Source organism: Camellia sinensis, chromosome 5, assembly GCF_055761805.1.
Source record: "Camellia sinensis isolate YWXY chromosome 5, ASM5576180v1, whole genome shotgun sequence".
NCBI lineage: Eukaryota > Viridiplantae > Streptophyta > Magnoliopsida > Ericales > Theaceae > Camellia > Camellia sinensis.
The window spans coordinates 21,109,313-21,181,401 of record NC_138965.1 but is presented as its reverse complement, the minus strand read 5'-3'; the positions used below and the strand labels follow the sequence as shown (position 1 = coordinate 21,181,401).

At 40.2% G+C, this 72,089-nt stretch overlaps 1 protein-coding gene across 1 annotated transcript; it reads left to right on the top strand.

Annotated features, from left to right (window-relative positions):
• The first annotated feature begins 60,688 nt into the window (after positions 1–60,688).
• On the top strand, positions 60,689–67,923 carry LOC114289235 (EG45-like domain containing protein). The gene is made up of 3 exons (XM_028232903.2): positions 60,689–60,880; positions 65,978–66,251; positions 67,733–67,923. Exons 1-3 carry the CDS (start codon positions 60,769–60,771, stop codon positions 67,737–67,739), a joined length of 393 nt encoding a protein of 130 aa, XP_028088704.2. The 5' UTR covers positions 60,689–60,768; the 3' UTR covers positions 67,740–67,923.
• The last annotated feature ends 4,166 nt before the right edge of the window (positions 67,924–72,089 follow it).

Here is a 72,089-nt window from a genome sequence, read left to right as displayed (position 1 = left end):
TTAGAAACCTGCTTATATCCTTTTCTCATCATTTCCTCGCTTGTCCCAACCTGTCATGTTGGTCGAAAGTCTATGTTTTAACTCGCCTTGTTCATGGTGAAGCCGTTCTGCCCCGACGTGAATGGGTTATCTCATTAAATGCTGAAGTGAAACTCATTAATGGCTGATGTATGGTGTAATAACTTTGCAGGATCTTTGTCTACTAATATGGCTGGTTCTATTCTTAACAGGTGTCTAGATGTCATTGGTCCTTAATGCCACGTTGAGCTCTAGCAATGTTGGGCTTTAGTGCTTGAATTATGTATTGCACTCTGAGTGGTGGGCCAAACGCTCCTATAAGCCCACCTATGTCAGTAGTCCCCCATTCCCAAGTGCAGCTTTAATCCAACGAAGGGAATAATGAAGGAAACAGGGGTGGTGAGAGGCCGACTGCGAGGAGGGCCGACCGCGAAGGTTGACCGAGCGAAAAGGTCGACTGCGATGAGGGCCAACCACGAAGGGTGACCAAGTGAGAAGGCCAACTGCGAAGAGGGTCGACTGCGAAGGGTGACCGAGTGAGAAGGTCGACTGGGAAGAGGGCCAACCGCGAAGGATGGTCGAGTGAGAAGGCCGACTGCGAAGAGGGCTGACCGCATAGGGTGACCGAGTGAGAAGGCCGAATGCGAAGTGGGCCGACCGCGAAGGGTGGCCGAGTGAGAAGGCCGACTGCGAAGAGGGCCAACCGCTAAGGGTGACCGAGTGGGAAGGGGACATAACGGTGCGCGAGGCTCGAGGTGCAGTGTAGCACGTGATGTCACGAAATGGAAAAGACAAGGGAAATGAAGGGAGTAAGGATCGTGGTCGTACATGTGGCGTAATCGTTTAGTGGGGGAGGTGATGCGTCAGTGCGAAGTGAAGGGACATGGTGATATGGGGTAGTGAAAAGGGAGGGACGAGAGTTTTTCGAAATATTTCAAACTAGCAAAGTTGAATCTTAACCCTTGGAATACGGCTAAGCCGTGGGCCTTTGGGGTTGTCCGTTTTACTTATTTTTTCGCAAAAAACCAATACATCCCTGAAGTGAGCTCATTTGTCCCGTATGATACGCCTCTGCAACACTTTGCAAACTTCCTTGTGCCAGCGTCTGAAGCAATACATAAACACGTAGAAGAAATGGCTGAAAAGGAAGTGTCTACTGCAAGGCTTGATTCGTTAGGTGATGACGACGCAGTGGACTTGGTAGAACGATATTGGGTGGGGCGGAGGGAGGGGAGGGGGGCTAGTCAGCTCGTGCGGGCCCCTCCGACGACGACGACAATGATCGCGGCCACTAGGCCTATAAGCCAAGTGGAGTCGGACCACTGGCACACCAAACTAGACAGATCCACATTCACAGCGAACGAGTTGGAAGAGGTACGAAGGAACTACCAAATTTCGGTAGAGATAGAGTTGAAGGTGCCCACTTCTAAGGAGAGGGCGCCAGATGCGCAGCCGATAGAGTTCGCACTGTACGAAGAAGCATTGCAGGCGGGGCTGAGGTTGCCTATCCCCAAGTTAGTACCAGAGATACTTAATCGACTAGAGGCGGTGCTGGGGCAACTGATGCCCAATGCATGGAAAATTGTAATGGCCTGTGCAATCGCGTGGCCATGGGCGACCGACGGATCAGCGATGACAGTCGAAGAGTTCTTTTCATGCCACAAAGCATCCGGTCAGCAAGAGACTTGGGTGACTTTGCAGGCGGTGGCGGGCAGAGGGTTAGTAACTGGGCTACTACCGTTTGTAAAGGGGTAGAGGCCGAGGTGGTTCTTCGTATCGGCGAATGGGGCGGAAGGGGTGCGGACGATATGGAAGGTCCCCACAAATTTGGTGGAGCCGAAGTTGGGGGTGGAGGTAGAAGAAAGGGCCAAGTAGGTGAAAGAGTGGAGGGAGAAGGAGGGTGTCAGATGGGACGACCTAGTCCGCCTTTCATCCTTATATGCCTTGGGGCTAGGACCGCAACCGGCTGAAGAAGACCCTACAGTGGAGAAGGTGGAGGCGAGGCGAAAGACGGAGGAGACGGAGGAGCGAAAGACTTTCGCTACAGCCGAAAAGTATAATGAGGCACAGTTGGGGCCTGCCCCTAAACTGGTGATGAGAGAGCAGGTCCGACCCCATCCCAAACCATTGGGCAATAAAGACTTAGCTGGTTTCGCCCCACTACCACCACCAACAGACTCGTTGAAGGAGAGGGGCAAGCAGAAAGTGGAAGCAGTGCTGAAGAAGCCAAAGAAGAGGAGGGTGGCTGTCGAGGGCGGAAAGAGCGCCCCTTCCGTGAAGAAGATGAAGGTTGGGGTGAGGAAGTCCCAATAGTGGAGAAGGTGAATGAGGGAAGGGTGGGGGTAGCTCCAAAAGGAGAGATCAGCCCTGCGGTGAAGGAGGATAAGGGTCCTAGCGCCCAAGTGTTGAAAGGAAACTTGGAGACCGCCCAGGTGACGAAAGAAGATAAGGGGTGTAACATGCGCCCGCGTGGGACCTCGTGCTACAGTTCGGACTCGATTTGTGTCACGGTTCTTAATCTGAACCAAAGAGTCCAAATCTGGCAAATCGTTTTGAGAAACAGATTTTGAAAAAGTAGTGCCAAACATGGACTGCTTTGCCAGATACAGAGTCGCCACCTAAATATTTTAAAATGGGGAAATTTAAGAAACCCTGACTCGGTGCCGAAGGCCACATGTCCGTCATCACTGGAGTTGTCTCGGCTCGGGAGCTTGGGTACGATCGGGGAAGGTCAGCTATGAGCACCCCCTTTCGCCCGGTCCGAAAGACCGGCCTCTACTAACCGTGATATCCAATTTTGAAAACGTTATGTGTTCTTTTTCCAATTATTAGCCTAGAATTACTATGTTATGCGCACAGCAAACAAGTATAGACTAGATTGCCTAATTTGGAAATAAACATTGCATATCTGTTTGGTTTGAAAATGCTTTGGATTTGCTACTCGCAAGTAGGCTAAAATACGGATTTCAACGAGTTTTTCCAACTCAAACAATCCAACCTCCACCCACAGGCATTCAAAACATTTTAACACATAAGCATCTAGCCACATGTTAAGCATGCTGTCATGGCAATATTCACACTCATGTGATATGCTAAAGCGGAAATACTTACATAGTACTCCGTGCCAAAACAAAGAGCTTGTTAGCAAACATGCATGATCCAAGTCCATGTGAAGTGCCTAATGCATCGCATACAAAATGTTACTAGAATAGGCTCAGCTATCCTAAACATGTCATGTGAAAATGCACAATTATCACGTATTCAGTTTGGGAATTGAAGTATTGATGCAATTAGCGTGATGTACCGAGCCTAATGCATGCAATACAAATGCATGGATGCACACATGCATAGCATGAGGTATGCTAAATTAAACGTGCCCTAATACTAACCATTAAAGCGGATAAGTAAAAGGGAAGAAAGAAGTGAGGTTGGAAGACATACACACCACCCACACACACTTATTACAGACTTGCCCTCGCTCGGAGGGACCGAATAAATATTACAAATTAATTAACTACGCAAGCTAATTAAATATTACAAATTAATTAATTAACAAATTAACTAATTTAGGAAAACAGTAAAACGTCTTGAGAAGCGCGCCGCCATGTGCAAGCTGCCTCTGTTTTCCTCCCTTTCCTCCTCTGGAGGTTGTCAAAACCTCAGGACTACATCCTTGGACAGAGGGGATCATCACCGGCTAGATGAAATTTCCACCGGCAGTGTTGTATGGCCATCGGCACAAAGTTGAAGCTGTCGGCAGAGAAAATAGTGCCGGTCGGCACATTACACTGCCGGTCGGCAGAGTATTCCTGCAGAACCTGCAACTCACAGCAACAGAGGGCAAAACAAGGCATGGCAACACAATTCAAAGCATGTATGCACCAACCATGTCTCTTATCATTGTAATGACTCAAAGGGACATATGCCTCGGTTCTCGGACCACCAATCACGCATTTCCATGCATGATGGCCCAAAGAACCAAGCATGCAACTTTGGTTTCAAATGCATGCAAACCAATCAAACAAATTAGGCCCAATTCCTATCACCAATTCAAGGAACAAGGAATGCATGCAAGATGCAATGCAACCTAGGCATACAAGCTAAGGATGCAATATGGCATGGCAAGGCACTTATGCAAGCATACAAGCATACATATGGCAATGCAAATGGATGGCAAGATGGACTTATACATGAATTAGGCAACTCTAATAAGGCCTAAAACAGTGGCCATAATGACCAAAACAAGAAGCCAAAACACATGCGCACATACACATGATGGAAGGCCTACACTTAGGCACAATTTAAACAACCCTCAAGCACACTTGAAAGGGATAAACAAGAGCAATTAGTATGCAACATAAGCATTGAAATCATGTCATAAAATGATGCCAAATCATATCAAACAAGACAAGCAAATGCATGCAAGCATGGTCTAAGTACTTGAGGCAAGTCATGAAGCTTTGAAGCATGTTTTATCACAACAAACATGGCATGCATTAGGCAACCTAAAACAGGTTTTTAGCACATAACATAAGGCCCAAAAGACCACTTAGATGGCATCTAGATGGCTCAAAAAACAAAGGCATGCAAAGGCACCAAAACATGAAGCATTGCTACACAAGCTTATGAGACGTTAAAGAGGCATGCAAGGCGATCAAACAAGCATGGAAATGGGACTGAAATAGCATGTAGGATGATCCCAAATCACCAAAACAATGCAAAGATGCTATGCTACACATGCACATACTCAAGGCCAACAAGCCTAAATACAAAGGAGCTATATCAAGCATGCCAAAATCAACCCAAATACTTATGGACAGATCTAAAACATGTCAAAATAAGCACAAAATCTTCACAAGACCAAGCCTAAAACATGCTCCAACTAAGGCTAACAACCTAAGACATGTTAAGGTATAAACAAGGCATTACATGGCAACTATGCTAAGCATGCATGGAGTTCCAAAACCAACTTTAAATCATGTTATATCATGGATATATAAGCATGAAAAACAAACCAAATATGCTCAACACACAATCAAGCATAGGCTTCCTTAAGAGGCCAAAATAGGTCCCTTTCAAGGATAACAAGGAGAGGGGGTGGCCCTCTCCTTCTTGGGACTTCAAAGCATCATCTTCACCACTGAAATCCCTCAAGATTTCAGTGGTGAAGAGACCTCAACACCAAAATCCCGGAGCTAACACAAAATGGCTCAAAATGAGGCCTTTTGAGGCCTAAGGGTGGTCAACAACCCTCAAACAACAAAACACTCTTAATAAACAATAAAGATGGCTTAAAAATAGAACTTTTTTATGTTATACAATAATCACAAAAACAGCTCTAAGACTAGTAGAAAATTGATGCAAGAATGGGGAAAAAAGGGGCTAGTTTCTCACCCTTGTAGTCCTCTTCAACAAAGATGCTCCAATGGCCTCCTTGAGCTAGAATCCAAGACAAAAACTTCAAAACACACTCTTTAGAACCTCAGCTCCAAGAGGAAGGTGAAACACTAGGTGTTTGTGTGCAATAATGAGACACAAAACACCTAGTGTGCAAAATGAGAGGGAAAGAGAGATAGGTTGTGTATGTCTAACCCTAACCCTAGAAAACCAGAGCTCTCCTCTGTCTTCTCTCCTCAAAAATGTCTAAAGGCTCTTTTTGCCTTAGAGAGAGTTCCTCTCTATATGCCTCTTGTAAAGCCTACAAGACAAGCTTTGCAAGAGGGAGATCCCTCCATACATGTGTATGGAGGGGAGCAAAAGCAATACAGCTGTCCAAAAATATCTGCAAAAGCAGATGAACAGCAATCGGCCGGCAAAAAATGCCATCTTGGCCAAACAAAGTGCCGACCGGCACAAAATAGTGCTGACCGGCAACAAAGAGTGCCAGCCGGCAAACTATATTGCCGGTGGCAGCAAAAACCAGCCGGTGGCATCTAGCCACTGCCGGTGATGGGTGGGGATGGTCTACAAGCCCCACCTTGCCTCTCAAAGGCAAGACACAAGTGTTTGGTGCAAAACCAGACACTAAACGGTCGAGTTCGGAGATCCTGAGGCAAGGCACGCGAGCCGAGGCCTCCGGGAACTCCAAACGAACACAAACATGGAAGATCACCGTGTGTTCAAACAGTGACGTCCAAGTCTTGAGGACGGTCAAAAATGGGGTGTCTACAGTTGCCCCTCTTTGACAGAACTCGAAAGTCATAACAATGACGGGAGTGAATGTCAAAGCCCAAAGACGACCCATTTTTGACAAGGCCGAAGACTTAGACAAACATACAAGACAAATAAGGTATGCGCCCGGAGGCAGGGGCAAAATGCAAGACAATGCACAGAGCCGAGCATAACTTATGATCATGCAAAGAAAGCTGTAATGAAGCAAACATGCGACAATTTAAAGCTAGCATACCAAACTACACTACAATGCAGAAAGGATGTAAGAGAATTATGGAATTCTCAATACGTCTCACTCGGGAGATACAATACCTGTGCGGCTCGTCTGGTTGCACCAGCTTCAAATGAACCGTACATACAATATCGTGCCTGAAAAGAAAACAAACTTAACAGGCGCAATATGGTTAGCAAAATGCATGACAATGCAAAATGGATGCAAAACGAAATGCAATATATACAAAACAATGTATAAACAATGCAAATGAAGATGCAATGTATTTGAAACAATGCAAGCTACATGCAAAGCATTTGAATCGTGATCCAATCACGAACGGTTCGAAACCACACCTATGTCAAATAGATTGATGGAGGTAACAAGTCTGTCTACCATAGAACGGTCAACTGAACTATGAGTATTGTAGACAGACGCAAGAACAAGCATTGGGTGGAATTGACATAAGTGGGGAAACAACCCGCTGGAGAAAGGACTACGATCCTAATGCCGGATGCAAAAATTACACTACAATGTAATACATGAATATGGCACACAGGCCAAACCAAATCTTGCCTAGGAAAGGCATGTACACATGCAAACCATGTGTAACACAGAAAAGGTGCCGCAACCCTCAACCAACATATCAGCGTGGAATCGGCGCGATACACATGCAGAACTGTGTTTTAACATGAAAAGTAAGGGCACATACCAAACCAAGCTCAACCTGGAAAGGCGCAAGCCATAGGCGGAAGGTGATGCAATGAATGCATGCAATCTACAATGCAATATCTACAAATATGCAATGGAATGGATATGGATACAATGGATATGGCACGCAAGCCAAACCAAATCTTGCCTAGGAAAGGCATGCACACGTACGAGCCATGTGTAACACAGAAAAGGTGCCGCAACCCTCAACCAACATATCAACGTGGAATCGGCGCGATACACATACAGAACTGTGTTTTAACATGAAAAGTAAGGACACATACCAGACCAAGCTCAACCTGGAAAGGTGCAAGCCATAGGCGGAAGGTGATGCAATGAATGCATGCAATCCACAATGCAAATGCATGACAATGCACTATGATGCAATGACTATGATTGCAACTTTCCCTATCTTACCAACAGGGTGATATACTAGGTTGGTTCAGTATCCAGAACTGAGGCGTAGACATGCCGCCTCAACCTATGGGGCTTCCATACAGATTTCAAGCCGAGGGTAAACCTCTGGGTATTTAAACCAGACTTTAGTCTCGGAACTCCCGAACCTTTGCGTTCTAGGCATAAGCCGTTCGAACTCTAGTTTCCACCGTCCCAGTTGGTCTTCTAGGAACTCATCGCAAGCACAGACAGGTGGCTTTAGCAGACCACCGAAAAGTCGTTCGGGCACGACAAACACCGAAGGAATTGCACCTTCAGAGGATTTAAGGTCTCCTAGACCGGAATGCAAAATGTATGCATGACTATGCACGTTTTTTTTTATTTTTTTTTTGAAATGCAAATGATGCAAGTGAAATGCATGTTGCATGGAATGCGCGACAACACGCGGCTCTCGAAGTGTACGACAATGCGAACACTAAAGGTCTTACACCTTCCAAGGATTTAAGGTCTCCTAGACCGTACATGTTTAAGGTCTCGCCAGACCATGCGTGTTTAAGGTCTCGCCAGACCGTCGGTATTGCACGACGGTATGATGCGCAAAATAGCGCAATGCGTTAGGCAACGCGAGTGCACAGGACAGTGTGATGGAATGCATGCAAAATGCAATGAGATGCGCAAAACAGCGCGAAATTGAAATGCACAAAACAGTGCAATGCGCAGAACAGCGCGAGGTTTGAAATGCACAAAACAGTGCAATGCGCAGAACAGCGCGAGGTTTGAAATGCACAAAACAGTGCGATGCGCAGAACAGCGCGAGATTTGAAATGCACAAAACAGTGCAATGCGCAGAACAGCGCGAACAATTTGAAATGCACAAAACAGTGCAATGCGCAGAACAGCGCGAACAATTTTGAAATGCACAAAACAGTGCAATGCGCAGAACAGCGCGAACAATTTTGAAATGCACAAAACAGTGCGATGCGCAGAACAGCGCGAACAATTTTGAAATGCACAAAACAGTGCGATGCGCAGAACAGCGCGAACAATACAATGCACAAAACAGTGCGATGCCAAGTGTGACATGCATGCCACACGGAGTGTAAATGGGCTTGAATGCGCAACAACGCACGTATTCCGGAATGCATGACAATGCAAGGAATGGAAATGCAATGATGATGCATGAGAAATGTGCACGACAATGCAAAGGGGTGCGTGTTGCAACGCATGTAACACGTGCATAACAATGCAAATGTACGGCGCACGACAGTGCGATGTAATGTACCGAAGTAGTGTGATGAACTTGTGCAACACACATGGGGTAGCTTTTGAATTCAAAAGGATACAAAAAGGATACACCTTGCATGAATTCGAGTGCCACGCACTGGAGACACGGCCCGAAGTCAAAACGGAGGCCGGTTGAGCGTCGGAGATGCACTTTCTTGCACTTTCTTGAGCTATAAAGACCCAAAACTGCTCAAATGGCCTAAACAAGGCTGTGGGAACCCCACCGGCCGAATGGGGAGGCCACCGGCTGGCCATCGGCACAAAAACAATTCCATCGGCACAAAAAAGTGCCGGCCGGCACAAAACATTGCCGACCGGCAAACAGTTGCTGATGCGGGGCAGTTTTGACTTTTCACCTTGGGTGTTATAAAATAGGGCTTCATGCCCTATTTTCTCACTTCTCCACCGCCGAAAACCTTTGCTCTCTCTCTCTAGAGTGCTTCTCTCTCATTTTTCGCCCGTTTCTTCGCGTTCTACGCTCGTTTCGTCGTCGGATTCGCGATCCTCTTCGCGTTTCGGACATTTTCCACCGATCACATTCTCGTTTCGGTGCCTCGTTCGACGTTCTCGCCTTTTCGGGGTTCGTTCCCCTCACTTTCCTCTTCATTTCCGTGCCTTTTCACATTCCGGCCTTCCCGGCCATTTTCGACCCTCTCGGGAGTTGACTTTTCAGTTGACTCTTCGCATTCCGGCTCGGTTTTCCCTTTTCCGGCCATTTTCACACCACTCTCTACATGGCGGACGACATTCCACGTGGCGGGACTCCCCCGGACCACGAGATGGATCCCGGGGTCGAGCTCTTACCACTGAGCGAGCGCCCGTTCGACCCGGCGACCTACCGGCCGGCGATCCACGTTCTGCCCCCAGACGGCCTGCGTCAGTTCCGGAGCTTTGAGAGGTACGCGGCGCCTGTGCTACTACTACGCGAGCCTGCCTCCCACCTTTCATTCGGCACTTCCGAGGTAATTTTTCTTCTTTCTGCTTTACTTTCTGCAATGTAGGATACAAAACTGCCATAGTTAGCTGTATTCTTTAATTGCTGAAATCTGATATGCCGTAGACCATAGTTGACTGTAAACATACATACAACTGATATCTGCTTGAGACTGACACATGCACACACACTGCACTAGTCCTGAATCACCCAAACACACGGCACACACTGTATTTCGCTGCACACACACTGGCACCCAGTATTTGTCTGAATCTGTCAAACTTGCATACATGCCACATCTGTTCTGAAACACTCAAACACGCTGACACAGCACACGTATTTCACTGTAAGCACACCGGCACCCGGTATTTGCCTGAATCTGACAAACTTGCATACATGCCATATCTGTCTTTTCAAAACTGCATTTTGAATGTTGTCTTGCAATTGTCATTTTCTGTTTGCAGGAGGGTTCCCATACCATTCGCGGGTATGGGAATACTGGTGCACGAGAGTGGTATGATGAGCTCCCTGATGCGGTCCAGCGCATCGTGGACCGAGCGGGCTTCGGCACCTTCTGCCGAGGGCTCTCTAGGCTCTCCACATGCAGGCCTCTTCTCGCCGCTTTGGCGGAGAGATGGTGGGACACCACCGATTCTTTCCACTTCTCTGCTGCAGGGGACATGACGATGACCCCTTATGACTTCTCGATGCTCACAGGCATCGGGGTAGGGGGTGATCCGATCCCCTTCGACACCGACATGGATGAGTGGACCGCCGCTCAGGTCCATCTACTGGGGGAGGCGCCACCGCTAGCTCGTCCAGGCTTCGTCCGATACTCCTGGTTCGAGGCACAGTTCAAGGTCCAGCCCGCATTGGGGGAGGAGACTCAGATGACCGAGGAGGACGTGGAGAGGTATGCCCGCGGCTTCCTCATGTTCCTGATCGGGACTACTATCTTCGCCGACCGGACGAACACCGTGCCTCTCTGTCTCCTCAGCGCACTGGTGGACGTCCGGGACATCTTGCACTACGACTGGGGCGGCGCTGCTCTGGCCACCCTGTACGGCTATATGAGCTCGGCTTCTCGCGGCAACGGCCAGCTGCTTGGAGGCTACTGGCGGGCTTGGGAGGTACATTTCTTCTCCACTTTTTCATTCCTGTCTCGTACTTTCTGTACTCTGTACACTGCACACACTGCGGTCTGCTTTACACTCACTTTATACTGTACACACGGCACACACATACATTCTGCTTTACACTGACTGTACACTGCTCACACTGTACACTGTACACAATACACTGCACAACACACGGCTCTGCCATTTTTGCTTTATTCTGCTTTATCCGATAGTCATACTGACATCTGTTTTGCAGTTGTGGGTTTACGCCTACTTTCCTAGGCTTGCACCTATACCAGTTGCGGAGCCTCCTCCGGCTGTTCCCTTCTCGAGTCGCTTCGACGGGAGATGCACCCGGCGACCACGGGAGACGTTCGGCTTCTTCCGCCGATATTTCGACACCATCACCCCCGCGGAGGTATGCTTTACTTACAGTTCATTTAAGCTTCTCTTTCCAACTGTATATTTCAATAACAGTAGATAACAAACTGTCTGTCACTTTCAGATCACATGGCGGCCATGGGCTTCCTTGCCGTCGGCGATGCGGGGTCGGTTCCCTAGTGCTGAGGAGACCTCGCGTTTCCGGATCTTGCTAGAGGGCCCGGTCTGTCGGGCTTGGTACCTGGGGGAGCGTTTTCTACGCCAGACCCGCGGGTTACCTGAGCAGATAGTCCCGGCTCACCCTCCTGCAGAGATGAGGGAGACCGAGGGGCTGACCACTGAGCAGCTGGATGATTACTCCATCGGCTGGGAGGAGGCCGGCTTCCGAGGCACCGGCGACTATCAGGAGTACGTGCGGACGTACCTGATGCGTCCCTTGAGCGGCCGCCGAGCAGAGGGGGCCAGGCCTGTAGCATCGGCGGCTGGGGCCGGAGCGGGAGCAGGGGCTGGATCTTCGAGGAGGGCCCGGGTCCGTGGTAGGGGCGGAGTGCGGGGAGGACGAGGAGCTGGCTGGCCTGCCCTGCCTGCTGTACTGACTTTCCAGGGGCAGGGTGGGTCGACCTATCAGATCCCCTTCGCCCCTCCACCGGTTGGTCATGAGTTTATTGACGTCCCCGACTTACCCCCGGTATGTTCTACTGCATTTCGTACAGTTATTCATTTCAGTTTACTTGATATTCCACAGAATACTAATGCATCTGATACCTTTGCAGGCTTCTTCTGAGTACACCCGTCAGTCGTTGGCGATGAATGCCTCGATGATGGGGATGCTCCAGCGGACATTTGACCTCTTAGCCGTCTACAGCATACCGGTATGTCCTTCTGACACTGGCCTCAAACCATTCATACACTGTTTTGCATAATCTGATGCACGGCACAACACCTGATTCACTGATCTCACAGTATCTGAACACTGCATACACTGCATTCTGCACCGTACCCTGTACTGATAAACTGCTCACGGCATTCTTACACTGTACTCACATACTGCATTCTGCACTGATAAACTGCTCACGGCATTCATACACTGTACTCACATACTGTATTCTGCACCTTTAAACTGTTCACAGTGTACTGATGCATTTCCCTTTTTGTGAACTTTTCAGCCTCCTTTCCAGATTCCCATAGCAGGAGGTGCTCCAGCTAGACCTTCTGTCCCTGCTCGGGGGAGAGATGAGGAGGGCAGGATATTTCCCCGTACCAGGGGAGGGCGTACTCACGTCGGGAGTAGCTCGCGAGCTCCAGTCCCGGACGATGACGACGACGAGGAGTCAGAGGCGGAGGCAGGGTCATCGGAGGAGGAGACCGGAGGCGATTCTAGCTCGGGCTCTGACGACGACGCTGATGATGCCCCTGGACCTTCGTCCAGGAAGAGGACCAGGACGGACTGACGGCCCTTGGAGTGATCGACACAGATGCAGATTTTTGCTGTCTCTTCTTTCTTTCCTTGTACTTTTCTTTTTAGATTACCTTGTACTGCCGCAGGCAGATTTTTGTTTCTAAAACTTGTACATTTGAAAAGCTAAGTAAATGAAACAGACTTTTTATCTGAAAAAGTGTTTACATTTACACATTTCATGCATTGCATCGCATCTCATCATGTTACACCTCAATGTAAATGGAATTGATTGGTTGTCTGAAAGTTGAACACTTGCACTGTAATAATCAGATAACTAAACAGCCAACAGCAAGATAACCCAAGCAACCCACTGCCTGATTATGGACACACAGCCCTTACTCTGTTGGGGATTAATCTGCACACAGCCCATAACACAGCATTCGATTCATTCTGCACACGGCAATTCTAAACAAGCAGCCCGATCTGACAGGACGGACCTCAAAGATGGAACCGGTTGGAGTCGAAATGCGTTCAAATGTAGAGAATGGCACAGCATTCTGAGCATAAGCGATTTTTGAAATCGAATGAGGGTTTTTCAGACCGGGATGTCGAGCCTACAACTGAACACAGCGGGGAGGACTCAAACAAAGAGGTACACGACCTAAACACAACGAGACGCGCTCGGAAAAGACCAAAGACAAAGGTTGAGGTAAACAAAACCAAAGACACGACATACAGACGCATTAGCGAAGATGGGAGACCTCGGACCACGAGGAGCCAGTTCAATCTGGGTATTGTTTCCCACCCTTTCTGATTTGTGATCCTCACATCACTCGACTCTCAAGCTCGGATTTTCTCTCAAAACCCTTTTCCTCACTTTTCTCTCAACTTACACCTCTCTATTCTTCAATCTCTCATTTTCCATCCCTCCCCGGGGTGATTAATGGATGAATAGGAAGTTGCGGGTTCACGCCTGATGCCGTTAGCTCACAGCTATTTCTTCTGGCGGGCAGAGCGCTCTTCTGGCAAGTACGTCGGTGACGGGGGAAAGACAGAACGCCTGGCTCAACTGTGCCCCTAGTTCATCATTTTAACCATTCTTTCGTTTTTGCTTTCTACTAAAACAGTTTTGATCAAAATGAGAGTCGGATTAACGTACTTGTTCAATTTTTGATTTGAAAAGCGTGCGAGTCAGGCCGCAAGCACTGAAAATTTTCCTTTTTTGGGTCCAAGACAATGGTCCAGTTTTGGAAAATGGAATAGTTTTCGAGAAAATAGTCAACCTCAGTAAAAATTTTCAAAAACTACTTTTCAAACAGCTGATGCTCAACAAGCATGGAGCTTACCCTTCGAGATGCGCAACCTCGGATCGGAGGCAATGGAAAATTGCCCCTGGTTTAAAGGGGGTGGGAGGCAACGGAAAGTTGCCCCTAGTTTGAATGGCGGCTCACGGCGGCTCGCGGCAACGGAAAGTTGCCCCTTGTTTGGGATGGTGCCGCAGCAGTCCGCAGACAGTCTTCATTGGCGGTGGTCGAACTCTCAGACACAGAGATGACGAAGACGATCACAACACATATATGGACACAGTCGCCTTGGGAGCGTTGGCGACTGGACTTTGGAATGAAATTGAAACCATTGCATGGACTGAGGCGCTTATGAAAGCGTTGGGGGCTGGACTTCATGATGAAGTTGCCTACGTATCCCAAACATGGGAATCAAGCCTTACGTAGTTCCGGTTAAGGTCCACTCGGGTATTTTAACCTTCACTTTTTTTAGGCTCTCACTTTTGCCAAGGCGCCCAATGCGGGTTTTCGACCTTGCGAGCTTCTTTTCATTTTCTATTTCTTCTTTTTTTGTTGCATTTTTCTTTTTCTTTTTCTTTCTGTATTTTTTTTCTTTTCTTTCTTTTGTATTTTTCTCTTGCTCTAACTTTTGCCTGGACCGCCCTTCCGGGTTTTCGGCCCAGCGAGCCTCTCAAAGGGTAAAAGTGTAGCAAGTCCATGCCAAATGGTTTTTTTGAAATTGAAGCCTCCCTGTGTCTAGGAGAACGGCTGTTGCACTGATTTGCGGAGAATCCATTCCGGTTGCTCTACGAGCTTCTTCCGACGAGATCTACTCCTTCTGATTCGGCTTTGGTGCCTCTTGCTCGAGGGCTACTTCAAAACTGGCCACACGGACCTCCATGGCGTTTGTCCGTTGAACTTTCTGAAGGTTCTGAACGGGTTCAAACTCGGAAAACAAATAGGTTGAATTTTGAGGCTGAGAGGGATCCTAGGCTGCGCAATCTCAAGAGCGATTCCACACAGGTCTTCGCAAGGCCGCGTAAAACATTTGCTTTTAAAAGTTTTTAAGAAGGCGACGAATCGCTCGCGCCAAAGATAGTGTGGAACCAATCTGGATCAGGCCAGGATCCTTCCCAGTACTCACGCCGACAAGCATGATTTTATTCATAAAAAGGCTTAGCACGCCTCTCTTTCTCTCAAAATGATCAAAATTTTGCAAAACCCGAGGAATTCCTTCCTCTTCGTTTTTATCACCGCAGTGTTCAAAAGTTTGTTTTTTTTGAAAAACTTAGGTTAATGCAATGAGTTTGGCACACAGGAGAGCAGGCGAGATGTACTGTCAGCCCATTCAAATTCTCCGGCACTTATGCTGAAAGTAAGCATGAAGTTTGAGATAGCAACAGCTGTTTCAATCGGCTTTGTTGGTGCAACTGGCCCCTCGGCAGAAACAGACTCAAAACAAAAAAAAAAACAGATAATAATTACAAAACAAAATGGTGTTCGGGACAACAACCCCAGAATCACCAAGTATTATATACAACGGGGACTGACTCGATACAACCAGACAGACCCTTAAGCAAAAAAGACTGACTCAAGACAAAGAGACAGACTCAAAACAAAAGACTGACTCGACATCCAAGCCAGGATTTACAAAACTCGGTTTCACCGATGCTCAAAAATGCGTGCCAGACGCTACATCCAAAATGTACCAAATGTTGCCCGTAGGCGGTTCACTTTACATACTCGCAGTATCTGAGCCCTCGAAATCCAACAACTGAGTGGTGACGGGCTTGCCTGAGGTGGGTGGTAGGATAACCTTGTTATCAATCAAATCCTGCACTTCATGACGAAGGCGGGAACATCCATCGGTACTGTGACCGGACTGTTGATGGTACGCGCAGTACAAGGTAGCATCATGAGTGGTGGGGAGATTTTTCGGGAGTGGCCGGGACTCCAAAGGCTTAAGATGCCCATTCTTCGCCAATATCAGCAATGCCCTAGACAAAGGCATGTGGAGGTCGTGAAAGACCCTGCGCCCTCGGGGCAGGTACTTTGCAGTTTGAGGATTCTTGCCAGATGCGCTGGCGAAAGGATCAGCTGGCGCTGCCTTGGCTTTTTGAACCTTTCCCGGTGTAGGGGTGGGAGCTACTGGAATTGTCTGGGTATGACGGGGCCCATCCCGGTTTTCTATCTGGCTTGAACTGCCCTTGGTTGGAGCGGGGAAGGTATCATCTACAGCTTTGGTCACTATTGCAGACGTTTGTTGCTTGTTCATCCCTCTGACTTTCAGAGCTTCGACTGCCCACAGCAGTTGCTCAATGGGGTCGGCGTCTATCTTTGCCTTGTCCTTTCCTTTGGCCTCAGCCTGATCGAGGGTCTGGGTTGGTGCTGGCATGTCGTAGCTATAGCCGGAAGCCACCTCCGGCTGGCTGAGCTCTATCACAATCCGCCCCAGTAGCGGGGGCTCCTGTGGTACAAAATTCCCGGCATACGGCGCCGCTGGCGGTGAAGCCGACATTCCATAGGTGAGGTCTGCCACAGACCTTTGGAGATCGCCTATCATCCCCATCAATTCGAAGGTGGTGGGCTCACGAGCCTGGTATAACTGGGGAGTCCAGACCGGGTGTACAACGGGCATCCTGGGCGGATATGACATACTGATGCTGGCCTCACTTTGCGGAGTGGTTCCCTGCTCCGATACAGCCGTCATAACCACAATCTCTTCTGAACTTGGCGCCGCCATAAATCCTGCCTCAGCAAGGGGGAGACAATGGTTATTCTGTATCAACTCTGCAACTCTCTGAACTGAAAGAAAAACAGACAGCATTTCAGCCCAAACTGATCAATCACGGGTGTAGCCAAACAACTGTACCCTACTGCTGATCACTGTTCCCAGAAGTCACTATTCCCGAAAGCTGAACCAATACCCGCGGATAACTGATTCTCACAACTGATACTGATACTGATGTCCCCAGGTTTGATACTCAAACTTGCAAACTGACATGTGCGTTCCTGTAGAGCAACACTCTAAAAGCACATAGCAAGTAAAAGAGAACAAAACACCCCTATGTTGGGGTAGGGTTTCCCTGTCCTATTTTGTCAGGAGCTAGGGTTTCACTACGCACACAGCGGTTCTCAAACAACTTAGCATCGGGTAAGCAACCTGTCCTAGCTTGGAATGGTCACTATGGTTCCGAATATGCACTAGGTCGAATGGTCGAAAAGGGGTGCCCCGGTAAAACCGAGGTTTGCGTTCCCATACTGTCAGAGCCCATAGCCGGTCAGCCTTATGGACATGCCTTGACAAGACAAGCCTCCGGCAAACCGTTCAGGAATGGCAGATGGCAAACACTGTGTTCCTAGGCGCACCAATGCACATGCAATGCAAACAAACACATAAATGAAGTCAAAACAGGATATCACGAGTTCGAGTCAAACTCTCTAAATTTCCCCAGCAGAGTCGCCAGAAACTGTAACATGCGCCCGCGTGGGACCTCGTGCTACAGTTCGGACTCGATTTGTGTCACGGTTCTTAATCTGAACCAAAGAGTCCAAATCTGGCAAATCGTTTTGAGAAACAGATTTTGAAAAAGTAGTGCCAAACATGGACTGCTTTGCCAGATACAGAGTCGCCACCTAAATATTTTAAAATGGGGAAATTTAGGAAACCCTGACTCGGTGCCGAAGGCCACATGTCCGTCATCACCGGAGTTGTCTCGGCTCGGGAGCTTGGGTACGATCGGGGAAGGTCAGCTATGAGCACCCCCTTTCGCCCGGTCCGAAAGACCGGCCTCTACTAACCGTGATATCCAATTTTGAAAACGTTATGTGTTCTTTTTCCAATTATTAGCCTAGAATTACTATGTTATGCGCACAGCAAACAAGTATAGACTAGATTGCCTAATTTGGAAATAAACATTGCATATCTGTTTGGTTTCAAAATGCTTTGGATTTGCTACTCGCAAGTAGGCTAAAATACGGATTTCAACGAGTTTTTCCAACTCAAACAATCCAACCTCCACCCACAGGCATTCAAAACATTTTAACACATAAGCATCTAGCCACATGTTAAGCATGCTGTCATGGCAATATTCACACTCATGTGATATGCTAAAGCGGAAATACTTACATAGTACTCCGTGCCAAAACAAAGAGCTTGTTAGCAAACATGCATGATCCAAGTCCATGTGAAGTGCCTAATGCATCGCATACAAAATGTTACTAGAATAGGCTCGGCTATCCTAAACATGTCATGTGAAAATGCACAATTATCACGTATTCAGTTTGGGAATTGAAGTATTGATGCAATTAGCGTGATGTACCGAGCCTAATGCATGCAATACAAATGCATGGATGCACACATGCATAGCATGAGGTATGCTAAATTAAACGTGCCCTAATACTAACCATTAAAGCGGATAAGTAAAAGGGAAGAAAGAAGTGAGGTTGGAAGACATACACACCACCCACACACACTTATTACAGACTTGCCCTCGCTCGGAGGGACCGAATAAATATTACAAATTAATTAACTACGCAAGCTAATTAAATATTACAAATTAATTAATTAACAAATTAACTAATTTAGGAAAACAGTAAAACGTCTTGAGAAGCGCGCCGCCATGTGCAAGCTGCCTCTGTTTTCCTCCCTTTCCTCCTCTGGAGGTTGTCAAAACCTCAGGACTACATCCTTGGACAGAGGGGATCATCACCGGCTAGATGAAATTTCCACCGGCAGTGTTGTATGGCCATCGGCACAAAGTTGAAGCTGTCGGCAGAGAAAATAGTGCCGGTCGGCACATTACACTGCCGGTCGGCAGAGTATTCCTGCAGAACCTGCAACTCACAGCAACAGAGGGCAAAACAAGGCATGGCAGCACAATTCAAAGCATGTATGCACCAACCATGTCTCTTATCATTGTAATGACTCAAAGGGACATATGCCTCGGTTCTCGAACCACCAATCACGCATTTCCATGCATGATGGCCCAAAGAACCAAGCATGCAACTTTGGTTTCAAATGCATGCAAACCAATCAAACAAATTAGGCCCAATTCCTATCACCAATTCAAGGAACAAGGAATGCATGCAAGATGCAATGCAACCTAGGCATACAAGCTAAGGATGCAATATGGCATGGCAAGGCACTTATGCAAGCATACAATCATACATATGGCAATGCAAATGGATGGCAAGATGGACTTATACATGAATTAGGCAACTCTAATAAGGCCTAAAACAGTGGCCATAATGACCAAAACAAGAAGCCAAAACACATGCGCACATACACATGATGGAAGGCCTACACTTAGGCACAATTTAAACAACCCTCAAGCACACTTGAAAGGGATAAACAAGAGCAATTAGTATGCAACATAAGCATTGAAATCATGTCATAAAATGATGCCAAATCATATCAAACAAGACAAGCAAATGCATGCAAGCATGGTCTAAGTACTTGAGGCAAGTCATGAAGCTTTGAAGCATGTTTTATCACAACAAACATGGCATGCATTAGGCAACCTAAAACAGGTTTTTAGCACATAACATAAGGCCCAAAAGACCACTTAGATGGCATCTAGATGGCTCAAAAAACAAAGGCATGCAAAGGCACCAAAACATGAAGCATTGCTACACAAGCTTATGAGACGTTAAAGAGGCATGCAAGGCGATCAAACAAGCATGGAAATGGGACTGAAATAGCATGTAGGATGATCCCAAATCACCAAAACAATGCAAAGATGCTATGCTACACATGCACATACTCAAGGCCAACAAGCCTAAATACAAAGGAGCTATATCAAGCATGCCAAAATCAACCCAAATACTTATGGACAGATCTAAAACATGTCAAAATAAGCACAAAATCTTCACAAGACCAAGCCTAAAACATGCTCCAACTAAGGCTAACAACCTAAGACATGTTAAGGTATAAACAAGGCATTACATGGCAACTATGCTAAGCATGCATGGAGTTCCAAAACCAACTTTAAATCATGTTATATCATGGATATATAAGCATGAAAAACAAACCAAATATGCTCAACACACAATCAAGCATAGGCTTCCTTAAGAGGCCAAAATAGGTCCCTTTCAAGGATAACAAGGAGAGGGGGTGGCCCTCTCCTTCTTGGGACTTCAAAGCATCATCTTCACCACTGAAATCCCTCAAGATTTCAGTGGTGAAGAGACCTCAACACCAAAATCCCGGAGCTAACACAAAATGGCTCAAAATGAGGCCTTTTGAGGCCTAAGGGTGGTCAACAACCCTCAAACAACAAAACACTCTTAATAAACAATAAAGAGGGCTTAAAAATAGAACTTTTTTATGTTATACAATAATCACAAAAACAGCTCTAAGACTAGTAGAAAATTGATGCAAGAATGGGGAAAAAAGGGGCTAGTTTCTCACCCTTGTAGTCCTCTTCAACAAAGATGCTCCAATGGCCTCCTTGAGCTTGAATCCAAGACAAAAACTTCAAAACACACTCTTTAGAACCTCAGCTCCAAGAGGAAGGTGAAACACTAGGTGTTTGTGTGCAATAATGAGACACAAAACACCTAGTGTGCAAAATGAGAGGGAAAGAGAGATAGGTTGTGTATGTCTAACCCTAACCCTAGAAAACCAGAGCTCTCCTCTGTCTTCTCTCCTCAAAAATGTCTAAAGGCTCTTTTTGCCTTAGAGAGAGTTCCTCTCTATATGCCTCTTGTAAAGCTTACAAGACAAGCTTTGCAAGAGGGAGATCCCTCCATACACGTGTATGGAGGGGAGCAAAAGCAATACAGCTGTCCAAAAATATCTGTAAAAGCAGATGAACAGCAATCGGCCGACAAAAAATGCCATCTTGGCCAAACAAAGTGCCGACCGGCACAAAATAGTGCTGACCGGCAACAAAGAGTGCCGGCCGGCAAACTATATTGCCGGTGGCAGCAAAAACCAGCCGGTGGCATCTAGCCACTGCCGGTGATGGGTGGGGATGGTCTACAAGCCCCACCTTGCCTCTCAAAGGCAAGACACAAGTGTTTGGTGCAAAACCAGACACTAAACGGTCGAGTTCGGAGATCCTGAGGCAAGGCACGCGAGCCGAGGCCTCCGGGAACTCCAAACGAACACAAACATGGAAGATCACCGTGTGTTCAAACAGTGACGTCCAAGTCTTGAGGACGGTCAAAAATGGGGTGTCTACAGGGGCCAAGCGCCCAAGTGTTGAAAGAACACGTGAGTCCAAGCGCCCAAACGGTGGTGGCAGTGCCTGTGCTAGAAGTAACCTCTAGCCCCATGGGAGGGAAGACTGGGGCCAACCCACCAGGGACAGGTGCTGCGCTGACGACCGCGTTGTATCACGCGCGCGCCTTGGCAGGGCGCTCCGTGGAAGAAAGGGAGAAAGCCAGGGCGACAGCCGACAGCCTAGTTGGAGTGTTGGAGGACGCCGCCGTGCGATTGATGGCACGGTTGGGGGAGGCCGACCTCTTGAGAGGGTTGTGCTCAGCCCACATGGAGGCAGCGACCTGGGCGGCTACTTTGTTGAATAAATCAGCACATGTGAAGATGGAGATAGAGCCACTAAGGGTTTAGCTGGAAGGGGTGAAGGGGCAGCTGCAAAAATTAATGGAGGAGACAGCGGGCTAGAAGGAAAGCGCTCGGAAGGCATGTGTATAGGGTGTGGAGTATGCGCGGAGAGCGAAGGTCATGGAGGTATTGGCGGTGGTGCATAGAAATGCGGCGGAGTGATCTAATGCTGAGCTCGTAGTAACCAGGTCAGAGCTTGAAGCGGAGCACCACAATGTGATATCACTGGAGTTCCAGTTGGCTGGCGAGCAGAAGAGGCTAGAGGAGGTCCAGAAAGCCTGCACCACCGCCAACAAAAGGTGGGATGAGGCTATGACCTGTAATGAAGATCTGCGCGCCCAGTCGATCTAAGACAATGAAGAAGCAGATCGGTGGATCGCTGAGTTGGAGAAGGCCCTAGGGGAGGAAATGGCCCAATTGGCATCTGAGAGAGCGGCATACCCTGACCTGTGTAAGGCGGCGATAGAGCAATTTAAGGAGTCCGTCGATTTCCAAATTGCCATTGATGCTGCGATCGCCAGGGGCTTGGCGAGAGAGGGGGATGGGGGGTTGGGCAGTCGGGAGCGACCGCTGGAAGTAGGAGTGAAGAGGAAGTGATCCAGAGCTTCCAGCGGTCGGACTTCTACAACCATGAGATGGCTGAGTTTTGGGACACCGGCTGGAAGACCTTTAAACGTAAAACGGAAAAGTTGTTCCCAAACTTGGACTTCAGCAATGTGAAAATAGATAAAGACGACGTTGCCCAGACCCCCCTGGACGAGGGGGTTGAGGTGGAAGACCTGGCCTCTAGTGAGGAAGACTGATTCATGTAAAATTTTGTGTTTATTTTTATTTGTGTTGGTTTTTTTTTTTTTATGTGTAATTTTGGTAATGAGTTATATGTAATTGTGAGTTTGTAAATGAAACAATGAGTTTTTTCTTGGTCGTACCGATGTTATTTCTTGTGAGTTGTAGATTGCAAAATAATGAAAATGGCAAAGCAGATTAGAAATGGGTATACATTAAAATGTTAAAAGTGTTAGAAAAAGGTTGGCTTTGACTGTGGATTTTAACTGAATTAAAAATGTGAAGGTAAAAATGTAAAGAACGTTAAGAGATGTAAAAGTATGGACCTGGATTTTAATTAAGTATGGCAACTATGTTGTAATCATGAAATTACGAAAATGGTCCAGCCGAACTCTCCGTTCGTGTTTAGTGTTGGGTCTATGAGTAGCTCAGTCTGGCTGAGGCTTTAAGTAACTCAGTCTGGCTGAGCCCTTCATGCTCAGTCTGGCTGAGGCTTTAAGTAACTCCGTTTGGCTGAGCCCTTCGTGCTTAGTCTGGTTGAGGCTTTAAGTAACTTAATTTAGCAAGGTGTTATTGAAATACCACGCACATAACTGAAATATAAGATCGTTGTCATTTAAGGCGTAGCCCATTGATCACAAATTTACACCATGTGTGAAAAGGACAAAAACAACCACGTGTGTAGATTGTCAAAAGGAACATACATCAATTGATTAATACAGAAATGGGACATGGCACTTTATTGAAAATAACGCTTCAAGTGCTCGGCGTTCCACGAATGCAGGAGGTCTTAACCTTCCATGTCCTGAAGTCGGTAAGTGCCCGGTTGAGGCCTGGCCTTAACAACGTAAGGTCCTTCCCACTTGGCTGCAAGCTTGCCCTCGACCGGATTTTTGGTGGCAAGGGTGGCTTTGAGCAAAACTAGGTCCCCCACGGTGAACTCCCTCGGTTGGACTTTGTGGTTGTAGGGCATTCGCCTTTTCTGTTGATATGAGGCTTGTCTAACAGCGGAGGACTCTTAGAGCTCTTCAATCAAGTTTAAGTCAGCCCGATGTAATACTTCGGTTAGTTCTGGACTCGGGTGCAAAACCCTTGGGCTTGGCAGGCCGATTTTCACTGGGATGACCGCCTCAGCGCCGTATGTTAAGTGAAAGTGGGTCTCCCCAGTGGGGGTTCGGGCTGTAGTGCGGTAGGCCCAGAGTACGTTTGGTAATTCCTTAGCCTAGAGTCCCTTAGCGGCTTCCAACTTAGTTTTGATGACCTTCAGAAGAGAACGGTTAGTAACCTCAACTTGGCCATTGGCTTGGGGATGACCTGAAGAAGAGAAACATGGCTGGATTTGAAGTTCTGCACAGCATTTTCTGAACTTGGCATTGTCGAATTGCTTGCCGTTGTCGGAGACGATGGCTTGAGGGATGCCAAATCGGCATATGATCGACTGCCAGATGAATCGGGTTGTGTTCCGCTTGGTAATTGTGGCGAGGGGTTCCGCCTCCACCCATTTAGTGAAGTAATCAATGGCGACGATTGCAAACTTGGTTTGGCCTCGGCCGGTGGGCAATGGGCCAACTAAGTCGATCCCTCATTTGGCAAATGGGTAAGGACTGCAAAGTGTGACCCGTTCTGTAGGAGGAGCATGAGGGATGTTGGCAAAGCGTTGACACTTACCACACTTACGCACGAATTCAGTGGCATCTTGGTTGAGAGTAGACCAAAAGTAACCGGTGCGAAGTATTTTATAGGCTAGCGACCTGGCACCCGAATGATTACCACATACACCATCGTGGACTTCCCTCATCACATAGGTCGCTTGGGCAGGATTGAGGCATCTCATGTATGGGCGCGAAAAGCCACATTTGTACAAGAGGCCGCTGATAAGAATGTAGTTGGACGATCGGGCCCTGACTTTGGAGGCCTGTTGTTTGTCGCCTAGCAATTCCCCATTTGTCAAAAATAAGAGGATGTCGGCCGCCCACGGAATAGGTTCATTTTGGAGGAAGTGGACTTGCTGCTAGTTTGGGGAAATTGCAGGGTGGGCCAGGTATTCAAGGCGGACACCATGGTTGAGGTCTGACTGGTCGGCAGAAGGTAATTGAGCCATTTCATCTGCCTTGGAGTTTTCCATCCAAGGGATGTGCTTGATGTGGAAAGTGTTGAAGAGGCGAACAAAGAGGAGTGCAATATCCCGATAGGCCCACATTGTGTCGTCCTTGGTGTCGAATTCTGCCGTGATTTGCCCAACGATCAATTGGGAATCACTGAAGACTTGGATATGGTTCACACCAATGTCTCTAGCTAAGAGAAGACCTGCTATCAGGGCCTCATACTTAGCCTCTTTGTTGCTTGCGTCAAACAGGAAGCGGAGAGCGCACTTGAAATAGCCACCCTGGAGGGCGGTGAGGATAAGACCAGCCCCACTGCCTTTTTTACGGGATGATCCATCAACATTGAGGGTCCAAGAGTAGGAATCTTCTGCCTCAGTGCTAAACTGCTTGGGCGGGGGGGCTGTGGCTGGAGTGGGATTAGTGAATTCCAGGATAAAATCGGCGACAGCCTGCCTTTTGATCGCTGTTCGAGGTCGGTAGGAGATGTCAAATTGGCTGAGCTCGACTGACCATTGCATAAGTCTGCCGGACAACTCTGGTTGTTGTATTATCTTCTTCAAAGGTTGGTCAGTGAGGACCACTATGGAGTGGGCTTGGAAGTAAGGTCGGAGTTGTCTTAAGGCGGGGACCAAGGCCAATGCCATTTTTTCCAACAATGGGTAGTTCTGTTCTGCTCCCCTGAGAGCTTGGCTAATGTAATAAACCGGCCGCTGTACTGAGCCGTCCTCTCTGATAAGGACCGCACTGACTCCGGTGCTCGACACGGCTAGGTAGAGAAAAAGGGGCTCACCCATGAGCGCTTGAGAGAGTAGGGGGGGTTGGCCATGCACTTCTTCAATTATTGGAAAGCCTCTTCGGATTCAGTCGTCCAACTTTAAAAAAGGGGAGGCACTTGTTCGTTGCGTGGGAAATGAAGCGGTAAAGGACGGCGACTCTGCCAGTAAGCCTTTGAACCTCCTTAACCGTTCTGGGTGACTGCATTTCTATCAGGGCCTTGATCTTTTCAGGGTTGGCCTCGATACCCCACTAACTGACCATGAAACCCAAGAACTTCCCAAATCCTACGCCGAATGTGCATTTCTCCGGATTGAGCTTCATTTGATACTTTCGCAAGGTGCCGAAGGTCTCCCGCAAGTCGGCCAGATGATCAGAGGAGAGTTTGCTCTTGACTAGCATGTCGTCGACATATACTTCCATGTTCCGACCTATCTGGTGATGAAAGACGGCATTGACTAACCGTTGGTAAGTTGCTCTGGCATTTTTTAGCCCAAATGGCATGACTTGATAGTGGTAGGTTCCCCGGTCAGTGATGAAGAAGGTATGCTCCTGGTCAGACGGGTGCATCAGAATTTGATTGTAGCCAGAGAAGGCAAGCTCGATTGAGGTCGGAGTAATCGACACAGAGTCGCCTTTTACCGTTGTTTTTTCGGACCAAAACCACATTTGAGAACCATCTGGGTTAGTCCACGTTGTAGACGGCCCCGGAACTCCGCTCTCCGCGCGCGAGGGCACGAATCATTTTGTTCTTAGCTACTACAGTTCGGACTTGTGTCACGGTTTTGAATGTAAACTAGCAAAGTGCAATGCAAGACTAATAAATCACCAAAGAGTCCAAATCCGGCAAATCGTTTTGGAAAACTTATTTTTAATAAAGAAGTGCCAAACATGGACTGCTTTGCCAGATTTTAGAGTCCCCACCTAAATATTTTGTTTTGACAAATTTAGGAAACCTTGACTCGTGCCGAAGGCCACGTATCCGTCATCACCAAAGTTGCCTCGGCTCGGGAACTTGGGTACGAGAGGGGAAGGTCATGCAATGAGCACCCCCACTCGCCCGATCAAAAGATCGGCCTCTACTAACATGATATGTTGTTTTTTGAAAACACATGTGTTCTTATTCCGGTTATTAACCTGGAATTACTATGTGATGCGCATAGCATACAAGTATAGACTAGATCACCTAAGTTGGAACAAAACATTTCATGTTCGTTTGTTTGAAAACGGTGTAGAGGTGCTACTCGCAAGTAGATTAAGTCATCAAGTGGGCTTAGAAAACAACATGATTTGCCACTTCAAGTGGACTTAAAACTCGTATTTGATGAATTGTTCCAATTCAAGCAATCCAACCTTCATCCACAGGCACTCATGCAGTTAATCACTTACGCAGTTAGCCTCATGGTAAGCATGCTAACATAGCAACATACACATCTCATGCAGTATACTAAAGCATAAACACTCACAGTGTACTCCGAGCCAAAACAGAGAACTAGTTAGAAATCATGCATGATCCTAGTTCATGTTAAGATGGCTAATGCAACACATGCAAAAATGCAACTAAGATAGGCTCGGCTATTCTAAGATGGCATATGAAATGCAGCTTGGTTAACATGTATTCAAATTGGAATTGAAATATAATGCAATTTGTATGATGTGCCGAGCTCGGTGCATGCAAGACAAATGAATGAATGCAAACATGCAAACATAAGGATGCTAATTGAAATATGCCCTAAAACTAACCATCGTAAGTGGTTAAGTAAAAGGGAGAAAGAAATGGGGGTTGGAAGACATGCATCACACATACGCACCCTTATTACAGCAGTTGGCCCTCCCGACGGAGGGTCCGAATAAGAAGCTAACTAGCTAACCTAAGCTAATTAATCTAATTATTACATAATCAAATTGAATAACTAACTAACACTAAGCTAATTATTACAACACATTAACTAATTAACAAATTAGCTAGTTTAATTACAAATTCAAAAGCTAACTAACAAGTAAAGCTAATTACAGATTACAAAGCCTCAGCTCAGTTCTAAGAGTTCGAAGATGCATGCTCGATCGCCTCGCTCAGAAAATTGTGCTAACTTCCATGATGCTTCTGACCTACCTTAGGAACCATCTGAGGGGTAGTCGGCCAAAATTTGTGGCCATCGGCCAAAGAATAATGGTCATTGACCAATTTTGAGGCTATCGGCTAATTATTGATAGTCGATTGGCACACTTGATAGCCGATCGGCCACTGCTTCCTACAAACTCTCTTTTTTGCAACAACAGAGCACAAACAGAGGCATGGCAATGTATTTGCAAGAAAATATGTGTGCAACTACACCCCTTATCATGTCTAAGGCTCAAAGGTGTGTAGTGCTCGGCTCTCGAGCCATCAATCTCGCATTTCAATGCATGATGGCCAAAGAGGCCGAGTTGCACAAATCAATGGCAAATGAATGCACAAAAACACGTAAATGCCTTAACCTTTATCATGCTCGATCAAGAGGGTCAGCGACCAAGAATCGAGGCACGTTTCATCACTTCAAGTATGAAACGTCCCTCGTTCCTCATGTTTGGACTAACATAATATCCAAACACAATGCAATGCAAGGTATGCCAAATACAATGCGAATAACAAACGTGCACACAACATGGCATGCTACAAACATGCAACAATGTCATGCAATGCAACTAGCATGCAACAACATGCAAACCAACTATGCAATGGTAAGGGCCATGTAATGCAATAAGCATGCAAAAATCATGGAATGCAACAAGTATGCAACAACATGCAATGCGCCAAGCATGCAACAACATTATGAACGTGCAACAACATGCAAATAATAACGTCATATGGACTTAAACCGAAGATGGACAGATCTCAATCACGACCAAAACAGTGGCCAAAATGATGAAATGATGGCATGAAAAGTGAGAAAATGCATGCACATGCAATGGCCCATTAACTAGGCATAGGAGCACAACTCTCAAACATGATCAAAAAGTGATAAATGTGGAAGTGTGACAACACTATATGCACTGAAATATCATATGAATTGATGCCAAATCAACCAAACAATATAAGCATGGCATGCTAGCGGGCTCAAGGCTTAAAGCTAGCCAAAGGACTTACACCATAGCTATGCAATGCATGAAGCATATAGCCAAGGCAACCCAAAACAATCCTAGATCATGCCAAAATAAGTCTAAAACATGCATGGAGCATCACCAAAACAAGCTACTATGAAGGGCATGAAGCATGAACTTGCAAGGCTAATAAGGAGTATTACACTACACCTATCAAAACCAAGCATGAGCTTACTTCAACAACAAAAATCAGAGTTATATCGTGGCAAAATAAGACCAAATACACACTGATATGGCATCTTACAAGCTTAGGCAAAGTGGCATACACAATGACTCATTTTCAAGGCATAAAGAACCAACCTTCCAAAACATGGAAAGAGTGACAAATGTGAGTGTATGGCAATGCTATATGCTCTAAAATATCATGCTGAATGATGCCAAATCATGTACATGGCCCAAGCAATGCATGCTAGTGACTTGGAAACTCAAAGCTAACAAGCTAGAATGAACCATGGCTATATAAAGCAATGCATGCATGACCAAAACAACACAAATCATATCTTAAGCATGGTAAGACATGGCCAAAAGCTTCTTGGAGTTAAACCAAAACATGCTAGAATGATGGTTCAAACAGATGATGCATGTTAGGCTATCATGCAAGATTGCACTACAAGTATGTGAAGCATGCAAGATGCTATCAAACCAACCTAAAAAAGAGCTGAGGCATGTTAAAACAACACCAAAAACTTGCTGAAATGGAACCAATACATGCTAGACAAACATGCTACTTTGATGAGTCATCTATACAAGCATGCAAGACATAAGGAGAGGGGATGACCCTCTCCTATTTAAGACCTCAAAATACACTTTCCACCACTGAAATTCCTCTGGAATTCAGTGGTAGAAAGGTCATGCAAAGACTAAAACAAAAGCCTAAAGAGGTGGCTCAAAACAAGGCACAAAAGGGAGTAGATCACCCCCAACACCAACAAGACCTTAAACAATCATTTGAAACACATGAAAATGTAGGTTTTTACAGTTGAGAGTTAAGCCAAAATAATCATGCAAATAAGGCTAAGTAAGCAATGAACACAAAGCTTAAAAGAGTGTTAGTGACTCACCCTTGTAGAACCACTTCAAAGAGGCAACTCCAGCAACTTTCTGAGCTAAACACCAAACTTTGAGTTCAAACAAAAACCTCAAGTACCTCAGTAACAAGAGTATGGTGTTTCACTAGGTGCTTTAGTGCAAAAGTGTGAAGAAATTACACTTTTGAGCACAAACAAGTGCAAATATAGAGAGAGAAAGGAAGAGGAAATATAGAGAGAGAGATATATATATATATATAACTTGTAAATCAATTTTTTAGAACCTCTGGAAAGGGAGAGGGGTCTCCCTTCTTATAGAAAAACAAATCTCAAACTTGTTTTGCAAGCTTGAGACTTGTTTCAATCCCTCCATACACGTGTATGGAGGATGAAATCTGTGCTCACCAGCTGTCACAGCGGGCACAAAAATATCTGCAAAAGCAGGTGAAAAGGTCTCGGCCAAAAGATATGGCCAATCGACCAAAAAAGGTGTCGATCGGCCAAAAAGAGTGCCGCTCAGCCATCACTTATGACTGATGACAAGAAAACAAGGCCGATAAGCATAAGGCTTGGCCGATGGGTTGTAGGGATAGCCAACAAGCCACCCTCTTCCCTCAAAGGCAAAACCACAAGTCCTTGGTCCACAACCAAGCACAAAATAGACAAGTTGAGAGATCTTAAGGCAAGGCGCACAGCCGAGACCTTCGGGAACTCAAAACGAACACGAGCATGGATGATCATCGTGTGTTCAAACGATGACGTCCAAGTCTTGAGGATAGTCAAAAATGGGGTGTCTACACACGTTCGTGACAAATTGCGCCTCCAGTAGTTTATCTACCTCAGAAGCAATAAGAGCGTTGCATTCCGGATGAAAGATGTGTTGTTTCTGGCAGAAGGGTCAGAAATGGGGCTCAATGCTCAGACGATGAGTGATAAAGGAGGGATCGATACCCGACATGTCGGAATAGATCCAGGCAAACACATCATTGTGCTCAGTCAGGAGTGTTGTAAGGTCGGCCTTGGCTTGGGGGGATAGTTGGCTGCCGATCTTGGCTGTTTTTGTTGGGTTTGTGGGGTCAATGGGGACCTCAACAAGTTCTTCCACTGGTTCCCCCTGACTAACTCATCTTCATCTCTAACGTCAAGTACTTTGATGATCATAGTCTCGTTCAGCTTAACCTCTTTGCGTGAAGCAACGTAGCATTCTCTGGCTACAGTCTGCTCCCCCCTCACGATACCGACTCCGAAGTCGTAGGGAATTTCATGGCCAGATGGTACGTGGAGGTGACAGCTTAAAAAGCATTGAGGATAATGTGGCCAAGGATGATGTTATAAGTAGAGGGACAGTCGACGACAAGAAAAGTGAGCAACTTAGTGGTCTGCCGTGGGTATTCTCCAATGGTGATGGGAAGATCTATGTTGCCTATGGAAGTCACCCGGTCTCCAGTGAAGCCAACTAGTGGGGTTTGGAGAGGGGACAAACTTTCTTCTCCGACCTTGAGTTGGCGATAGGCGTTTAGGAGATGATGTCTGAAGAGCTACCGTTGTCGATGAGCACCTGTAGACACCCTATTTTGACCGGCCCTAAGACTTGGGCGCTTTCTTTTGATTACCTGATGATGACAATTAGAATGTGTTTCTCACAGAATCCTCAGTAAGGGAGATGGATTTGAACTTTAATCCCAACCTTCACCACTATGGCCTAATTGTTTTAAACTACTAAATATTTTATTAGTTTAGTATTTTGTAATTTTGTATAATTTTATGTGTTTGTTCATATTTTTGATGTTTTTTTATACATATTGGTATAAATTATATATTTTATATATTATATTATATTATATCTATTATAAAAGAAAAATAATAAAATATTTTATGTCGGTCATGCCGACATCTAAATCCAAGCAAATCAAACATATATATATATGTATGTATGTATATATTATATAATATTAATATTATTATATTATATTATTTGCCTATATAAGGAAATCGGGAAGAAAGAAAGAGGGACGGGGGGCTCAGCAAAAGAAAAGAAAAATGAGGAGAGGCCCAGCAAAGAAAAGTCTAAAGAAAAGAAAAGAGGCTAATCAGAGGGAAAAAAGAGGAACTAGAGAGAGAAAAATGAAGTGGTGCAAGAGAGTTTGAGAAGAGAGAGAGGGAAAATAAAATATTTTCTTTGATATTTTTATTTCCATTTCATCAATACACCATTCAAAAACTAACCGCTAAAGCTGTAATTCCAAATTTTGGAGTGAGAATTGAGAAAACATTTCACAGACTTGAGAATAATCAAAAGGAAGTTTGCGACTCAGAAAATTCATCATTTCCCCAAAAGGTGAGTTTTCGCAAATTTTCATTTAATTTAAAAATGTAATATAATTTGTTTAAATATTTCATTTACTTCTTTTCATAACTGTTTTTTTATCACTTTATTGGGAAGACTGCACCACCCGCATATCTGTTGTAATTTAAATATTGTATATAAACTGTTGTAATTTATTACTTTAAATAATTTACCCCACCAGATGAATAGTAACCTCCGGCGGTGGAGAGTAACTTCCGACGGTGAATAGTACCTCCGGTGGTGAATAGTAACCCCGGTGATGAATAGTACTTCCGGCAATGAATAGCAACCTCCGGCGGTGAATAGCACCTCCGGTTATTTAATTTTGCTCGCTTGCTATAGCTTAATTTCAGCACTATTATATGCTATTTAGGGGGCTGTTTAATTTATTTCAATGATTTATGCTTTAAATATCAAGTTTGTTTGTACTAACCAATTAATCAACTTCGCATAATCATCTCTGCAACCTCCCTCCATTCTTTGCTTATTTCGATTAAAAAGTTGTGAAAATTTAAGATTGTGGTTCAAGTATAAGAAAGGAACTCTTCCATGCTTAATGGTTTAATCTCTTCGGAGGTTCATTACCAAAAGTATAAAACGCTCTATGCTTAATGGTTTAATCTCTTTGGAGATTCACTACCAAAGGCATAAAACGTTTTACGCTCAGGAGGTTCATTACCAAAGGTATAAAACGCTCTATGCTTAATGGTTTAATCTCTTTGGAGATTCACTACCAAAGGCATAAAACGTTTTATGCTTAGGAGGTTCATTACCAAAGGTATAAAACGTTCTGTGCTTAATGGTTTAATCTCTTTGGAGATTCACTACCAAAGGCATAAAATGTTTTATGTTTAAGAGGTTCATTACCAAAAGTATACAACGTTCCATGCTTACTGATTTAATCTCTTAGGGGATTTACTACCAACAGCATATAACGTTCTATACTTAACGATTCAAATTCTTCGGAGGTTCACTACCCCAAATGTATACATATTCTTATACTAAAGCATAATCTTTTATTTTTTATTTCTCTTTATTCATCAGTGTGTTTACTTTTAAGGGACTAATTGACCCTTGGAAATCACCAAGTAAAGTGTCATTATCACTTATTATCAAGTTTGAATTTCAAGTCATTATCACTCAAGTCATTATCACTCTTTTGAGTTTGACTAGTCCTTGTTGCACATCTTGAGTTTGACTTGGAATCCCTTATCGCTTATAAATAAGTTTGACTCTTCCTTTGTAATTTCCCCCGAAGAAAATTTTCTCGGGTTAAGTTGATGCTTGTTTCTCTTTATTGCAATTTGGACTTAGTGGACGTAAATATCACTTTTGCACAAACAGGAGAAAAGATAAAGAAATGGACAGGTAATAAAAAAAGGCTAATAAAATTGGTTAAAATTGGATTACAACCGACATAAAGAACCAATATGATTAATTGAATTCGGTCGGACGTTATACCCAGTTTATTGTGTCAAGGCTTGCCTTACATCAATTCTTGTCATAAATTAGACAACCCCTTTCATTTATTATTCATTCGGCTTTGTAATAATTATTTGTTCGGACACTTGAACATTCGGACCCTCTTGCGCGAGGGCAAACAAACTTGTAATAATGTGTATGTCTTCCAACCCCATGTCTTTCTCTCTTTTATTTACCAGCTTATGATGGTTAGATTAGGGACATCATGTTTAATTTAGCATACTCATGTTTGCATCCACTTGTATTGCATGCACCAAGGCCGCATCATTCTAATTCGCATTGTCATTTAAATACTTCTTTGAATATATGCTTAGATTGCATGCGATCAAATCATTTCATATGCCATATTAGTAGCCGTGCCTAGTAATTGCATTTCACATATGTTGCATTTGTCATATTGTACAGTTAGGAATCATGCATATTTTCTAGCTTTGTTTTGTAGCTTGTTTGCGGGACGTCGGTAAACATGTGAGTTGTTATGCTTTAGCATCCCACTTGTACATAATTTTCTTATTCTGTTTAGGATCCTACCATGAGGCTAATTGCTTAACTAATAAACTGTTTGAATGCTTGTGGATGAGGGCTTGTTGCTTGAATTGGAATGATTCAACGAATGTACGTTTTAAGCCCACTTTGTAGTGGCAAATTTACATACTTTAAGCCCACTTTGTTAAGTGGAAAATTAAACCCACTTGAGGTGGCAAATTCAAACCCTTTTCGAGAAACAAACATGAAATTGAATTGTTCCAATTTGAGCAAACTAGTCTATACCTTGTATGTTTCACATAATAAATTTTAGGATTTATTAAATAATCAGAATAAGAACATATATTGTACATAAAAACCACATCATGATTAGTAGAGGCCGATCTTTGATTGGGTGAGTGGGGTGTTCAATTATTGACCTTCCCCTCTCATACCTAAGTTCCCGAACCAAGACACTTTGGTAACGATGGGCTAATGGCCTTTGGCACGAGTCATGAGTTTCCTAAATTTCCCAAAAAAAATATTTAGATGGCGACTTTGATATCTGGCAATGCAGTCCATTTTTTGGCATTTGATTCAAACATCGATTTTACAAAAAAAATTATCGGATTTGGACTCTTTTTGTGCTTTCACTGTTTCACATTGCACTTATGAAATCAGAATCAGAACCAATACACAAGTGGAGTCTGAACTGTAAAGGCTATTCATTCTTCCGAAAGGGAGCGCGAAAAGCTAAGCTACAGTTTCTGGCGACTCTGCTGGGGATTTAGAGAACTTGACTTGAAATTTATGATATGAATTTTTATCTACATTTATATGTTCTTTGTATTGCATTTGCAATTGTGCACCTAAGTCCCTGTGTTTTGCCATCTGTTATTCCTGGACAGTTTGCTGGAGGCTTGCCTACAAAGCTTGCCAAAAGGCTAACCGGTCATGGACTCTGTCAAGTTGGAAACACAACCCTTGGATCTGGATTACCGCTATACTGCTTGATCCTCCTTTCACTTCTCAGTGTTAGGTGTGAGAGGTATATTAGGTAATATTGTTGAGGTACCCTTTTTGACCATTTGGCCTAGCTGCATATAGTAAAGCCATAGTGACTGTTTCAATATAAGACAGGATGCTCTCCCATTTCTAGGATGTATGATACCACTTGTTTGAATAGTGAACCCTAAATCAGTTCAAAAAGCTAGGACATGATAACCCTACCCTCCATAGGGGTGTTTGTTCTCTTTCTTGCTATGTGCAATATGTTGGATCTATACAAGGGTTCTCAAATTCTGAACAGTGGTTTAGGCATTTCAGTTTGTGGGGTTGAGTTCAGTGTGTCAGTATGAGTTAGCAGTAATCAGTGATCAGTTGAGTCGAAACACTGCTGCAATTCTGATTAGGGGTCCTATTATTATTATTTTTTTTTTTTTGCAAGGTAGTTTGCAAACATGGGTTCAAAACAAAAAAAATAAAATCAAATAAATAAATAAATCCAATATCCCACAAACTCCACCAATGTAAATAAATAAAACTTGTGAGATATCCGACCATTTCTGTAATTGGGGAGTGACCACCTGTTGATTACATAGGCTTTATTTTGAATGTTGTGGCTAGCCTACACTTTGACTAGCAAATTGAAAATGGTTTTATTCTGAGTTCTGAATTGAGTATTGAGTTGAAGTTTGATTCCACCAAGTTTGTAGAGTTGGGATCAGACTCGAGTCATTCTAGTGAGTTAGATTCTGTTGATTTCGATAGTGCTAACCTAGACATTTATGTCCTGTCTAGGTCTTCTTTGCCATTTTCTTTTGAGTCTGTTGTCAAAAGTCTGTTGCCATTGCTGAGTCATAGTCTCTTTTCAATAAACAAAAATAAAAAAATAAAAAAAACAAAACAAAATGCCATAGAGTCTGCTTACTTCTCTGTGCCTTTAACTCATTGCATTGACCAAAGTTTTTCAAAATTTTTTCCAAAACTCTGATAAAAACAAAGAGGAAGAATTTCTTCAGGATTTGCAAATTTTGATCAACTGAGAAGAAGAGAGGTGTACTTAGCCCTTGATGAATAAAATCATTTTTGTTAATGTGGGTACTGAGAAGGATCCTGGTTTGGTCCAAATTGGTTCTATCTTGTCTTCGTAAGAGTACGAGTGATTAGTCACTTTGTGAAAAGATTTCAAAAACTATTTTTGCGTGGTCCTACGAAGACATGCCTGGAATTGATTATACAACATAGGATCTCTCTTGGCTCGAGGTCCGACCTCCTTAGCTCCTTAGCTTTCAAACCATGATTTGAAGTATTCCATGATCAATCAAAGTGTAAGGTTTGCGTAGCCGAATTGGAAATAGCCCTTGAACTAGGGGCAATGATGTGATTCAAATGGAGACAGCCCTTAAACTAGGGGCAATAAGGTCGAATGTGATCCAGATTGGAAATAGCCCTTGAACTAGGGGCAATGATGTGATTCAAATGGATTCAGCCCTTCCACTAAGGGCAATAAGGTTGAATGTGATTCCAGATTTGAAACAGCCCTTGAACTAGAGGCGAAAGTGTGAGGCTTACATAGCCCAAAATGGAGGCAACCCTTGAACCCTTGAATTAGGGGCAAGAAGGTCGAATGTGATTTAGATTTGAAGTAGTCCTTGAACTAGGGGCAAAAGGTTGGATGTTTTGGATGTTATCAAGGAGTTAAAACTGAATCGTTTCCCAATGAAGACCGCCCAAAAAGGTAAAACCCAGAATTTGAGAGAATGAATTTTATTATTGAAGTCGAGTTCCTATCTACTACACTGGGGGAAAATTCAGACCCAATTAGCCTAGTCCCTACATCATCATATCTACTGGTCAAGTGTAGCAGTCATTCTTATAGATGGCCTAGAGATTTCACACCCAATCAACGTGGACAAGCTAAAATGAAAGTAACCCTTGAGAGGCTCGCTGGGCTGAAAACCTAGAAGGGCGACCCAGGCAAAAGTTAGAGCAGAAAAAAAAATATAGAAACTCAAAAGAAATAAAAAAAAATGAAATGAACAAAATGAAAAAAAAAATGAAAAATAAATAAATAAATAAATAAATGAAAAGCTCGCAAGGTTGAAAACCCGAAACGGCGGCTTTGGTAAAAGTTAGAGCACAAAAGGAGAGTGTCAATACCTGAGTGAACCTTGATCGGAACTACGATGGCCTGATTCCTATCTTAAGGATACGTAGGTAGCTTCATCTTGAAGCTCGGCCCAAACAATTTTTGTTAACTCATTCATTTTGTCCATGTTCGATTGGTGTATCTTTAGTCGACTTAGTTATCCTATCCGCATTTCATTGGTGTATCTTCGATCTGCTCAGTTCAGTTGGTTCAATTCAACTTGGTTCAGTTCAGTTCGGTTCGGTTCGGCAGTTCGGTTTGGTCCAGCTCCACTCAACTTCATTCGGTTCGGATTGGCTTGGTTCGGATATCACCATTGATTATCTGGCTTGGGGCTATGCATCCCAATGGTTGATTCCATGTTAGTTGAGTAATGGCCATTTGCAAAAATAGGTTTTGAATAATTTGAATAAAGCTGACTAATTTTTCTCGAAAATTGTTCCAATTTTGCAAAACCAAACCATTCTTTGGATTTTAAAAAGGAAAATTTTCAGTGCTCACAACTTAGCTTACATGATTTCAAAACAGAAAATAGAATAAGTATGCTAATCCAATTCTCATGTTGATCAAAACATCTTTGCAAAAATAAAAATAAAAAATCAAGAAAAGAAAAAAATAAAGGCAATGAACTAGGGAGTTAGAGATTCTGTTTTCTCCACCACTCGAGTCAACTATTTAGTGTATATAAGTGTGTATTCATACCATTCAGTGTATATAAGTGTGTTTGGATTGATTTGCTTCGTTTTTTAGTTCGTTAGGTCATTCGCTAATTTAGGTCAGTATAGAGTCAATGTCTAATTCAGAGTTCAAAAATTCAATCATTCTAAAATTCAATCAAACAAATTGTTTTCAAGCTCAAAGTGATATGCCAGTCATGCCATTAATGAGCAAAAAAGAAACTTATTTTATTGAAGTCAGGGGAGGACATCCCCGATTACAGAGACTCCAAAAAAAAAACAAAAAAAAAAAAAACAAAAACAAAAACAAAGAGAGAGAGAGAGAGAGAGAGAGAGAGAGAGAGAGAGGGATGTTTTTCTTCTTTCTTCTCCAGTAGTAGCCCAGCGGCGAAGATTACAACTGGCTTCATTTGTACACAACTTCGTTGCCCGACTTTACCATCAGTTGCCTCGCTTCATCTTTACTCCTTCAGAACTCTTGAAGACTCTGCCTCGGCCTTGGCAAAGCTTCCGAAGGAGATTATTCCTTGCCGGCCATCAAATTGGTTGTGCGAAGAAACTCCGAATCGAGCCACGGAGGTGACCTGTCGTTTCAGTTCTTTGTTCTGCTTTTTCAGCACACCAATTTCTACCCGAGCATCTTTGTACATATGTTGAAGGAGGGAGAGTTGTGCATGTAACTGATGTACTTCACACGTCCTGTTCTGCAGTCGATGAGACAAGTTGGAGACCGCAGTCACGGTCTCCACATATGACCTTAGCGTATACGAGTTTGCTTCAATGTCAGACTATGCCGCCATGATTTGTTCAACTGCCATCGTTGGAAAGTTAAAAATAGGGGAAATAGGAGGAGCCCGTGGTTGAGGTTTAGGGGAGTCAGAATCGGTCATCTCTATCGTAGACTCATTTAGGTCTGGAAAAAGAGTGAGAGAACCGTGTGAAGAGGCCATGGCAGAGGAGAGTAATGCAAAAGAAAGAAGTTGCAGAGTGGTGGCAGAGAAAGTTTGCAAGCTTTTGCTTTGTCTCTCTCGCAGGCCTCAACTTAAGAAGAGGACGAAGCCAAAGAAGAAGACAAAGAGGGAGGAAGGCTAAGACGATAATTGACAATCGGGGCAGGATTGGATAGCCTGTCGGTTAGGTGCCGCGATTGTTGAAATCGCACGCCAGACACAACGCTCGAAGAAGATGACGGAAGAGAGAGTGAGACAAAAACAGAGAGAGAGACGGGAGAATTGTATATTTATACATATATGTATATATATTGTATATCTATGTATTATATATATTTGTTTGAATGTTTTGGTCACAAGAGTAGCTTAGGTTTTGTGGTTTGGCTCAGTGGTTGAAGGCTGAGAGACTAAGCCCGAGGTCAGGGGTTCGAACCCCACAACAAATGTTTCTATTGTTTTGTTTTGGTTTTATGTGTATATGTCTCATATTATATGTATGTATATATTTGTTTGCAAATCTTGTCGGTTCAGTGGTTTGGCTCAATAGTTGAAGGACCAAGAGACTAAGCCTGAGATCAAGGGTTCGAAACCCCGTATCCCCACATCCATGCATTTTAAGTTTTTCCTTTCTTTTTTGCGTGTTTGGAGTACGTGTACCGACGTCAGCAAACGGAATATGTCTTCTCAGTAACGACATCTTCCCGCTGACGGCTGCAAACAGAATATTCCCCACCTGTGTATATGTCCGTATATGTCTGTATATAGGTCTGTATATGTCTGTGTCGTATATACCTGTATATATACGTAGATATACCGTATATAGCTGTGTATATATCTGTATCTGTCTGTGTATCTATACTGTATATATGTGTAGATATACCGTATATATCTGTGTATATATCTGTATATATTTGTGTATATATACCGTATATATCTGTGTATATATCTGCCTCTATCTGTGTATATGTCTGTATATGAATATATGTATACCGTATGTACATATCTGTGTATATTTTGTTTATATACACGATCACACCCGCACCGTGCATCTATCGCACGATCACATCCGCACCGTGCATCTATCACATGATCCCATCTAGGGCTGTTCACGGGTCGATCCGGGTCGGGTCAGATATATACCCGTCAGCCGACCGGATCATTTCGGGTTGACAGTCAGCCCAACCATTTTTGAACCAATTACTTGTTGAAATCGACCGAATTGATATTCGGGTTGTCAGATCGGATGTGGTCGGTTTGGGCGGATTGGGCTGATGACATATTGGGCTTTTTTTTCATAATTTTTTATCCAAAATTAAGGAAATAAAATTGCACAGCCCAATTCAAGAGTAAAATTACTCCATTAATCACAACAAAAGTTAACCCATTGAAATTAACAAAATGATAAATTAAAAGGAACATAATATTTTTAAAATCCTAAATAAAAACATGAACCAAAATCTTAATATTCTTCAATCCCTAAATCAAACATAAACTCTTAATATTTTTAAAACCCTAAATCCAAATATAAACAAATCATAATATTTTTTCTAAATCAAAACATGAACAAAATCATAATGTTTTTCAATCCTTCAATCAAAACATGAACAGCTCATAATATTTTTAAATCCCTCAATCAACAAACACATGAACAAATATTAATATTTTTTAAACCCTAAATCAGAACATGAACATATCTCATAATATTTTTCAAACCCTCAATCAAAATATGAACAAATCAAAATATTTTAGAAACACTAAATGAAAACATAACAATCAGAAACAGAGAATCAGAAAATCAAAACACGAAAATGAAAAATACTTTAAACTCCTAAATCAACCATGATTAGAGAATCAAACTATGAAATATTAACCAACAAAAAGCTATAAATTATAAATCAAAACAACAAAAATAAAAAACCCAAAATGAACAAAGAGAGATGCCTGAATCTTTAGAGAATAACCCCCTTTTAGGGTTGAAAATCTTGGTTCGCACATCTCAAACAAAGTCACAGATTGAACTTCAGAGATAGAAAATAAAGAGAAGCTTTGATTGTTACGTGATGAACTGATTCGGTGCACTCTCTCTCTCTCTCTCTTTACATATTTGTTTTGCCTTTTCAATTTTTCTCCTTCAAAAATGATGAACTGATTCGATGGGTGCACTCTCTCCCTATATATTTGTTTTGCCTTTTCATTTTCAATTTTTCTCCTTGAAAATTGACGGGGCCTTTTCAGTTTTTTTAATTAAAAAAAGAGTTGACAACTTGACATTAGTGGCTTTGTGAAGTGTGAGAGACACAGGGATTCATAAAGACAAACCTTGTAAATTGTGAAGTTTATATGAGAAGCTTGGTTGGTGGATGGAAAGGAAGCGTACGTGAGAAGCTTAATATTTTCGGTCGGTTCGGTTTCGGCGGATGAAAAAAATCAAAAACCACTCCCGACCGTGAATCCGAAAAAATTAAATAAAATGGACCGAATCCGACCATCTACCTTGTCTTGCCCGTCCGTTGTGTGTCGGGTCCGGTCCGGTCGGGCGGGTTAGGCGGGTACACGGTTTCCATGAACAACCCTAATCCCATCTAAACCGTGCATCTATCGCACGATCATAACCATATTGTGCATCTATCTCACAATCAAGCGTTTACCACACAATCTCAATCCATCGCGCTATCTTGCGCATCGCACTATCTTGTGCACTTATCGAGGTCTAGGAGACCTTAAATCCTCTAGAGGTGCAATTCCTTTGGTGTTTGTCATGCCCAAACGACTTCAGGTGGTCTGGTATAGCCACCTGCCTGTATTTGCAATGAGTTCCTAGGAGACCAACCGTGACGGTGGAAACTAGAGTTCGAATGGCGATGCCTAGAACGCAAAAGGTTCGGAATTTCTGAGAATAAATTCTAGTTTAAATACCCAGTTGTGTATCCTTGGCTTGAAATCTGCATGGCAGCCTCATAGGGTGAGGTAGTGTGTATGCACCATAATTCTGGATATTGAACCAACCGAGTCTGTCACCCCGTTGGAGAATAGGGAAAGTTGTGCAAAAAAAAAAAAGTCGTATCAGTGGCTTCTACATGTAGAGGCTACCCCTTGTCATTCTACCATATCTTCTCATCTCTAGCGTAGTCTACATACTCCTCTCGCGTAAGACGTGTTTGGATCTCAAGTTCACGTACTCCTCCCGCGTAAGACACGCTTGGATCTCAAGTTCACATACTCCTCTCGCGTAAGATGCATTTGGGTCTCAAGTTCACATACTCCTCTCGCGTAAAACGCGCTTGGATCTCAAGTTCACATACTCCTCTCGCATAAGACACGTTTGGATCTCAAGTTCACATCCTCCTCTCGCGTAAGACACGTTTGGATCTCAAGTTCACATACTCCTCTCGTGTAAGATGCGTTTGGATCTCAAGTCCACATACTTCTCTCGCGTAAGACGCGTTTGGATCTCAAGTCCGCATACTTCTCTCGCGTAAGACGCAGTTGGATCTCAAGTTCACATACTCCTTTCGCGTAAGATGCGCTTGGATCTCAAGTTCACATACTCCTCTCGCTTAAGACGCGTTTGGATCTCAAGTTCACATACTCCTCTCACGTAACACGCGTTTGGATCTCAAGTTCACATACTTCTCTCGCGTAAGACGCGCTTGGATCTCAAGTTCACATACTCCTCTCGTATAAGACGCGTTTGGATCTCAAGTTCACATATTCCTCTCGCGTAAGACGCGCTTGGATCTCAAGTTCACATACCCCTCTCGCGTAAGACGCGTTTGGATTTAAAGTTCACACACTCCTCTCGCGTAAGACGCGTTTGGATTTAAAGTTCACACACTCCTCTCGCGTAAGACGCGTTTGGATCTCAAGTTCACATACTCCTCTCGCGTAAGACGTATTTGGATCTCAAGTTCACATACTCCTCTTGCGTAAGACGCGCTTGGATCTTAAGTTCACATACTCCTCTCGCGTAAGACGCGCTTGGATCTCAAGTTCACATACTCCTCTCGCGTAAGACGCGCTTGGATCTCAAGTTCACAAACTCCTCTCGCGTAAGATCCGTTTGGATTTCAAGTTCACACACTCCTCTCGCGTAAGACGCGTTTGGATCTCATACTCCTCTGGCGTAAGACGCTCTTGGATCTCAAGTTCACATACTCCTCTCGCGTAAGACGCGTTTGGATCTTAAGTTCACATACTCCTCTGGCGTAAGACACGTTTGGATCTCAAGTTCACATACTCTTCTCACGTAAGACGGGTTTGGATCTCAAGTTCACATACTCCTCTCGCGTAAGACGTGTTTGGATCTCAAGTTCACATACTCCTCTCGCGTAAGACGCGTTTGGATCTCAAGTTCACTTCCCTCCTCTCGCGGACGAAGCGTTTGGATCTCACATTCACTACATCCAACATTTATGCTTTCATTCAGTGTCATATCATTGTCTTGATTGCATTTCATTGCACGATCATAAGTTATGTTTTCCATTTCATTGCATGATCATAAGTTATGTTTTACATATCATTCTGCATCTTGCCCCTAAACTATGCAGGTTTGATTCCTTGCAAACGGGATACGTAGGCAACCTTCTGGTTCAACCACTTGCATTTGCATCTTATTTGTTTGCCCAAGCCTTACGGCCTTGTCAAAAGGGTCGTCTTCGGGCTTTGACATTCACTCACGTCATGAAATGACTTCGAGCTCTGTCAAACAGGGGCAACTGTAGACACCCCATTTTGACCGACCCTAAGACTTAGGCGCTTTCTTTTGATTACCCGATGATGACAATTAGAATGTGTTTCTCATAGAATCCTCAGTAAGAGAGATGGAATTTGAACTTTAATCCCAACCTTCACCACTATGGCCCACTTGTTTTAAACTACTAAATATTTTATTAGTTTAGTATTTTGTAATTTTGTATAATTTTATGTGTTTGTTCATATTTTTGATGTTTTTTATATATATTGGTATAAATTATATATTTTATATATTATATTATATTATATTATATATATTATAAAGGAAAAATAATAAAATATTTTATGTCGGTCATGCCGACATCTAAATCCAAGCAAATCAAACTTATATATATATATATATATATGTATGTATATATTATATAATATTAATATTATTATATTATATTATTTTGCCTATATAAGGAAATCAGGAAGAAAGAAAGAGGGACGGGGGGCTCAGCAAAAGAAAAGAAAAATGAGGAGAGGCCCAGCAAAGAAAAGTCTAAAGAAAAGAAAAGAGGCTAATCAAAGGGAAAAGAGAGGAATCAGAGAGAGAAAAATGAAGTGGTGCAAGAGAGTTTGAGAAGAGAGAGAGGGAAAATAAAATATTTTCTCTGATATTTTTATTTCCATTTAATCAATACACCATTCAAAAACCAACCACTAAAGCCGTAATTCCAAATTTTGGACTGAGAATTGAGAACACATTCCACAGACTTGAGAGTAATCAAAAAGAAGTTTGTGACTCGAAAAATTCATCATTTCGCCAAAAGGTGAGTTTTCACAAATTTTCATTTAATTTAAAAATGTAATATAACTTGTTTAAATACTTTATTTACTTCTTTTCATAACTGTTTTTTTTTATCACTTTAATGGGAAAGCTGCATCACCCACATATCTGCTGTAATTAAAATACTGTATATAGACTGTTGTAATTTATTCCTTTAAATAAAATTCCCCACCAGATGAATAGTAACCTCCCGCGGTGAATAGTAACTTCTAGCGGTGAATAGTACCTCCGGCGGTGAATAGTAATCCCGGTGATGAATAGTACTTCCGGCGATGAATAGTAACCTCCGACGGTGAATAGCACCTCTGGTTATTTAATTTTGCTCGCTTGCTATAGCTTAATTTGAGCACTATTATATGCTATTTAGGAGGCTGTTTAATTTATTTGAATGATTTATGTTTTAAATATCAAGTTTGTTTGTACTAACCAACTAATCAACTTCGCATAATCATCTCTGCAACCTCCCTCCATTCTTTGCTTATTTCCATTAAAAAGTTGTGAAAAATTAAGATTGTGGTTCAAGTATAAGAAAGGAACTCTTCCATGCTTAATGGTTTAATCTCTTCGGAGGTTCATTACCAAAGGTATAAAACGCTCTATGCTTAATGGTTTAATCTCTTTGGAGATTCACTACCAAGGGCATAAAACGTTTTATGCTCAGGAGGTTCATTACCAAAGGTATAAAACATTCTATACTTAATGGTTTAATCTCTTTGGAGATTCACTAGCAAAGGCATAAAACGTTTTCGATGTGTTTGGTAACGTTTATGTTTTCAGTTTATATTTACAAAAATTTTATTAACTTGTTTTTGTTTATTTTTTGTTTATTTTTCGAAAAACGTAAACTACAAACGCGTTTGGTAATTGACAAAATGTTTAAAAAAAATTTAAATATAAAAAAGAGTGAGAAATGGCAAGCGGTGGCAAGCGGAGGCGGAAGACGGTGGTGGAAAGTGGTGACGGTGGGTGCTGGTGGTGGGTAGGTGGTAACGAGTGGGTGGTGGTGGTGGTGGTAGTGGTGGCAGGTGGTGGGTGGTGGTGGCAGGTGGGTGGCGGATGGTGGGTGGTGGTGACGGATGGGTGGTGGTAGCGGGTGGTAGTGGTGGGTGGGTGGGTGACGATGACGGTGACGGTGACGGTGGCGGGTGGTGGGTGATGGGTGGTAGCGAGTGGGTGGTGGTGGCGGGTGGTGGGTGGTGGTGGCAGGTGGGTGGCGGATGGTAGGTGATGGTGGGTGGGTGGTGATGGGGGTGGATGGATGGGTGGGTGAGTGGGTGACGGTAGCAAGTGGTGGGTGGTAGCAAGTGGGTAGTGGTGATGGCAAGTGGGTGGTGGTGGGTGGGTGGGTGACTGTGGCCGGTGGTAGGTGGTAACGAGTGGGTGGTAGTAGGTGGTGGGTGGTGGTGGCAGGTGGGTGGCGGGTGGTTGGTGGGTGATGGTGGTGGTGGTGGTGGTGGGTGGTGGGTGGTGGTGGCGGGTGGGTGGCAGGTGGCTGGTGGTGGCGGGTTGCTGCTAGTGGCAGGTGGTGGATGGTGGTGGCAAGTGGGTGGTGAGTGGTGGTGGCAAGTAGGTGACGGTTGGCGGTGGTGGGAGATGGATGGTAATGGCAAGTGGATGGCAGGTGGGTGGTGGGTGGTGGTGGTGGTGGTGGCGGCGAGGGGTGGCTGGTGGTGGCTGGTGGGTGGTGAGTGGTGGTGGCAAGTGGTGGTGGGGGCTGGGTGGTGGGTGGTGGTGGCGGAAGACGGTGGTGGAAAATGGTGGTGGCTGACGGCTAGTGTTGGGTGGTAAAAAAAAAAAACTGAAAACTCAAAATAGAAACACATTTTTTGTGTTTTCATTTTTTGGCCAAATTTATAAACTGAGACCACTGATTTATAAATCCAAAATTTTACCAAACAAGTTTTTATTTGAGTTTTTTAAATTTTTGTAAATATAAACAGAAAACTGAAAACGTAAGTGTTACCAAACAGCACCTTATGTTTAAGAGGTTCATTACCAAAAGTATACAACGTTCTATGCTTACTGATTTAATCTCTTAGGGATTTACTACCAAAAGCATAAAACGTTCTATACTTAACGGTTTAAATTCTTTGGCGGTTCACTACCCCAAATGTATACATGTTCTTATACTGAAGCACAATCTTTTATTTTTCATTTCTCTTTATTCATCAGTGTGTTTACTTTTAAGGGACTAATTGACCCTTGAAAATCACCAAGGAAAGTGCCATTATCACTTATTATCAAGTTCGAATTTCAAGTCATTATCACTCAAGTCATTATCACTCTTTTGAGTTTGACTAGTCCTTGTTGCACATCTTGAGTTTGACTTGGAATCCCTTATCGCTTGTAAATAAGTTTGACGCTTCCTTTGTAATTTCCCCCGAAGAAAATTTTCTCAGGTTAAGATGATGCTTGTTTCTCTTTATTGCAATTTGGACTAAGTGGACATAAATATCACTTTTGCACAAACAGAAGAAAAGATAAAGAAATTGACAAGTAATAAAAAAAGGCTAATAAAATTGGTTAAAATTAGATTACAACCGACATAAAGAACCAATATGATTAAGTGAATTCGGTCGGACATTGTACCGAGTTTATTGTGTCAAGGCTTGCCTTACATCAATTCTTGTAATAAATTAGACAGCCCCTTTCATTTATTATTCATTCGGCTTTGTAATAATTATTTGTTCGGACACTTGGACATTCGGACCCTCCTGCGCGAGGGCAAACAAACTTGTAATAATGTGTATGTCTTCCAACCCCACGTCTTTCTCCTTTTATTTACCAGCTTATGATGATTAGATTAGGGACATCATGTTTAATTTAGCGTACTCATATATGTATCCACTTGTATTGCATGCACCAAGGCCCGGCGTATCATTATAATTCGCATTGTCATTTAAATACTTCTTTGAATACATGCTTAGACCGCATGCGATCAAATCATTTTATATGCCATATTAGTAGCCGAGCCTAGTAATTATATATCACATATGTTGCATTTGTCATATTGTACAGTTAGGAATCATGCATATTTTCTAACTTTGTTTTATAGCTTGTTCGCGGACGTCGGTAAATATGTGAGTTGTTATGCTTTAGCATCCCGCTTGTACATAATTTTCTTATTATGTTTAGGATCCTACCATGAGGCTAATTGCTTAACTGATAAACTATTTGAATGCTTGTGGATGAAGGCTTGTTGCTTGAATTGGAATGATTCAACGAATGTACGTTTTAAGCCCACTTTGTAGTGGCAAATTCACAAACTTTAAGCCCACTTTGTTAAGTGGCAAATTAAACCCACTTGAGATGGCAAATTCAAACCCTTTTCGAGAAACAAACATGAAATTGAATTGTTTCAATTTGAGCAAACTAGTCTATACCTTGCATGCTTCACATAATAAATTTTAGGATTTATTAAATAATCAGAATAAGAACATATACTGTACATAAAAACCACATCACGATTAGTAGAGGCCGATCTTTGATCGGGTGAATAGGGTGTTCAATTATTGACTTTCCCCTCTCATACCTAAGTTCCCGAACCAAGACACTTTGGTAACGACAGACTAATGGCCTTTGGCATGAGTCATGGGTCTCCTAAATTTTCCAAAATAAATATTTAGGCGATGACTCTGATATCTGGCAAAGCAGTCTATTTTTTGGCATTTGATTCAAGCATTAATTTTCCAAAAGAAATTGTCAGATTTGGACTCTTTTTGTGCTTTCACTGTTTCACATTACACATGTGAAATCAGAATCAGAACCAATACACAAATGGAGTCCGAACTGTAAAAGCTATTCATTCTTCCGAAAGGGAGCGCAAAAAGCCGAGCTACAGCACCCGTCTGACTTTGTAATTGGAGAGGAGGGCAGAGATGATGAGGGAGTCGTCATGGGGGTAACGGATGCCTGTCAATGAGCTCCATCCACTGCTTGGGGTGTTTAAAAGGGCAGTCCAATGTTGCAACTTCTTTATCTGAGCCCTGCCTTATTTTTTTGAGTACTGCTCGTTGGGCTGAACGGGATGGCTCTCCGCATGCAAGTCCGCCGGCAATGACTCTAATTTCTCCGACCGGGGGGGCAGGGTTGCCTTGTGCCCGGGGTTGTTGTGGGGGTCGATCACAACCTTGGTTAGGTTGTGCGGGTTGTCGAAGAGGGGTGCGTCGATGGTCATTTCTGATAGGTTTGGTCCTCGGCCGTTGCTCAGGGGGGGCTGCCGTGAACCGACTGAGGCGTCCCTGGCGTATTAAGCCCTCGACTTGGTCTTTGAGGTTAACGCACTCCTCAGTATTATGGTTGTGGTCCTAATGGAAGCGGCAGCATTTGGACTGATCTCGTCGGTTGGAAGGAGACCGCGACGGTTGGGGCCATTTCAAGGGATAATCTCGTTGGATCTAGTTCAAGACTTGCTACATAGGGGAATTGAGGGGTGATCGTTCAAACTGGCTGGGCGGTCAGGTAGGTGTCGAGCAAGTCGGTCGGTATATTGAGACGTTTGTTGTGTGTACTGGGTGTTTCTGATTTTAGAGTCCTTTCTCTTATCTCTGGAGGTCGAGTTTTTGGTTATGAAGTCCTGTATTTGTGGGCTTTAGAGATGAGGGTTGCCATGGAGGTCGGAGGATTTTTGAAGAGGGAAAAATGGACATCGGATGATCGTAGACCGGCCATGAAAGCCGTGAGAATGACCTTGTCATCATTTTCTACCACCTGTAAGGCCTCGGTGTTGAAGCGGGTGACGAAGTTGCGCAGCAACTCTCCTTTCGTCTGACAGATGTTGAGGAGTTGAGTTGTCGGACGCTACTGGCGCTTGGCACCAATGAAGTGGCTGAGAAATGAGTCACTTAGGTGCTGAAAAGTAGAAACCGAGTTTGTCAGCAGCTAGCTAAACCACAGTCGGGCCGATCCTTTAAGCGTTACGGGGAAAGCCCGACACATGATCTCATCAGGGAAGGCATAGAGGACCATGAGGGTCCTGTAAGCCTCCAAGTGGTCGTCTGGGTCCGTTGTACCATCGAAGGAGTCGATCGAGGGCATTTTGAACTTAGGAGATAGAGGTTTGTCCCTGATGGAGACAATGAATGGTGAGTTGGCTGTAGTACAGGGTTTATTCTATATGTTCTACATGACTCCCTGAAGTGGAGTTTCATGGCTCGGAGTTCTGCATCCCAAAGGGGAGCGTTATCACCACCAGAAGGTAGTGGAGGCTAGACACTACTGGCCTCCCCCTCGGGGGCTGTTGCTTGGATCGGTGGATATGGGGCTCGAGGTGGTAGTTTCATATCTTGGGGAGGGGGTCGCAAGCCCTCCAAGTTGGAGGGGTGGGATTGTTGAAGGGAATGGCTCAGGGCTCATTCTTGATTAGGTGGTATGTCTTGAGGTGGTGGTTGGAGCATAGGAAGGTTTCTCTGAAGTAAAGCATTGATCAGGGCTTAGTTTTGTTCGGCTAAGCGGTTGATACTGTTGGTGAGTTCTGTGAAATACTGCGGTGGGTTGTTTGGGTTAGGAGTGTCAGCTTGGGGGTCGATAACGTTATGTTAAGAAGCCATGGATCTAGTTGTGACCATCCACCTTGGTGGGTGGCAGGTAAGAGACATCAGGAATGGGTCTCCGGTGGCAATGAGCACAATTACCACACGGAGCGAGAAAGGATTCCCACAGACGGCGCCAATGATGATACTTTCGTTATTGGATACTCCAAATGGAACGGGTCGGACTAATCCACGCTTCCCAAGCCGTTGTCCGAGGGTTGAACCCACAAAGAATACCTGCACAAGAGTTCAACGGGGAACGTGGAGTCCCCCAACGAAACCTCCGACGAGCAAGTTAGAAAAAGAGAGATGGAATGTAGAGATAGATTGGTGATAGAGAAGCTTAGCCTTCTCTTTGTCTTAGAAACCTGCTTATATCATTTGCTCATCATTTCCTCACCTGCCCCGACCTGTCACGTTGGCTGAAAGTCTACGTTTTAGCTCGCCTTGTTCATGGTGAAGCCGTTCTGCCCCGACGTGAAAGGGGTTTTCGCATTAAATGCCGAAGTGAAACTCATTAATGGCTGATGTGTGGTGTAATAATTTTGTAAGATCTTTGTCTGCTGATGTGGCTAGTTCTATTCTTGACAGGTGTTTGGATGTCATTGGTCCTTAATGCCACGTTGAGCTCCAGCAATGTTGGGCTTTAGTGCTTGAATTATGTATTAGACTCTGAGTGGTGGACCAAACGCTCTTATAAGCCCACCTATGTCAGTAACAATTTATAAAAATCGTAACAAAAAAGTGGCTAATTGTTAATTTTTAGTAACATGTAAAAAATCTTCACAAAAAATTATTTTTAGCGACAATTTTATTAAGATTTATTTTTAATAAAAATTGATGAAAATTAAATTTTATTATTAAAACCTATTGATAATCTATCTTTCTAATAAGTAGGCTAGTTTCATGTCGTAATCTATATTAATGATTACGTAAGTTTTTGTTTCTTAAATGATTACATAAGCTTAGAAAGCCAAATAACCGATCTAAAAACAAAGTAAGACCAAATCAAACAAATAGCAGTTGAATATAAAATTTGAAACACGATTATTAAAGTTAACTGGGCTAATTCATCGCGTTTATCCTTTATTTCGGCTATGTTATACCTACCAATTATCTTTGATTATCTTTGATTTGATAATCCGGATTAACTCAGGTCTTATCTAAGATTTTTTGAATCAATAAGTCTTCTTTAGTAAAATTGAGAATATTATTAGTTTTTCTCAATTTTTAAAACTAAGAATATTATCAATTTTACATAGTAATATTCTAGATAATTGTTTCACTAACTGATGAAAAAAAAGAGAGAGCATGAGATTAAACGTTTTGCTCTTCTACTTATTGGTTTGATTCAACTATCCAATAAAATCGATAACATTATTAGTTTTTTCTTGTTTTAAAATTAAGAACATTATCACTTTTTTCATTTTTAAATTTTTTTTTCTAGTTTTCAGTTTTGCACATCAATATTCCATCATCATACTCCTTTATAGATTGAAAATTTTCAGTTTTGCATAAAAAAAATAATTCAGCTTTTTCAATTTTTTCAAAAAAAATAAAAAATAAAAAAATCATGTTTGCTTCCAGTTTTTTGAAAAGACTTTTTAGAAAATTTGACATTTTTTTTTTCATATTTTTTTATTTTTACTGAATTTTTTTAATTTTTAAACACTCTTAATATAAATACACTTAAAAAGTATAATTTTCGTGAAAAAAATCTTTAAAAAATTCACTAAATACCCAAAATACTACAAAAAATTAAGTATATTTTTCCTATTTTTGTGTATTTATTAATTTTTAAAAATATTATTTCGTAAATATTTTACTTTTTAGATACATCTATATAAGGTACATCAAAAAAAGTAAAAAAAAAAAGTACTTAAAATTTCAAAAATATTCACTAAAAACAAACAAACATGAAAAATAAAATACTCAGTTTTCAGAAAATTGAAACTAAGCAATTTTTATTTTTATTTTTATTTTTTTTGCACATAATTTTTTTTATAGTTTTTTTCAATTTGAAAGTTGATATTTTAAAGTTTTGAAAATTAAAATAAATATCAAATATCATATTTCTTTATAAATAATCATAAATGATGAACAATTATTATTTAAAGGGCAATTCCGACTATTAAAAATTTCATGAGACTTGAAGGTCCAAAAAATCTTAGTTAAGACTTAATGGAGTATAAGTTTATAAATTAAGACTTGTGTTAATATTTATTTTCATCAAATTAATTTCTTTTTAAAAAAAAAATGAATTTTTTTTTGACTAGAAAAACAAGCCAAACATGGTTCATAATTGTAGCAAATGATTTTATTATTTGTTTTTAAAATGAGGAAGGTAAGTATTTTTGAAAATTTAATTTAATTGTCTTCTTCTTCTTTTTTTTTTTTTTTTTTTTTTTTTTTTTTTTTTTTTTTTTTTTTTGCAAGAGTGAGATGGTGTTTGATAAGCCAATTCAACATTTAAAATTTAATGCATTAAGTGAAACTCAAATAAATCCGTTTGATTACTACATTCATATTAAATTCTTAAAATATGGTCTAATTTTTTATTTTTTTATATATATATAACTTAGAACTTACTTAAAGCTAACTTAATTTACTATTTATGTATAAATATTGACATGTACCGCTATGCTCATCACCACTACTATCCCTAACCCCACTCCTACCGTCATTGCTATCACCAGCCACCTTTACCACTACTACCACTACATGATCATCATTGCCACCATTGCCACAAGTACCACCACGATTACTGGTACCACTATCACTACTACCATTTGTAGACACCCCATTTTTGACCGACCTTAAGACTCAGACATCACCGATTGAGCGCTCGGTGATGGTGCATATCGTGCTCGCTCAGAGGTTTCAGAGTCTCGGCTGCGAGCCTTGCCTCCGGACTTTCGGACTCTTTCGTGCTTTGCCTCGGTTTGCGAACCAAGCTCCCATTTTCTCCGTCTTCTCTTCCCGAAGGGAGGGAGAGGTCTCGTAGATCATCTCTCAGTGGCCGTAGGCTACATTTCGTGGTCGTAGGCCATTTTGCCCGTTTGGAGTCCGGTTTCTGATTTTTCGGAGTCGTTGGCCGTGTGTCTCAGTTCGGGACCGCTTAACCACCTCCGTTTGCTCCGGTTTTTGGCATGCATCTTATTTGTTCCCTTTTGAGGGACATTGTGGCTTAAGAGACCAACTTCGTGGTCGAACACCACTTCCGGTGCCTAACTGTCAGTTTTCGGGGCCTCGGGCTGCGCGCTTCGGCCCCTGAACCTTCATTTTGCATCGGTTTGAGTTCAGTTTTGGCAGGGACCTCTGTTTCATTGTTAGAAAGGTCATAGAAGGGTGGGAGGCCAGTAATTGTTCTGACAACCAGTTTTATTCCTCCGTCGCCCGTTTTTCCCACTTGAAAGCCAATGTTGACCACCCTAAGGCCACTTTTTCTTGCCCCAAACCATATATTTGTGTTGTACACACCTGGGAGGCCACCAATATCACATGGCCAGCCAGTAATTGTGTGTGACCTTTTTGAACCCCTCCTAAAAGTGGCCTTTTCCCTCTCCTGGTTCACTTTCTCCAGTTTTTGACCACATGGTTGTGTTGTGCACACATGGAAGGCCCTCTTTTTGGCATGGCCGGCCATCAATCATGATTGACCCTTTTGACCCTTGGCCGGCCGGCCATGGGAAGAGCCGGCCGGCCATGGGAAGAGCCGGCCGGCGACCTGCAACTTGGATAACCAGCTGGCCTTGATCCTCTCTCCAGGTACATTACAGATGTGTATTTTGTTTCCCCCCAGATTATGTATCCGGGGGGCTGCATTTTTTGGGGGAAACTTGAATTCATTTCCCCCCCCCCATTTTTCCCCTCTTTTCTCCCCCTCTTTTGCCTATACAACAGCAGCTCCAGCTCCCATCTGAGGGTGACAAAAATTTGCCATAAGCCTCTTGCATTGATCCTCCCTCTCCTCCTCTTCCAAGCACCAAAACCTCTCAAGTCCTATATCATTTACCCTACACCCCTTAGCACAAGGCTTCCACCCTCCATTCCAGTAGTTTCAAGGTCATTTCTAGAGGTCAAGAGCCACCAAACTTGGTCCAAAAGGCTGTCAAAGATTAGTCTTCAAGGGTGAGTCCCATTTTCCCTCTTTTGTGCTTTATTTTGCTCTATATCTAAGCTTTACTTGCTTACATTTTTGGGCTCCGACCCTAACTGAAAATAGTCATTTTTGAGGTCTTTTTCATGTTTGATTAAGGGTCCTTCCCTGTTTAAGGGCTCCAGCTACCACTTGCTTCTTTACCCCTCTTGTATGCCTCTTTCTTGTATGGTATTTTAGGCCTATTTGTAAACTGTTTTGAGGCATGTTGTAAACTGTAAAGTGGCTTATTTTGAGCCCTTATTCAACATTGTTGAAGGGCTCTTAACTGTTTGAGGCCTCCAACTGTCACTTGCCTCTTTATCCCTCTTTTGGCCTCATATTTGCATGTTTTGTTAGCCGTTTGTTCTTATATTTTTGGGCTTTGGTCCGAACTGTAAATAGCCTTATTTTGACCCCCTCTTCATGTTTGATCAAGGGTCTTTTGCTTTTTGAGGTTCCCTTCTTGCTCTTTGTGTTTAAACCTTTTTTTAGGCCTTATTTTACATATGTTTGAGGCCAGAAACTATCACTTGCCTCTTTGTCTCCCTTTTGGCCCATTTCTTGCACAATGTTTTAGGCCTGTTTGTGTTTAGATCCGTGGCTTGTTGCAAACTGTAAAATGCTTCTTTTTTAGCCCCTCTTCAACATTGTTGAAGGTCTATTGGCCATTCAGGGCCAGCACCGGTTACTTGCTTCATTACCTTCCTTACAGGGCCATTTTTGCATGCTAGCTTAGTCCTCTTTGCGTCCATTGTTTGGCCTTGCTTAAAACTGTAAATATGCTTGTTTTGGGACTTCCTTGAATCTGTCTTCATGCTTCATGATCAAATAGTGCATGCTTTGTATAGCTATAGGCCATTGTGTGTGCCTAGTTTTGCATTTCGGGTCTCATTTCATGCATCAGGTACCATATTGCCATGTTTCGGGGCTATTTTGCATCATGTTTTGCTACTGAAATTTTCATGCTAGTATGCCATATTCCATGCCTTGCCATGTCTCATTAGAGTGGCACTTGGTGCCTTAGGATCGGTCCTCGGTTTGCGTGCATACGTGCACGCATCTCGAGTGTCTCATTTTCATCTAATGGCCTCTTATGTGAGTGTGGCTGAGGTCCACTCATGTTGGTGTAAGTCCATTATGCATTGTGTATGCCATTTTATTTCATAGCATTGCGTATGATAGGTTGTATGTTAGCGCATTGTGTATGCCATGTTATCTCGTGCATCGTGTATGCCATTTCATAGCATTGTGCATGTTAGGTTGTATCTTAGTTGCATTTCATGCATATCATGCATATTGCATCGTTCTTGGGATAGGAGTTAGCCCGAGCACGGGAAACGAGGGACGTTTCGTACTTCGAGTGACGGAACGTATCTCAATTCCCTGTCACCGACACTCTGGATTGCCCATGATGGAGTTAGGTCTTGTTGTGTTTTCATATGCATTCATTCTATATTGAGTTGCACAATTCGACTCCTCGGCCATCATGCATCGAGATGCGTGATTGGTGGCACGAGGATCGAGGCATGCATACATTTGTGAAAATACATTGCCATGCCATTTTCCTGCTCTCTGTTGCAGCAAATCAAGAATCAGCAGCCTTCCGGAGTTCGACACGCATTCCAAGAACAATTGCAAACAAAGGCAAACTAGGGCATCGCGATGGATTTCTGCGCCAAAGCAACCCGGACATGCATCATTCATCATCCGAAGCAGCGTCGAGGCAGTCCCTAGCTTGCATGCTAGTTTACAGCTTACCTAGTTTAATTTGTTAATTAATTAGGATTTTGTAATTATTTGGACTGTAATATTTATTCGGGACTGTATATTATTTATTTGGACCCTCTGTGTGAGGGCATAACTGTAATAACTGTGCGTGTGTGTGATGTATGTCTTCCAACCCCACGTCTTTCTCCCTTTTATTTACCAGCTTATGATGGTTAGATTAGGGCATGTTTCAATTAGCATACAGTATGATAGCATGTTTGCATTCATTCATCTGTTTTGCATGCACCGGGCTCGGCGCATCATACTAACTGCATTGTATTTTCAATTCCAAGTTGAATACATGTTAGCTGTAGCATTTCATATGCCATGTTTAGAATAGTCGAGCCTGCTATAGTTGCATTTTTGCATGTGTTGCATTAGACATTTCTGTATAGTTAGGATCATGCATGGATTTCTAACCTAGCTTCTGTTTTGGCTTGGAGTACTCGGTAAGTTTTATGCTTTAGCATCCTTGCATGCGTGTGAGTGACTGCCATGAACAGTATGCTTACCATGAGGCTATATGCTTATGTGATATAACTGCCTGAATGCCTGTGGGTGAAGGTTGAGTTATATGAATTGGAACAATTCATCAAATGTGTGTTTTAAAGCCCACTAGATAGTGGCAAAATCACGTTTTCTAAGCCCACCTGAGGGTGGCAAATCCACGTCTTAGCCTACTTGTGAGTAGCACCATCAAACCATTTTCAAACAAATAAATATGAAATGTTTTGTTCCAATTCAGGCGATCCAGTCTATACTTGTATGCTGTGCGCATCACATAGTAAATCTAGGCTAATAACCGGAATAAGAACGCATAATGTTTTCAAAAATAGATATCATGGTTAGTAGAGGCCGATCTTTGATCGGGCGAGCGGGGGTGCTCACGAAGTGACCTTCCCCAATCGTACCCAAGTTCCCGAGCCGAGGCAACTTTGGTGATGACGGACACGTGGCCTTAGGCAAACGAGTCAAGGTTTCCTAAATTTTCCCAAAGTAAAATATTTAGGTGGCAACTCTGTATCTGGCAATGCAGCCCATGTTTGGCACTTCTTTCAAAATCTGTTTTCTCAAAACGATTTGCCGGATTTGGACTCTTTGGTTCAGATTTAGAACCGTGACAAATTGAGAGTCCTGAGCTGTAGTGAGCCCAATATCGAACGGAATGGGGGACTTGTTCCTCCCGGGGCGTTCGAGGGACGTCTACACCATTACTACCACAATTCTTTATCTTTACGACTATCACTAGCCGATAGTCACAACCAACATTGTACCACCACAACTACCACCACCGGTCTATCTCAACTACACCACCCTTTTACCATCACCACAACCACTTTTGTAACGCCCCAAATTTCTAGCCCAAATGATAATACAACAATCATGGCTCTTTCAAGGAAAACCGAATATAAATCTCCACACTTACATTACATGATACAATAGTTCTTCATGCAACAATACATTAATCCAACAACAAGTAAATAAACAAATAAATACCCCCAAGGGGTTTACAAGTTTCCAAGGCTTCAGCCTGGTTACACAAAACGGTTATTCAAACCCACACACATACAGCCCTTGGCTTACACACAGAGTCACAGCAAAATGAGAGTCTCGTACTCTCAACACACATTTCCTCGCCTCTAGTTAGGCGGCATCACCACATCTTTTCCTACACAAAAATCCCGTAGGGTGAGCATAAAGCCCAGTAGGAAATCCTTAACAAGTATATACATTTTATACAAGTCTCAAGAGATGAAATGCACATGCTATGCTATGCCCTTTTGAAAGAAAATCACATCTTCATCTTTGAAAACCATCATGCTCAATGATGTCATGCAATTTCAATTCTTCAAAACTTAACAATTCATTTTAAGAGCAGTAAATACGACCCTGGTAATCCCTAGGTTGGTGTCTGCAAGTAGACTATACACGTACTACCAATTTGTCATTTTTACCAGCATTGACTGGAAGGCTCGGCACTTATAATCTGTCATTTTTACCAGTATTAACTGAAAGGCTCGACACCCATTCAATTTCATCTACACCACCTGTCAAGACTTACCACCGTATTTACCCCAAAACCAATTCATGGAAACTTGTTTCTCAACATTCTTTTCTCAATGCAAGTTTTCAAATCAACTTTCAAAGTTTAATGTAATCAAATGATTTGATATGCCAATAACACATGATGAATATAAATACTTTTATTTCAATTCATCATCTAAGGAATAACACAATTCCCTCTTCTCATATATACTCAACAATTAGTCATTTCAAGACTATTTCAACGTTTTGAAAAATAATTTCCAAAATGAACAACAATTCTCATATTTCCTGAGATTCATCATTTATATATATATAAATAAGAAATTTTTCGAACATCCATTTATTTTGATACACAAAATAAATATAACAATATCATTCATGAATTTTCAGTCTCTTTAAAAAATATTCTCAAATTCTACATTTTCTCACCAAAACTATACAACTCAAATCTTTTGAAAGAAAACTTTTCAAAATTATCTTTTCTTTAATCAACGAAGTTAAAAACCCATAAAATCATTTTAAAAGAACAAGAGACAAACCCACTTTCAAAATCGCTCAACTTCTTGAATTAACAATCAATTTTCAAAGCTATCGAAGGATGATTTCAAAAATTATCTAGATCTTACAAATATATATATATATATATAACTCTAAGAAAATCCCTACCTCAAGTTTTGAAGAAGAAATAAGATGAAACCCCCAAAATCAACGGTGTCGAAACTCGATCTTCACCGCACACAACGAAACCCTTTAGAAGTTAACCAATTTTGATGAAGAACCTATGGCAGAACTCTAATGAATCTTGAGAAATCAAGGTTTTGATCCAATTTGGCATAGGAAAATGTAGAGAGAAGGGAGAGGAATTGTTTTTAGAGAGAGAGATATACAAAAGTGATTTAAAATATCAAATTCATGAACTGATATAACAGGGTTTGCTCGAGCGTGGAAAGCCCCGCCCGAGCGTCGAATACACATTCCCAGTACTTTTGCAGACATGTCAAACTTCTAGAACCAAACATTCTCCGCTCGAGCGCATAAATAGCCACTCGAGCGGACAAGCAACTTCGAATGCATTTTGTGTTTTTGCTTCGGGGGCGCTGCCCCTCGACCCCGCCAAGGTGCTACCCTCGGACCTGCCAAGGGGCGCTGCCCCTTGGACCCCCGCGAGTTGACCAGGTAGCTCGATCCCCCGATCTGCCCAGTCGATGTGGCAAAAACATGAAAAAATGGTCGGAACCGGGATCGCTACAACTTTCATACCACCACCATCGCCCTTGGTGCCATAGCAACCACCCCTACTACCTCACCACTACAATATAAAAATCAAATGAGAAAATTTAAAAATAATGATTTTAAATTTTATCACATCACATATATATCAAAGAACTTGTTTTAATTCTCTTTTTTGTGTGAATGCTTGTTTTAATTTAGTAATTAACTTTTTATCAAATTATATTTTAACTTAAAAAATTCAACATTCAGTTTTCACTATTTAATTCTCAGCTTTCAATTTTCAGTTTTAACAAACACCATTTAAGCTGATGTTTGGTGCAAGTTTTACAAGTTGAAAACTGGCTTATAGAAAATATATGTTAAAAACACTACTGCAAGTTTCAAATATGTTAAAAACACTACTCCAATTATCAAATAATCTTTTTTTTAAAGTTTATTTAAATTATTTTAATCTAACAAATTATAAGAAAAAATGCACCAAACACTCTGCATAGACTTTTAAAATTTAAAAATATAAGTAATTGCTACATGTCGATATATGAATTTAATAGGCTTTATTTATTTTTATTTATTTTAAGTAATAGTTCTTGGGGGCCATTCATTCAATTTGTTTTCCTACTTGCCTGCTCAATAGGGAATTTGGTTTATTGCTGAAAATTTCGTACTAACATTAATTCATCATTCATGATTTGGGCTAACTCTATGGTTAGGACTACTCTATGGTTAGGGTAGTTTTGACTTTTACTAACATATTTTTCCATGAGTTGATAAAAGTGTCAATGTGTCTTTCATTTTAAGATGTTAAATTAAGTTATAGTTTTTCTAAGAAAAAAGTTAACAATAGCTCCTGCCCACAAGTTCTTAGTAGATGGGGGTCCTTCAAAAGAAAATATCAGAACAGTTTATGCAATAAAAATAAATTAAATAATTAAAGGACTAAAATTTTAGAAATAGATAAAAAAAATACTTTTTAACTTTACAAATTCCGTTATTTTTATTTATTTATTTTTTATAACATCCTACTTATATATTATTAAATATGCTAGATATTTCTAATAAATTACAAACTAAGTAACTATTAGGTGTGGGTCTCCAACATATATGGATATGCAACTTATATAATTGATAATTTAATTTGTAATTTAGTAAGAATTTGTAAAAGGACGATCATATTAAATGACTCGTTAAAATTGCAGTTTAATTGATTATATATTGAAATTTAATTAATAATTCAATTTTTTTTAAAAAAAATAATTTGTTAGATTTACTTACTTTTTGAATTAAAAAATATATTAAATGATTTTTTAGAATTTATCAATTATGTATTGAAATTTAATTAATAAAAAATTATAAAATAAAAAAAATGGCATGTCAGATTTATTTATTTTTGTTCTCATGAAATAATATTTCACAAAGTTTATGTGAAAAATTATTTTTAATTAATGATGTACCAAAACCAACTCAATATTTTTTTAACATAAATTATAAATACAATCATAAAATATGCTTAAAATACTAATTAGCTCATATGATTTTAAAAATTATATCCCACCCCATAAATTTTCTAATCACATAACAAATAACACTTTCATTAATCAACTATTAAGTCAATTAATTGTTTTTAATGATATCTTTAATTAACAGTTTTAGTCATTCATTATTGTATAGGAGAAAAGTTAGAAATTTTATTTTTCAATCAATTCTGTTAAATAACAAATTCTGACAAAAAAGATAATTCTAATTTTTGAAATCACAATGAGGAATTTATATTTTAACCAAACTCAAAAATTATATTTGTGATATATCCTTTTTATTTTATTTTATTTTATACTCACATTGATTTCTAGACAAAATTTCTAATTCCACCCTTGGCTAGTACAATATATATATATATATATATATAATTTTTTTTTTTGATCAGCAAAGGAAATTTTATTAAAGACAAAAAGGGTACAAGATCGGGTAAAAAATGCATCATAGCTAAAAGATTGGCTAGTACAATATGGTAAATAAATTATAGCTTGCTCGTATGCAGGTTATTCAACTATAAAAAGAGAGAGCCCTTATATAGATTTTCTGCAACAAAACAATAAGATTTCAATTTTCTTTTTGAGGTGTGTTTGGAAAGAAGGAAAATCTAAGAAATGGGTGTTGGAATGGGAGTTGTGATGATGATGTTGGGCATGGTGATATGCCTTGCCACGGTGGCACATGCAGCTCAAGGGACTGCTACTTACTATGGTCCTCCTTACAAGCGTGAGTGTTATTTTTATTTTATTTTTTAATTAGATGTTTGAATTAGTTTGAGTGCAACAAGATTATTTTTAAAATCTTGAAATTAACGGCTCGATAAACATTCATTGACTCTTTGAAGTTATTCAAGATTTTGATTCTTATTATTAAATCTTTACTAAGTGCTCACTGTGCTATTCGGGCCTATGGGGTCTATCAGAAGTTTTGTTTTGATTATTTGAACCATTCAATATGTAGAGCTCGTCAAGTATTTCATTCTTGTAAAAAATTATATTGATCAGATATCGATAGCTACTTAATTAGGTCAGATTTCTATCAACAATTTATTTTAAAAATCATAGTTACTGTTGACAAAAATATGATTTGATCAAATGGCTATCGATATCCGATTAACGCGATTTTTTTGCAGGGATGAAGTACTTGGTGAGTTTTACACGTCGAACAGTTCGAATTATCGAAATAAGACCCATGATGGGTCCCTGTGAGCCTAACAATATATTGGGGGTGTTTGTTTGGACTTTTTTGAGCCAATTTATAACTTCTAACTTTGGAAAAGCTATTTTGGACTGTTTGATTAAACTTATTTCAAACAACTTCTGATTTTAACAACTTATCTTAACTAAAAAAAGTTAATTCTGAGAAGCTGCTCACCCTTACTTCTAATTATCAACTTCTTCTGTAGACATGTTAATTTACAGTTATGCTCTTAAATTTTTTTATTTTTTATTTTTTTTTAAAATAGAAAAAGACCCAAATGGACTATAGATTATTGTTAATATTTTTTATGAGACATGTAGACAAATAGTGAATAACAAGAAATAATAGTTAATTGAAAAAGTTACTTCACAACTTATTTAGCAAACACTATTTCGCAACTTAAATCTATAGTCTAATAGTTATACCAAACAAATTAATAGCTTCTGATTAAAGTCATAATTTATAATTTGTTTTAACAGTTACATCAAACGAGGCCACTCTAATCTGATCTCGAACTGGAAAGAAGCCTGACCTATAATTTATACACCACTTGTATGCAACAACAAACTTATGCATATTCTACATTATCTATTTGAAAATTCTTGTTTTGAAAAATCTTATCACTACAAGAAAAAACACATTCGGCGACCAAATTTCCCAACTAAAAAGAATTTGGTCGCTGAAAGTATAGCTTTCAGTGACTAAAAAAGCATTAGTAGCCAAAAGTCTACAATTGGCGACTAAAAATAAGTTTAGTCGCCAATTATATGGGTTTTACCGACTAAAATATTTTTAGTAGCCAAAAGTATAGTTTTTGCCGACTAAAAAAAATTTAGTAGCCAAAGAGGCAACAATTGGCGACTAATTATAATTTTGGTCACCAATTATGTGGGTTTTACCGACTAAAACATTTTTAGTAGCCAAAAGTACAGTTTTTGCCGACTAAAAAAAATTTAGTAGCCAAAAAGTCTACAATTGGCAACTAATTTTAAGTTTGGTAGCCAATTATGTGGGTTTTACAGACTAAAACATTTTTTAGTAGCCAAAAGTAAATTTTTTGGCGACTAAAAAAAATTTAGTAGCAAAAAAGTTTACAATTGGCGACAAAAAATATGTTTAGTAGCGAAAAGTGGTCTTTTTTAGCGCGAAAGTCTCTTCCGCGACCAAAATTATTTTGGTTGCTAAAAGTTAAATTTTTATTTTTATTTTGCTACTAAATAATTTATTTTTACATAAATTATGTCAATAAAAATAATTATTTTTATACATATGCTTTTATATTAATACGGGTCTATCTAGTATATAAATAATATATATTACATATACAATCATGTGGTGTTGTAGAGGCGTAGTGGGAAGTGTGTGGTACATAAGGTTTATGGTGTGCGAGGTTAGTGGTTCGAGTCTTTATAAGAGCAGATGCGAAGCTTAACAATGAATTATTTTTTTTCATGGATGAAGCTTTTGGCGACTAAAGATGTTGGTCGCCGTTTGGTAGCTTTTGGCAACTAAAGATTTTGGCCGGCGATTCCTTGACTATTGGCGACTAAAACATTGGTCGGTGAATGTATAATTTTAAAGAAATATAATTGACTATTGGCGACCAAAATTTTGGTCGCTAAAGACTTGCTTTTTGTAGATCAAAGGTTTTTTAGTCGGCAAAACCTTTCCCGACGGGTTTTTGGCGACAAATGTAGCGACCAAAATTTTTTGTCGTAGAATGGCTTTGGCGACCAAAAAACAGACAATTGGCAACTAATATTTTAGTAGCTAAAAGTGACTTTTTTTTTGTAGTGTATCATCTGGTTCTAGTCTTTATATTTTATTTTTTATATCATTTTGGTCTGTATAATTTTAATTCAAATTAATTTTGACTCAAAACATTTTATTTTGTGTGTCATACTTTTAGGAATAAAATTATAAATTTGATCAATTTAGTGATATAACCTCAATTAAATCAGTGTTGTTTTTTTTTTTTTAATCAAAAACCCTAAGGATGTTATCAATTGAACCAAACTTATACAAAATCTAAAATTAAAGGTAAAAATTGAGCATATCAAAACTATAAGGACTAAAATGTCACAAGCAACAAAATGTAAGAACTACCAATATATATATATATATATATTGTGTGTGGTTTTGCTTTTTTAATGTATAACACTTTTAATCATAGTATACTAACAATAACCCGTGCGATGCATAAGAAAATAGACCATATACATTTTGTGTGATAATTAAATTATTTTAACCATGAATTATATTTTAATGGTGGCAAACCATAATGTTGGGCCATCCTGGTAGATGTTAACAATAATTAACTTACGAAATTTCACAATAAAATTTGATATGCATGAAAATTTGTTAATTATAAAGATTATTAGTATGGGTGAACTATATGCAGGTGAGAGAAGGGGAAAAAAATTAAAAACACATGGGGGGTTCAAGTATGTTTATGGTGGGATGCAAATGAAAAGTTGTGGAGGTGAAAGTGTCACTTGCATCCCTCCATGTGTTGATAATTTTTTTCTTTTCTTCCACCTGTATGTATTCCCCTTAATAGGATCACAATCAGTCGATAGCATAAATAACTTGCATGAAACTATAGTCTTATGCAGGGGGAAAAAAACACACAACATTAAAAGAGAGAAAATCTATAAACTCATAAAAGTTATCATAAATTTACACTTTTAAATCAGTGGTGTATATTATTATTGTGGGACCAAATTTTAAATAAATCTCAACCTTTAATTATTATTTCTAAGTAGTTTTTAATTATTTTTTTTAATATAAATTTGTTGCCCTGCTCATAAAAAGAACTTCTCAAACAAATCATCAATCGATTCTATTAGTAACCCTCTATCTTTGACATGCATATCATATCAAAGTATAAATTCTTCTCCATAATCATTTTATCCATAATTTGAATAATACTTGCATAGTTCCAACAACATTTAAAAACAAATAAATCAAGAAAAGATCTTCTTAGGATTATAAAAATTATACAAGAAAATAGTTTTAATCTATTTTATTTATAAAATAAAATGATGACAAATTATTTGAACTTTACTTGAAGATATATAACAAATGATAGTTTTAATCATTATATACTAACAAAAAAAATATACATGCTACCCAATGAAAAATGGTCGAATGCAACAAAAATCATGGGTATTGAATTAAATCATATGGGCTCTAAATTAATAATATAATCTAACAAATTAACTAAAAATAATAGAGAGAGAGAGAGAGATTGACAAATATGTAGTATCTCCCTACCATATTTGTATTATGTTCATTAATTTGATATATCATATGAAAGTGTTATTTGTCTTGATCTTTCAATAAAATATGTAGCAAGAAAAACAAATTTAATAAGAAATTGGTTCTAAACTTTATTATTAAAGAAACAAAAATTTCAAAGAGAGACTAAGTAAATTGAGAGATGAGATTGAAGAAATACTATAACAAATGACAACCTCAAAATAAAAAAAAATAAAAAAAAACCAATGATCTAAAGTAAATTATTTTCAACAATTAAAAGAAAGAACAATAATTATTACCTTGGATAAATATACTGATGAAAATTAATTTTGTGAGATTTTCATGCTGCCTCCTTCCATACGGCCTTCATCATCCCATTATCAATATTCTTCTCGTTCAGAGCCAACAAAAAGAAATTGTTTTATCTTTATCACTTGATAAACAATTACGAATAATAAAAATGGTAAAAAATTCAAAGTAAAAAAGAATAATATGTGATGGAATGATAAAAAAAATGAATATATCAAAATAAAGATTTAGATATATATGTTTTTGGTAGATATATATTAATAAATCATATCTTTATCTAAATTTTATTATTTTAATTTTTTAAAATGAATTATTTGATCTTTTTATTTTGTAAACCATGAAATTAATTCTGATATGTTTATCTATGGGGAGAAACTTTAAAATTCAAATATTTATCTATAAGTCATGAAATTTATTATTTTAATTAATTATTTAATTTTTATCTTTATCTGTAAACAATGAAATTAATTTTCATAAATTATTTAACAATTTTTATATGTTTATCTATAGGGAGGAATTTTGAAATTTAAATCTTTATCCATAAGACATGAAATTAATTTTTATTTTAATTAATCAAACAATTAGAAAATGAAAGAAAATTGAAAATATGAAAGATAATGAAAGAGGATTGTCCCATAGGAAAAAGAGAGTTTTAAAATTATGAGATTTTATGAATAGACTTTTGGGAGCTTTTTGAGAAAAAAATTATATTTGCTTATATGTATAGATATCATGCAAACACCTAACAAATTTAGGCTTTGTTTGGCAACCAATTTTTTGGCAAAAAAAGCACAAAAGATAAAATAAGAAATAAATCAATAAGAAAAAAATATCACATTTAAATTATAATCATTTCACTTTCTCTCTTATAAAAGTTAAAAAAGTTAAAAAATCAAACCTAATAAATTTTTAATTCCAAGTTAAAATAACTAAAAAAATAAAAAAAAATCAATTAAAAAAATCTGTTGCCAAACGAGGACTTACACACGTACAGATAGGTGACCTTTTTCAACATATGCTCTCTATTTTTATTTTTATTTTTATTTTTTTCAGCATCTGCATGTTATGGGAACCAAGACAAAGGAGTAATGATAGCCGCGGCAAGTGACGCCATAGGGGGGAAGGCGGTGTGTGGAAGAAAGTACAAAGTGACGTGCACGGGTCCGACAAATCAGGGTGTGCCACGTCCGTGCACCGGTAAAAGTGTAGAAGTAACCATCGTCGATTACTGTCCACCTGGCTGCCAGGGAACCATTGATCTCTCTCAAGCTGCTTTTGCCATGATTGCTGACCGCAACGCGGGCAAAGTCAAAATCGAATATACCCAGTAAGCCCGACTGACTCTCATTCACGATATAAATACTAATGTTACATAATCTTAATTTTCACTGTTCCTTTATTTATTTCTGTGAAAAATATTTTTATATTTAGTTATGTTTTTGAAACTAATAACTAACAGTTACATTAATGGTGGTAGTAGTGGAGTGGTTAGGCTGGCGGCGACAATGGCCATGGTTATCAGAATTTCAATTTGGATCTTACAATCCATTTGGGCACAATCTATTCGAATCATGCAAAAAATCTCTTACAAGTAGGATCTTTTGATCTTGGTAATTGGATCTTATAGGATTATAGAATCTCGATCTAAATCCATTCCTATCCGATTGCAAGTCTTGTTTTGTATTGTATGATCTATTTTATTATAAATTTTAAATTTGTTATCTAAATATCAATTTATGTGGTCCAAATGAATAAAAAAAAATAGTATTGAATCAAATAGGTTAAGAAAAATAAATTAAGAAACAAACATTTGCATATTGTAGCAATTTAAGAAAACTAAAGAGTCGAAAAAATGAAGTTATCTTTAGTGGGATTAGAGGAAGACAAGATGATTGCAACTTTATCCCAATTTTTAAAAAGATTATTTTTGTGACTCAACCTACTCCACTAGATATGCTAATGATAAACTTTATCATTCGGTTAAGCCGCTCTTTTGAATTCTCAATTTATTTTCATATGTAACTTTGTTAAATATATATATATATATATATATGTTCACTTTTTATGTATTATTGTAGATTGCAAAGTATTATGTTATAGAATTCTTCTTCTTCACCTTCTCTTTTGATGAAATACAAAACTTTTACCGCCGAGTTTTCTATTGTATGTATTATATTTACATTTTACATGAAATATTATATTTTCACAATATCTTAACTTCTTTTTAATAAAATATAAGTTACGTATATTTTTTAACAAATATTATTTAAATTAAATTATTACGTAATTTGTCTTTTTCGATAAGATCCTACATTCTCGATCCAATCTTGTAAACACATCTAATGACCCAACGTAGGATTATGATTTTAACAACCTTGGCGGCAGCGGCGGCGGTAGTAGTGGTGGTGGTAAAGATGGGTTGAAGGAGGTGGTAGTAGACGTAGTAGTGTGGTAGCGGTGGAAGTGGACATGGTGGCAACAATAACGGTGGTAGTAGTGATGGTAGTGGCAATGTAGTGACATTGGTAAAATTCTAATTGAGAAAACATTTTTGACCTTTTAAAATTATAAAATATCTTCTATCCAAATAAATTAATTTTCAGTTGACAAAAAAATATTTTCGGTTGAATTTATATATATATATATATTTTTCCCACTGTCAGGCCAAATGGGTAGTAATTTCTTTAAATTATACATTTAGTGGGTAAGGTTTTAAATGATTTAGTTGTCGATAAAAATATCATCACTTATTGCTCTCTTTTCTTTCTTTTTTCTTTTTATTATTTTTTTATTGTTGTGATTTTGCAGGGCATGAAGCTGTAATATATATATATATATATATATATATATGCGTATAGTAAGAAAGATATGCTGATATTAATATAGAAATAACTCAAGCATTTCATGGAAACTTTGTATGTTTCCATGTGTTATGTTGTGACCATGTGATGCATCTGTATCAGTGGAATAAATAAAAATCATTTCTAAGCTTTTACCCATTATATAAGACTAGTGAGATGGTCGTGTGCAAGATAGGCTAGCTAATACTCATTATTGGTGTCCATTATGAAAAAAACTTAATAATTGTAAAATATAAATAGCAAAATATCAATGAAAATTGACTACTTGAAAAATTATTCATACAAATAAGTTAAAGCTACTTCAAAAGATGATTAAAACAAAATTAAGAAAAAATAATGTCTTTGTCCATAATCTTGTGACCGATTGTTATTTATCAAAACCAACAATGCTAATGTTCACAAAGAGATGGAGAGGAAGAAATTTAAAGCAGACTAAAATTAACAAAAAAATGACAAAATCAAGAATAACGATCCTGTGCTTATGCTCACATATGAATTTATCCCATGGTTGTAGCACATCAAGATTTGCAATATATATTCAAGAATTATAAATTGTTAGCAATCATAATTTGAATTGTCAGTTCAACTTTCATAAAACAAGATAAATACATGAGTAATTAAAATAATTGTTCGTTGGCCATGCTAGGTTGCTAATATGATTACACCCATTTGCACGTATCAAACAATATTAGTACACATTGAAATGAAATTCAAATACATTATTGGACAAACTGAAAAAAGAAAAACAGGATTCAAATTCTTTCTTTCACCCAACTTCATAATTAGATATTAAAACACGAACATTTTTATACTTTCAAATATATAATAAACAGTCACCATAGAAAAGTACAATTTTGCATGAACACAACCACACCAAACAATGACTTTTGATACCTTCATCGTGATGAGATATTCAAATTTTGGATGCTAGCTGCCAAATGTTGGCCTTCTGATAATGACGAACTTCCATGAATTACTCTTTGAGAAATAAATGGTTGTGAAGACACAAAGAAGGAATAATAAACCTGCAGAAGATAGAAAAATAAATGTAAAGAATGACATTCTATATGTGTTACGGCTCCATCCTACCCCAAACAAGATAGTGTAGTGATCACCCAATAATGGCAGACTACCAAATGTTGGAAGTGGGAGAGGGGGAAGGCCTAACTTTCAAAACAAGTTGGACTTCTATGACAATGAAAGCATACATTCATCTTGGATTGTTATCTACCATATTACATGACTTAAACAATAAAATAAAATGCAACACTTATGACATAACTGTACAAAATCAGCACAAGCGTATAACATCGACTTCTAATCAACTTCTCTTTGTATTCAGACTCTTCATCACTTACATATTTATGTATATATATATATATATATATATAAATAAGGGAGAGGGTGAGCTATTGCTCAGTGAATAGTAATACAATAAAGTGGTAAATGAATGAACATCGATGAGTTTTAATAAAACCAGCACAACAAAATGGTACTTTAATGACAAAATCACTTCGTCTCCAATAGTAAAATTTTCTTCACCAAATTGATCTGTGACGAAATAATTTCGTCACCACGTTCGTCATCAATTCGTCATCACTAAAAGTACCTGTTGACGAAAATTTATTGTCACCTATTATTGGTATTTGGTGACGAAATATTTCGTCACTAAATATTAAATATTTTGTCACCTATAACGTCCATTTCGTCACTAGAATTAAATAAACTTTTATTATATTTGTTTTGGGTGACAAAAGATTTCGTGATTAAAAATAGCGATAAAAAAAGATGGAAAAAAAAGAACCTTCAGTGACGAAAACTTTTGTCAACAAATATTTTAATTTAGTGATGAAATAATGAATGTGTGACGAAATTATTTGTTGGGATTAGAAAATTTTAGTGTCAATTTTTTTTCGTCGCCAATAATAAAAAAAAATTTAAAATTGAGGGGAGGATTATATTTGTAATTTATATATTTTTTTCAATAAACAATACCTGTACATTTTAATAAAATATTAAATAAAATATCTAATACAAATCAATATAAAACTAAACTGTTCATTATCATAAAACAACCCAAACAAAATACATGTCTCATAGTATCAAGAAATTAATATATAACATCCAAACTATAACATCTATTCTAATAAAATCAAAAACTACAACACAATCAAAATAACTTGTGCATTTTAATAACCTGCTGAATATAATATCCATTACAAATTATTACAAAAACTTGTTCATTTGGTAACATCAACAAAAACCTGTTCATTTTAATCTATTCGATAAAATATCAACAAAAAGATAAGATCCATCACAATATAATCATAACCTACAATAACATAGTCAAAATACATGTTTGGTAATATCAACAAAAAGTACAACTACACTGTGATGGATGTGTCTGGTAATATCAACAAAAAATTCTTGCTATGCAGGTTACCAAATTCGTTCATCTCCAATCTGCCATTTAAAAAAGAAAAAAAAAAAACAACAACAACAATAACAAAAGGTTAAGGTAACCATTCACTAAATATGTTAATATGCAACCTAGAAGAGAAAAACTAAAAATTTCAAAGTAAATTTTAAACCAAATTTTACCGTGCTTGTTCCGTAAATTTTTACAACTTACATTAGTTTCTCCCAAGGTGTTCATAATATTTCTTGGCCTTTTAACGACTATTTCAAGATTTTACTCCCTAACGGCCTATTTCAAGCCTAAATATAATTAGGATCTTGAGTGCTACAAATAATTTAGGCATATTGATTTCACGATTCCTTTCTCTTTCACTAAGCCAACTCAAAGCTATGCAGTAATGGATCCTTAGAAAATAAAGTTATGTATGACATGTATACTTGTCAAGAAAAAATAAAAAAGAAAGTATGATGCATAACCTGAAGTAATCCTTCTCTATCTTTCCTATTCCCTGTTTCTTTATTTTTATTTTTTAATTTCAAGTTTGTGTTAATAATGAAAATCATAACTTGTGTTACACGTGCTCTTCTAAATTTGTTAATTAACCATATCAGACACTCGATACTTGAGTAAGACACTTGAGTAAGGATATGAAATATTTGTCCAATATGTCTAGTTGGACATGCACACTGAATATTTGTAAATTTTCACTTATCAAGAAAAAAAACTTCAAGTTTGTAACTAAAATTGTAAGAATAATTAATTGAAAACTACACCATTTAAGTTTATTTGAGTTAATGCAGGTGGCTTATATACTTAAAAATAGGAAGAGCAAACTGCTTGTAGTGCAAAAGTGCTTCAGAAAATTGCGGCCTCAAGGAAATTATCAGTAGCATTCATGAGAAGTTCCTCACCGCTAAATTTGGCACACTAATTGCATAATTAGAGATGAAGTTTGAGATTTGAACACAACATAGAACAAGTCCACTTTCATTTCAAATTTTATATTATAAGTTTCATATCATAACCAGAGATTTATCTATATGCCATTTAGTTAGGTACAAACAGCCAACAAAGAAAAACAAAGCAACTCCAACTCTATCTGAAGCCAAAGGACTCTAACTGCTGCTAAATGGCGCAATGTAAATATATTGGTTATCAAATTACCGTAATATGATGTTAAATTCTAGAGGATTAAAAATAAAAAGGGTTTCAAAAAATGGAATGAATTCAAATTACTCTAGCTTCTAAATGTCAGCAAAGTCCATATCAAATACAATAGAATGGCATGTACATATATTTACTAATAAGATGGATAAGAGTGCTACCAGGTTCAGATAATGAACATGTGACTATACCTTCAGTTTAGCAAGAAATTGTTTAAAATATACTCAAGGTAAATGTCCACTTAATCCTATACGAAAACTGTTTAAAATACCTTAATCTTCAAACTTGTCCAAATTTTCATCCCAATCAGCTACCCTTTCTTGGATCCCAGGTTGCCAACCTTAACAAAATCAACAAAACAGAAGAAAAAGAAATTACAAAATCAAAACAAAAAAATGAAAATAAAGTGGAGCAGGGAAAACTGATTTTCAGCTATTTCCTTGCTAGGAAAATTGTCTGTAGTTTGTATGCCAATATAGAGGCAACAACTTCACTTTTACTATTTTCCATACTGTTTAAATTTTTCGAAGAAGGAATAAGGGTATACCACAAACCAAAGAAGAAAGTGGCCAATTAATTAACACACAAGATTGATTGCGACCAATATGCATAAAATTTCAAAATAATAGAAGTAAAAACATCAGCCTTCATCAATTATATGCTTGTAGAGGCAGGGTAATGCATACAAGAATTGTAAGAAAGGCAAATAAATAAATAGATC

Excerpts from the sequence above, each read along its gene's own strand:
- LOC114289235 (XM_028232903.2), top strand. The coding sequence starts at position 60,769 with ATGGGTGTTGGAATGGGAGTTGTGATGATGATGTTGGGCATGGTGATA. Across the intron at positions 60,881-65,977 it reads CTATGGTCCTCCTTACAAGC|CATCTGCATGTTATGGGAAC; the intron begins GTGAGTGTTATT and ends TATTTTTTTCAG.